General features: G+C 50.1%; 1 protein-coding gene and 1 pseudogene across 1 annotated transcript; both read left to right on the top strand.

The window, feature by feature from the left end:
* Window positions 1–15,363: 15,363 nt before the first annotated feature.
* Window positions 15,364–29,789, top strand: LOC142424047 (large ribosomal subunit protein eL8-like). Its single transcript, XM_075529158.1, has 3 exons — window positions 15,364–15,405; window positions 15,456–15,545; window positions 28,935–29,789. The coding sequence occupies exons 1-3, from the start codon at window positions 15,364–15,366 to the stop codon at window positions 29,721–29,723; spliced, it is 921 nt and encodes a 306-aa protein (XP_075385273.1). The 3' UTR covers window positions 29,724–29,789.
* Window positions 29,790–56,695: 26,906 nt separating this feature from the next.
* LOC142434490 (mannose-P-dolichol utilization defect 1 protein pseudogene) lies at window positions 56,696–57,563 on the top strand (annotated as a pseudogene).
* The last annotated feature ends 14,301 nt before the right edge of the window (window positions 57,564–71,864 follow it).

Raw genomic sequence — 71,864 nt, 5'->3', positions numbered from 1 at the left:
TCATGATCCCAACTCTACCTTACAAATCTGGCTAGACCAGAGAATGTACACTGGTACAGACAGGAACTGGAAACACAGAGAATTCAGGACAGATGAACCCCTCAGGACCATTGGTGAGAGTGGCGATACCTGGAGGGTGGAGGGAAGGTGGGGTAGAAAGGGAGAACCAATCACAAGGATCTACATATAACCTCCTCCCTGGGGGGATGAACAACAGAAAAGTGGGTGAAGGGAGACATCAGACAGTGTTAAGAGATGACAAAATAACAATAATTTATAAATTATCAAGGGTTCATGAGGGAGGGGGATGGGTAGGGAAGGAAAAATGAGAAGCTGATCCCAAGGGCTCAAGCAGAAAGCAAATGTTTTGAGAATGGTGATGGCAACAAATGTACACATGGATGGATGGATGGATGGATGGATGGATGGATTGCAATGAGTTGTAGGAGCCCCCAATAAAATGTTCAAAAAAAAACAGAGAAAGGACCCTACCCACTCAAGTATGGCTTAAAAGGTAGCATCTTCAAAGACCCTAGGTCCAAACAAGGTCAAGTTCAAGAGTACCAGAGGGTAAGACTTTTGATATACATCAGGGGGGCATAATTCCATCAGAACACTAGGGGTGAGTCTCTGAGAATGGGTGGGGGTGCTCAGATGACGCAGTGGAAATGGGGCCAGGAAGGATGTGGGTCTTGGGGAGAACGTGGGGCCTCAGCTGTGGAGGAAGGCACCATTTGAAAGCGGACAGTGCCATTCCCAAAAGAGGGCAAGTCCAGGAACGCCTTCCAGGACCCTGTGACAGCTCTAGCTGTGGGCGTCCTGCCGTGGACTGGCTAGAGGCTCTGGAGGCAGGAGGAAATGGAGACGCTCCCTGCTAAGGCACCAGAGCTGGGGAGACCTGCTCGTGGCACAAGAGAAAGGACCGGAATGTTCCCTCCACCTTCCTCCATGCTCGCCTGCCCAGCAGAGTTCTGTTCTTCAGCCCCCAGTCACAGTGCGGGCGAAGGCTGAGAGGCCCAGAGCTGGCTGGCCTAAGGGACAAAGCAGTCCCTGGCCCGAGAGGGATGCTCCAGTCCTCAGGATGGAAGAGGGGGGAAGCTAGAGCGAGGGCCAATGAGGTGGGTGGGGGCATGAGTGAGCTGGCCTGGGTAAGCTGGAAGCTGGATAAGGAAGAAACCTGCCAGAGAAGGAAAACGCCGGTATTTCCCGCTAACAGAGAGCCATAGAAACGTGGTAAGTCTGCCCCCTGTCAAAGACGGAAACCTCGCCAGGCCCAGAAAAACAACACGGTCCCGTCGAGTTTCGGCTGCCATAGGTTTCACCTGAATATGAAATCCCCACTTTTTAAATGCTGCTCACAACTTCTCAAAACAAAAAAGGACTCTTGTGCAGACGTCCCACGAGAAGTATGTGAGCAGGGTCTGTCCGGGGGTCGTTGGCGTGCAACCTCTAGAAGAAGCCAGCCCGTGCCGGGTTTGGGGTAGCTCTTGGGGGAGTTCTGGGAGAGGGCCAAGAGATGGCAGCCAGGCATGCTAGAAGGATAACAGAGTAATTTTCTTTTTTTTTTTAACTCACTGCCATTGAGGCGATTCCAACTCATAGAGACCCCATAGGGCAGGGTAGAACTGCCCATGGATTTCCAAGACCCCAACTCTGGAGGGGAACAGAAAGCCCTGTCGTTCTCCTGCTGAGCAGCTGGTGGTTTCGAACTGCTGACCTTGTGGTGAGCAGTCCCATGGGTAACCACGCTGCCGTCAGCGCTCTTAGGTACACAAATAGATCAGTCAAAAAAGAAAAACAAAATGTTGGTTGTGAACCGAATCTTTCTTGACGTGCTCCAAGACTTGAGCAGGCACCCAGGTGGCGTTTCCCTGTGTGGGGCCCCAAGACCTGTGGGCCTGGGTGAGAAAGGGCCAAGACCGAGCCAACAGCTGCCCAGTTTTACCACCACAGGTGAAGTCCGGGGGAGCTGCCAGCCAGGGGCTGAGGACAGGACTGGGGAGCGGTTAGCCAGTACCCTGGTTGAGCAGGGAGACCAGCCCCTGCTCCTCCCCATCAGCAAGGAGCGCCCTGCAGGCCCCTGAGCGTGCTGTGCACACTGAACCCCTGGGGACCGGCCCGCCACAAAGGGGAAGAGGCCATCAGCACAGAACACAGGTGGCAGCTGGAAATAGCAGCGAGAAGCCACCTCTGGTGAGAAAGGGGGGCCCTGTCCACAGGCTGAGCAGGGAGGACGGGGACTATGCACATGTGGTGCGAGGGGTGCGGGAGAGGAGGAAGACGGGGGAGCGCAGAAAGGGAGCTGAAGCACTCCTTGTGCGTCTCACGCATCCCATAACCACACGGGAAGGCACTTTTGCTTATTAGCCTCTCTTGGTCCTCCGAGGAGACTAAGCCTCGGAGAAGATCCCAGTAAGTGGTCCAAGATCAGCCTGCTGGGAAGTGTCGGAGTAGAATCGTGATTCCAAGCCTGCCCCCAGAACTTTAACCACTTCAGGGTCAAGGGCCTGTTCCTCCCCCAAGCACAGCCACCCCACTCAGGGCACCAAATTGAAAGCCTGGCCCCTCTCCGCAGACGCACAGCGGCTCCAGAATCTGCCAGGCCCACCAAGCAGGCCCCAACCACCAGTGACAGGCCACCAGGAGCACGGGCGCTGGACTCTGTGAGCCCTTTCCAGTGGGGGAGAGGGTTCTGGGCACCAAGGAGGTCCCCCAGGGACCACTTTCACACAAAGAACAAAACTACAGAGCTCAAGATGGGCCCAGGGCTGCCTTCAGGAGATCAGGAAATGTTACACACATACACATACACACACACACACACACACACACACAATCACACACGCACGGCTTCTCCCCGGCCCGCCCACCCTTGCCTGCTCCCTCGGCGGCTTTCTCAGCCCACTGGGCTGTGAGCCCACAGTGCCTGCAGCTGCCCGCCCAGGAGCGTTAATTGAAAATTAATCCCCTCCGTACGTGCCGACGTGCAAATCAAAGCTAAGTGTCTCAATTAGAAAGAGAAATGCAGCCAGGCACTCTTCATGGCGCAGGTTTATTTATAGGCATAATATCATCTTTAATGAGGGAGCCACTAAAAGGCACAACCAGTGCAACATTTAATAGAGAAAAACTGCAGCAGTCCATCAGCAAGGCTCAGCCTGAGGGCACACTCCGGAGGCACAGGAGCTCCCCAGGGTCACTGTGGTTGAGCTGACAGGCATGCACACGTGTCTGCGAGCACACACATACCGCTGTGCATGCCTGCCTACGTGGACGCCCGTGCCTGCGTGTGCCCACGTGTCTGCATATGCACCTGTGTCTGTGCATGTGTGTCTACGTATGTGTAAGTGCATCTCTCTGGATGGTGTGTGTGTGTGTGTGTGTGTGTGTGTGTGTGTGTGTGTTGGGGTTGGGGTCTAGGGCAGCAGGGTGGAGGGGAGGGGTGATGTCTTCCTGTGTTTCCGTCTCAGGTTTGGGTTGAGACTTTAAGGGGGACCTAGAGAAGGGAAGGTCTCCTTACGACCTGCATGAGGGTCATAAAGGGGAATTGAACCCACCTCCCTCTGGACTTCCCTTGCCTCGTGCAGGCTGTGGTTGCCCCAGCCATTCGCATCTCTGACCGCTGAAGGACAGGCCCGTGGACGCCCCTCACCACCTGGGGCCAGCACTTAGTTCCAGCCACCCAGTTCAGCCTCCTCTGAGCTCCAGAGCCGAGGACTTTACTTGCCAGCTCACACCACTGCTACCCCTAGCTCTGGTGGCCTGGTGGGCTCCGCCCTGAGCCGCTCCTGGAAAGCTCCGAGGTTGGAACCCACCAGCTGCTACACAGGAGAAGGAAGAGGCTGTCTGGTTTTGTAAGAATGTAGTCTTGGACAAACAGATGCATACGCAAATGTGGTGAAGACAGCTGATGGTGCCCGGCTATCAAAAGAGATAAGCATCTGGGGTCTGAACGGCTTGCAGGTAAACAAGTGGCCACCTAGCTCAGAAGCAACAAAGCCCACATGGAAGAAGCACACCAGCCTGTGTGATCACGAGGTGTCAAAGGGATCAGGTATCAGGTATCAGGCATCAAAGAACAAAAATCAAATCATTGTGAATGAGGGGGAGTGCGGATTGGGGACCCAAGACCCATCTGTAGGCAACTGGACATCCCCTTACAGAAGTGTCATGGGGAGGAGACGAGCCAGTCAGGGTGCAGAGTAGCAATGATGAAACATACAACTTTCCTCTAGTTCTTAAATGCTCCCCCTCCCGCCCCCAATATCATGATCCCAATTATACCTTACAAATCAAGACCAGAGGATGTACACTGGTACAGATAGGAACTGGAAACACAGGGAATCCAAGATAGATGAACCCCTCAGGGCCAGTGCTGAGAGTGGTGATACCAGGAGGGTGGAGGGAGGGTGGGGTGGAAAGAGGGAACCGATTACAGGGATCTACATATAACCTCCTCCCTGGGGGACAGACAACAGAAATGTGGGCGAAGGGAGACATCAGACAGTGTAAGACATGACAAAATAATAATTTATAAATTATCAAGGGTTCATGAGGGAGGGAGTAGCGGGAAGGGAGGGGGAAATGAGGAGCCGATGTTAAGGGCTCAAGTAGAAAGCAAATGTTTTGAGAATAATGAGGGCAACAAATGTACAAATGTGCTCGACACAATGGATGTATGTATAGATTGTGATAAGAGTTGTACAAGCCCCCAATAAAATGATTTTTTTTTAAAGAATGCAGTCCTGGAAATCCGCAGGGCAGCTCTACTCTGTCCTGTGACTGGAGCTGCTGTGTGTCGGCCTAGAGAATATCTCCTGTCCCCTTCTGTACCTGGTACAGTGGCACCATGAGCCCAAGCTCTGCAGCATCAGTCCCAGATAGCCTTTCACATTTGACAAATTGAGAGATGTTTGAGGTGGGTAAGTCAACATCCAGTCTGGCCTGGCCCCCTCACCAGCCCCCCAATACAACATGCAACATCCCTCTCCATACCTTTGATCATAGGGAACCCTACTTGGAACGCAAATCACAACTGCCACCTACACCTCTGTGCCCAGAGCAGAAGCCACCGCCCTAGGAAGCTCATCTGACCACTCCACCCTTTCCAGCCCCTCCTCAGGCATTTCAAGTCAGCATGCGTCCTGGTGCCGTGCCTCGGTTTCCTGGCCTGCAATGTGGGAATGATGGCAATGCCTATCTCACTGGTGAAACCCAGTGCGTGCCTGAAACCAGCATGGGCTGTATCTCTATGACCAGGGTGCTGGTGTTCACCTCTGCCACCCCTGTGACCCTTGGGAGGCACAGAGCGTGGATGCAAATCTCCAGAGGTGCCTGGGCTCAGAGAGGTTCAGAGACTTATCTAAGACCACACAGCAGATCCCACTTGAATGAGGCCAGACGTGAACCATAAAGGCAGAGTTTCCAGAGGGTGGTGGCACCTCGGCCTCCTGGGGAGGAGGCCTGGATTCTCCCACCTCACACAGGCCAGGCCGAGAAGCCAGTTGGGCCCAGGTCTGACCCTGCTGCTCCTACTAGCTTTGTGACTTTTGGCTCATTCCTTAATGTATGTGTATGGGGGACAGGGGGGGAAGGGCGGGGGGTGTCATCTATTTTTAAATGGAGGTAATATCTCAGGGAACACAAAGGTCAGTTGGCATGGCGTAATTCACAAAGACGATGTTCTAGATTCTAACATTGATGAGCAGTTGCTGGGACCTTAAAAGCTCGCCCAGAGGAAAGAAAAGCGACAAAAATCCAAAGGCACCTGAAAATAATTAGTGCAATAGCCTAACAGACTAGGAAAACACCGGCCTTCAGAACCCTGAGATCGGGAGAACTAGATGGTGCCCAGCCCCCACTTCCAAGTGCTCAGACAAGGGTCACACGAGAAGGTCCTGGAGACAGTGGGAGAAAACCATGCCCTAGAAATCCACATCGTCAAAGAGGCCAGGCTGATGCGTTGGACAGAGACTGGAGGGTCAGCAAAGCTAAGGGTTACAACGAAAATGAGCACACGATGTACCAAAACTTATGGGACACAGCAAAGGCAGTCATCAGAGGAAGGTCCATAGCAATACAAGCACACCTAAGAAAGGAAGAGAGACTCATGATGGATACGCTGACACAAAATTTACAAAAACTAGAGCTGAGTCAGCAGGACAACCCTACTAATAGCAAAAGAAAAGAAATTATAAAAATCAGGCCTGAGATTCAGGAGAGGGAAAATAAAAAAACTATGGAAAAAATTAATATCGCTAAAAGTTGGTTCTTTGAAAGGATAAACAGGATCGATAGACCATTGGCAAACCTAACCAAAGAAAGGAGGGAACAAATCTCAATAGCAAGAATAAGGGATGAAAGAGGGGTCATTAAAACAGACCCTAATGAAATCAAAAGGATAGTTACACAATACTATGAAGGATTATACTCCAATGAATTCAACAATTTGGAAGACATGGACAAATTCCTGGAAAAACAATCCCTCCCTAGACTCTCCTCGGTGGACATCAAGAATCTCAACAGACCCATAGCAATAGAAGAAATAGAAAAGGTTATCAAGGGATTACCAACAAAAAAATCCCCTGGACCAGATGGATACACTGGAGAATTCTACCAAGCATTCAGGGAAGAACTAATACCAATCCTACACAAACTTTTCCAGAACATAGAAAAAGATGGCAAACTCCCAAACTCCTTCTATGAAGCTAGTATAACTCTGATACCCAAACCGGGCAAGGATCCCACAAGAATCGAGAACTACAGACCGATATCCCTAATGAACATTGATGCAAAAATCCTTAACAAAATACTAGCCAACAGAATACAAAAGTATATAAAACAAATAATTCACCATGACCAAGTGGGATTCATACCAGGGATGCAGGGATGGTTCAACATACGAAAGACCATTAGTATTATTCGTCACATTGACATGAAAAAGTATAAGAATCACATGATAATATCAATAGACGCAGAGAAAGCATTCAACAACATCCAACACCAATTCCTGTTTAAGACACTAGCGAAGATAGGAATGGAAGGAAAGTTCCTCAAGACAATACAAGCTATATATGAAAAACCAACAGCCAAAGTCATAGTCAATGGAGAAAAGACTAACACAATCCCACTGAAAAAGGGAACCAGACAAGGATGCCCCTTGTCTCCACTCCTATTTAATATCGTGCTGGAGGTTTTAGCTAACAGCATAAGGCAAAGAAAAGACATCAGAGGTATTTGTCTGGGGAAGGAAGAGGTGAAACTATCGTTATTTGCAGATGATATGATTTTATATATGGAAAATCCCAAAAGTTCCACAAGGGGAGTACTGGAAGCAATAGAGGAGTTTGGCAGAGTGGCAGGATACAAGATCAACAAACAGAAGTCCATCGGACTGTTATACACATCAGATAAGACCACAGAAGAAGAGATCAAAAAGGTGGTACCCTTCACAATAGCCAAACACAAACTGAAATATCTAGGGATACACTTGACTGAAAAAACAAAAGATCTATATAGGGAAAACTATAGAACACTATTACAAGAAACCAAGAGCGACCTCAACCAATGGAAGAATATTCCATGCTCTTGGATTGGGAGACTTAATATAGTTAAGATGTCAGTTCTGCCAAAGGCACTATATAAGTTTAATGCTATCCCGATACAATTACCATCATCTTTCTTCAAAGAAATGGAAAAACTTATTACCAACTTCATATGGAGAGGGAAGAAGCCCAGAATTAGCAGAGAACTCCTCAAGAAGAAGGACACCGTGGGAGGGCTTGCTTTACCTGACTTTGGCACATACTATGCAGCCACAGTTCTCAAAACTGCATGGTATTGGTACAATGACAGATACTCAGACCAATGGAAAAGAACTGAAAACCCGGAAATAAAAGCATCAGCATACACACAGCTGATCTTTGACAAGGGCCCCAAAAATATCAAATGGGAAGCAGATGCCCTCTTTAACAAGTGGTGCTGGAAAAAATGGATATCAACATGCAGAAAAATGAAGCAAGACCCTTATCTCACTCCATGCACAAGAATAAACTCAAGGTGGATCACAGACCTTGAAGTTAAACCCCAAACTATTAGGGCCATCAATGAGGGAATTGGGACCAACTTGAGAACTTTGGCTCAGGGAATACACAGGCTATCAGAAATAGGGAAGGACACAAACACAGAGGAGGCACAGATTGACAAATGGGATATACTGAAGATAAAACACTTGTGTATATCTAAAGAATTCACCAGGAGAGTAATAAGATTGTCCACAGACTGGGAAAACATCTTTAGCAATGACACATCAGACAAAGGCCTTATTACTAAAATCTACAATACTCTGCTAGCTTCCAAAAAGAAAAAACCAATAGCCCACTTGAAAGGTGGGCAAAGGACTTGAACAGAAGTTTCACAGGTGCAGAAATCCGAATGGCCAACAAACATATGAGAAAATGTTCCCGATCTTTAGCCATAAGAGAAATGCAAATTAAAACAACAATGAGGTACCACCTGACACCCTCAAAGGTAGCCCAATTCAAAAAATCAGAAAGCAACAAGTGTTGGAGGGGCTGTGGGGAGACAGGAACTCTCATCCACTGCTGGTGGGACTGTAAGTACGTACAGCCACTATGGAAATTGATCTGGCGATATCTAAAACAGATGGAAATCAAGTTACCATGTGACCCAGCAATCCCCCTACTGGGCATATACCCAGAAGAGGCAAGAAACAAACCAAGACCAGACATCTGTGCTCCAATGTTCATTGCGGCACAGTTCACAATTGCAAGGAGTTGGAAGCAACCCAAATTTCCATCAACTGATGATTGGATTAAAAAACTGTGGTATATACATACAATGGAGTACTACGCATCACTAAAAAGCAGTGATGAACGTATGAGGCACATAGCGGCATGGGAAGAACTGGAGGAAATCATGCTAAGCGAGGTAAGTCAGGCACAAAAGGACAAGTACAACATGAGCCCGCTGAGGTAAGAATTAAATTTTTTTTAAAAAAGCAAAAGTGGCATAGGGGAAAAAGCTACTGTATACAAACATTTTTGGGGTGAAGACTGTGTAGTATGGAAGATACCAGACCAAAACCAGGGATGTACATGGTAGACAATGGTGGAGGAGGTGGGGAAAGGAAAACAAAAGGATGAATATAAGGAAGAAAAGGGTAGTGGGGTCAGGGGGCATTAATCCACCCAAGGGGAGGGTATTGTTTATATCTCCACAGGGAAAGTGGGACCAGACTTCAACCCAGTGTCGCAAGGTGTGAATGCAATATCCCGGCGTGGAGTAGGGAACCAGTGGAGAGGTCTGGGAGGCTGGCCCCAGCACCATAAATTAAGTGGATTCCTGCCCCTCCCCCGAAAAGAATTTGTTCCAAAGGACGACATTGACTCTGCAGCTCCGGGAGATGGACATATCTGATCAGAGCACACGGGAGCAGATGAAGGGGCAGGAGGAGAGAGTGGAGCACAGCCTGGCCCACCAGGCCGTGATGATGATGTTCCTGAGTAGAGCAGCCAGTCCACAGAGAGAACAACATGGCTGGTCCCACTATGAGATGATGCCCCTCAGTGACTAAGGGCGATACAGGGGACAGCACTGGAGACATAGTGTGGGAATTGCACCTGACCTGATCCCACCACACCGAGGCAAAGCACTGGGGGAGTGCAGCGGAACAGCAAGGGAATGGAGTGGCAAGGTCCCCAGGGAATGCTTAAAGTGGACTTTGGGGCCAGGGCGTGGTGCCCCAACAGACTGGACTGGAAAACGCTCCTAAGGGCCAGCAAACGATCCCTGAACTAACTACAAGCTTTTCGCTTGTGAACTGTTTTGTTCTGTTCTTTGTCAGTGGTTTGTTTTTGTTGTTTTGTTGTCTGGTTGCATACTGTTGCTTTGTTTTCCTCTGTCTTGTTTTCGTGCATGTTAGTGTCTCCACAGGTCTGTCTGAATAGGACAGGCTGGATGAACTATCTGGAGGAAAAACAACGGGACCGACAGTTCTGGGGGGACTTGGGGTGGGGGGGTAGGAGGGGTAAGGAAGTGGTGTTAACAAATCCAGGGACAAGGGAAAAACATGGGACCCCAAATGGTAGAGAAGGGGGAGTGGCAGGCCTGGTGGGAAATGATCAAGGGTAAGGTTGCGTAGAGAAGAGGTATACTCTAGCCCAGGTGGCGATGAAGCATGGTAGTAGGGCAGGAGGAAAGTCAAGGGAGATGGAGGAAAGAGCTAGGAGTCAACGGGCATTCATGGAGGTCTAGACAAAGACATGTACATGCAAATATATATAGGAGGATGGGGAAATAGATCTATGTGTCTATATTTATAGGTCAAGTATTAAGGTGGTGGAAGGACCTTGGGCCTCTACTCAAACACTCCCTCAATGCATGAATACCTTCTTTTATTAAATTGGAACTCTATGATGCTCACTCTCCCGACACAACGGCTGGAGCCAAAGTGGGTGAACAAGTAAATGTGGTGAAGAAAGCTGATGGTGCCCAGCTATCAAAAGAGATAGTGACTGGGGTCTTAAAGGCTTGAAGATAAACAAGCGGCCATCTAGCTCAGAAGCAACAAAGTCCACATGGAAGAACACACCAGTCTATGTGATCAAGTGGTCCCAAAGGGATCAGTTACCAGGCATCAAAGAACAAAAAATCATATCATTGACTGCACACCTCCATGATAGGATCGCTGAAGACAAATGGGTGCATAAGCAAATGTGGTGAAGAAAGCTGATGGTGCCCGGCTATCAAAAGAGATAGTGTCTGGCGTCTTAAAGGCTTGAAGGTGAACAAGTGGCCATCTAGCTCAGAAGCAAAAAAGCCCACATGGAAGAAGCACACCGGCCAGTGCGATCACGAGGTGCCAAGGGACCAGGTATAAGGCATCATGCAAAAAAAGATGTAAGTGTGTGTATGTATGTGTATATATGTGTATATGTATATATGTATGTGTATATATGTATATATATACCATATTAAATGAAGGGGGAAGTGCAGAGTGGAGACCCAAGGCCCAAGTGTCGGCCAATGGAGTTCCCCTCATAGAGGGGTTTAGGAGAGGAGATGGGTCAGTCAGGTGTGAGGTAGTACCGATGAAGAACACAGCTTTCCCCCAGATCCTGGATGCTTCCTGACCCCCAACTACCATGATCCGAATTCTACCTTGCAGGGCTGGATAGGACAGAGGCTGTACACTGGTAAATATGAGGGCTGGAGGTACAGGGAATCCAGGGTGGATGATACCTTCAGGACCAAGGGTGTGAGGGGCGATGCTGGGAGAGTGGAGGGTGAGTGGGTTGGAAGGGGGGAACTGATTACAAGGATCCACATGTGACCTCTTCCCTGGGAGAGGGACAGCAGAGAAGGGGGGAAGGGAGACTCCGGATAGGGCAAGATATGACAAAATAACGATGTATAAATTACCAAGGGCACACGAGGGAGGGGGGAAAGGGAAGGGAGGGGGAAAAAAAAAGAGGACCTGATGCAAGGGGCTTAAGTGGAGAGCAAATGACTTGAGAATGATTGGGGCAGGGAATGTATGGATGTGCTTTATACAATTGATGTATGTATATGTATGGATGGTGATAAGAGTTGTATGAGTCCCTAATAAAATGTAAAAAAAGAAAAGAGGAGAAAAAAATGATTAGGGCAAAGACTGTACAGATGTGCTTTATACAATTGATGTATGTTATGTATGAACTGTGATAAGAATTGTATGAGCCCCAATAAATTGTTTAAAAAAAAAAGAAGCTAAGGGTTACCTGAAACTTAATTCACCCCCTTGTTAGAAGGGTCAGCCATTGAAGATCACAAGGGCAGCATGGACCTGAGGACAAAAGATTAAGAAAGCAAACAGAAAACAGGGCAAGGACGTGGAAGAAAAGGGGTTAAAATAACGAGTTGAAGCAAAATGTGCATGAAGTGTCCCATGGGAAACCAATGGTCTGCTCTGTGTCCTGTCACCCAGGACACAATGAGCAGCTGATGCGTCAGGGTTGACCAGCCCCCAACACATCATCACAGGTCCGGTAGGCGCAATTGTACGGTGATTATAAGTAAAGATTATAGTAAAGTCATAGAGAGCATGAGAGGTAGAAGAGAGATTGAAATAATGGAGTCAGACACATTTCACTCACTTGGTGGTCCACGTGGAGAGAGAGAGAGAGAGAGAGAGAGAGAGAGAGAGAGAGAGAGAGAGAGAGATCTTTATTGCTAACCACGGTTTTTGTTTTCTGGGGACATGCAAGCCCCCTAACTACAGGTGAGGACCTACGTCACAGGAAAGGGTTGTGCTATAGGTTATACAGTAATGGGAGGGGGTGATCTAGGGGTATCCACGCAATAGGAAGAGGAGGGATTGGGGGCATAGATGTGACAAGATGGGCAGATCCTAGATTCAGGATGGCAGCTTAACTCTGGATGTCACTGGGCTGGTTTGACCTGTTCGCTGGCTCACTATAGGAACCATTATCAGTAGGATGCAAACCTCATCTCAGGGACCAGACTAATGGCTGAAAGCCTTTAGGGAGAAGTAGCCCATTGTTCTTAACAGCAGGGGATGGGGCCCTACCTGTGCTGGGACCAGACAGAAGTCTGGCAGCTGACTGCCTTCAGGGAGGTGACTTGACAATCATTTACCATTAGCTGCAAGCAGTGTCCTAAGTCTAACATACATTTGGGGGAGGCGACCTGGGAGAAATCTTTCTGTTTCCCACACTGGTGGCTATTTTTCAGGGCGGTGGCAGTGGCCCCTGCTCCTTGGGGTTTTCCCAGGGTTGCATGTACTCCTACCCAGAAAGCACCTGGACTCAGGTGGGGCACATGATCATGACACAGTAGCTATTGAGACGTGGGTCGGGCAGCAAAAAACTATTCATCAAGCAGTCTGTGAAGGTCCTCGGGGCCCGGGCATCTCTCCAATGCCCACCGTGGGAGCCCATGTTACAGTCCTTGGTCTGGGCTGTGCTTCTCCCGGGGTCTCCACTAAGCTCTGTACTGCTGCACCTTTCTGTCCATGGGACACACTTGAATCCTTTTAAAAGCTAAATATGAAGGAGAGGAAGAGGAAGAAGACTAAACTCACAGCCAGGGAGTCCATATTGATTCATAGCAACCCTGTAAGATAAGGTGGGCCAGCCCATGTGAGTTTCCATGACTTGGCTCTTTACAGAAGCAGAAAACCTCGTCATTCACCTGTGGAGCGGCTGGTGGTTTCGAACTGCTCAACTTGTGGTTAGTAGGCCAGTCCATAGCCACCAGAAGCCACCAGGCTCCTCAAAATGTGTAATAACTCCAAGCCAGTATCACTGCCATCAAGTCCATTCTGGCTCATGGCAACCCTACAGGACAGGGTAGAGCTGCTCCCTGTGGGTTTCAAAGACTGTAACTCTCCATGGGAGTAGAAAGCCTCATCTTTCTTCCTCGGAGCAGCTGGTGGTTTCGAACTGCTGACCTCGAGGTTAGCAGCTCAATGAGTAACCGCGGCACCACCAGGGCTCCTTAGGGGTGGGGGAGGCCTGGACCCAGGAGCAGAGTGTAACTGGCAGGAGTCTGAGTGGATAGTCATTAAAGGCCAGCCTCCTTCACTTGACCTTGTGCTTCCCACAGGCTAGGGTAGCATCTCCTTCATAGGCCCTGTGCAATCCCCAGAGCCTAGCAAACAATTCTGGGTGTGGCAGGGATTCGATTATCATGGGAGGGAGGGAGGGGACCACCAGAGGCCAGGGTGGGTGATGGGGCAGGACTAATGGGGCTTAGTAGTACTGCCTTCAGAGCTGCCACCCAGCTGTCCCCGAGGCTGGGGGAGAGGTGGTCTCTTCTTCTGGTGAGGGTCTGAGGCCCTGGGCCCTATATCTCAGGAGTGAAGACACACACACAAGAACCCCTGCCAACCCAGGCCAGGAGGCTCTACCCCACACCCCTCCGACCCGAAGCACCTCCAGATTGACGACATTTGAAAGTTAACTTCCCACAAAAGTCACTCTTTGGGATTAATATTTATTTCTTATGAAATTTAAATTTTTCAGTGTAATTAAATTTTTATTCATCGTGAGTTATAGATAAAAATATTTATAACTTTCCCTTCCTTCCATGGCACTGAGGAGGAGACCTGGATGGAGCCAATTATGCAGGCCTCCTCCTGGTGGCTGCCCGGGTCAGGGGGCACCATGGAGGGGTTCAGATCGAAGGTACATCACCTCCCACAACCGAAGTAGGGGAGGAGGGGGCCCTCAGACACCCCCCTCAACCCCAACTTCCTGACTAATAGTTCAGCAGGGGAGGGCCGGGGCTCAGAGGGAGTGTCCACGAGGAAGAGAAAGAATGACAAAAGTAGGAGGGATGAGAGGTGAGTGAGCAGAGAGAAAGGACCAGCTGCCCATTGCCAGGGGAGGAGCAAGGCAGAGGCCGGGAGGCTCGGGGGGCTGCCCACCCTCTTGGCTCTGTCCTTGTATGGGTCCTCCAGGCGGAGGAGCACCCTGGGGTGCAGACACTCGGCATCCTGGGGCGGGGGAGGCATGCAGAAGAGGCAGCAGTTCCAAAACCAGCCCGGCCAGTGTTCAAATCCCACTTCCGAGTGACCTGGGACCTGTCACACAACCTCTCTGAGCACAGGTTCCCTTGCCTATTGCAAATGAGGGCCTCAGCACATAGGGGGTGCTCTGTGGGCGGGGTACCTCCTGGACCACGTCACCACCCACCCTGAAGTGAAGCTCACGGCCACCCAAGGCCATCCGCTCAATACATTTGAGCCAGCACCCTCTGGACCCTCCCTAATGTCAGTTCCCTCAGGCACTGGGAGACCTCAACCCTGCCTCAGCCTACCCAGCCTGACCCCATGTCACCCCAATACCACCAGTGTGCTGCTAACTTGGCTTCAAACACCCATCAACTCTGCCTTCCTGGGTGGGGTTCCACATGCCCTCCCCACAGTGACGTGAGCAGCCCATTCCCAGTGATGACACTCAGGGGACACATTCACAACACAGCAGGGGGACTTCACAACCAAAGAGCTGGGCACTATGCGTGCCTTCCTTGCGCATCCCCCCCCCCAGGGGCCAAAGAGCCCAGCTCCGGGTGGGGTGAAGTCCAAGACTGGCCTCCTGCACCCCACTGGGCAGGTACCAGGCGTGTTCCTCCCCCCCTGGCCACGCTAAGAGCTCTGTTTTGAGCTGGCTAATTAGACCTGTCTCGGGCCCTGAATCATTCCCTCCGGCCGGGCTGGGGAGGTCATTAAGCCAGAGATGGATAAGTGCTAAGTCGGCTGGTCTGGAGATTAACAAGGCTCAGGCTGGGGAGGATTTATACGGTTTGTTAAATTTCTAATTGAGTTTGGAGCGCGGTAGCATGGTCTCTGTGACCAAGCTGCGTGGACAAGAATTGAAGCAAGTGCACCCATCCCTCACGCTCTAAGAAGATTGCGGCCTCCCTGCCCCCAGCCCGCCCTCAGCCCGGCTGCCGAGCCGCCCTGCCCACTGCCCCCGCAGACCTCGCCCGGTGAAGAGGTGAAGGATGACCCCGGAGGATCGGTGGGACGGCTCAATTCATTGATTGTTTGCTCATTCTTGCAATAGTCAATGCATTCCTATTTTTCAGAACTCAAAAAGGCACAGAAAGAAATGCAGAGAAAATCTCTCTCCCATCTCTGCCTCCCTCCTGAGAGAAAACCAACCAGGTTGTCGCTTTCAGACAAATCCTCCAAGAAGCACTTTCAGCACATTCAAGCAAACACGCTGTGTTAGGCTGGGTACATTAGAGAAACAAAGCCACAGAAACTCAGATGTACATGAAAGAGTTTTATATAAAGGGTAAGTGCACATCAAGAAAACATCCCAACCCAGTGCTGCCCAAGCCCACAAGTCCAACACGAACCCATAAGTCCGACACCAATCCACAAAGTCCTCCTCCATCTCACAGAACACACACAGTGATGCCGACTGCAGAAGGAAAGCCGAGTCAGTGAGCGTGTAAACATCTTAGCACTGGCAGGGGTCTCCACACGGCTGCTCCAGCACCCAGGGCTGCATCGGGGTAGGTCCATGTGGCTTCTCCTCGGGGATGTCTTGCAGGAAGTGAGCCTTGCCGGCTGACACAGGGAACTGGCTAAGACAGCTGCAACCTGGTCAACCTGGTCTCACCATCAGAAAGCAAGAGACCAAGAACCAGAAAGGTGAGGCTAATGGAGCCATTTATCCCTCGGCCCTTCAATTAACCCCACATGTGTTTATCGGCCAGGTTGGCACAATAAACCTTAACTATCTCACACATAATTGAGTGTGTGAGGGAGGTGTATATGTATGTATATGTATGTATGCATATAATGGGGCTTCAGAAAGTATGTGAAAAATGGAATTAAGAAATGATGGATTTTTACATGAAATTTTTGAAGTCCCCTCTGTGTGTGTGTGTGTACCAATATATACAAAAGAGAAAACAAATGCCAGAGTATTGATTGCAACTCATAATGACCTGAAATTCTAAATAAGACTTCTGAAGACTCTGACTCTTTAGTGGAATAAACAGCGTCATCTCTCCCTCAGAGCAGCTGATGAGCTTGTGGCTCACAGTCCAGACACTCAGCTCCCAGTGCCCCGCGAACTCTGTGTGTGTATACACACACATACACACATATCTATACATATATATACTGATATATCTATTGATAAGCCTCATTTACCAATACTGTTAGGTTCCAAAGACCATGTTGTTATGTGAAAATCAGCATTATGCAAAAATGGAGGGTGAACAATGTGGCAGTAAAGGTTTATTGTGCCAACCTGGCCAATGAACACATGTGGGATTAATTGAAAGACGGAGAGATAAATGACTTAGCGAGCTTCGCCTATCTGATCTCTTGTTCTCTGATGGTCGTACCAGTGTGCAGTTATCTTAGCTAGTTCTCTGCCTCTGCTGGCAAGGCTTACTTCCTGTGAGACATCCCTGAGGAGAAACCACATGGACCTACCCCGATGCAGCCCTGGGTGCTAAAGAAGTCATGTGGCGACCCCTACCAGTACTGAGATGCTTACAGGCTCACTGATTCAGCTTTCCTCCTGCAGTCAGCATCATTGCATGTGTTTTGTGAGTTTGAGGAGGACTTTGCAGATAGGTGCTGGACAAATGGGCTCATGTTGGACTTATGGGCTTGGGTAGCACAGGGTTGGGCGGCTTTCTGAATGTACACTTATCCTTTATATAAATCTCTCTCTAATAAAATATGAGTGTCTATGAATTTTGTTTCTCTTGTCAACCCAGACTAACTTAAACAATATATTATCACAAAATGGAAGATGATTACATCATTATATAGCTACCAAATGACCTCACTACGTAGCCACCACACCACTGGATATCATGGCCCACTCAAGTTGACAGATGACTTACATCACAGCCAGTGTTCTTCTCACCTTTCCCCTCAGCATTCATGACCGCCTGATGAGCATCAATCATGCACAAATAGATAGTAGATTTGTTTTTATTGTTGTAAGTTAGGAATGTTGGGTAAGGAGACCATCGATCAATGGGGGACTTCAAACAGCGCATGGGAAGGTTCTGTTCTCTCTTCATTCCATGTGGGCAGGAACTGTCTGAAGGCTCTTCCTAGATATGAAGCAAACGCCTTTGCTATCAAGCCCATTCCGACTCACTGAAACCCTACAGGACAGAACAGAGCCGCCAGGTGAAGTTTATTACGCACAGATATTATATTATGTTTTTTTTTCCTCTGGATCTACACCGCTCTGCATCTTGCTCTTTTCACTAGCAGTGGACCTTAGGAATCTAGAACAGAATGCTGACTGGGCGGCATCAAGCAGGTGTGGGTTTGAAGCTCAGCTTTGCATGTGGTGTGCTACAGCCTGTTCGTACCAGTTCACAAGCTCCTCCTCCCAACTTCAAGTTCAATGACCTCATGTTAATAGCCTGAAATTCTGGGGCAAAGTTACACCACAGAAATTGGCAGACACCACACACCGGGGCTTGCTTTGCTTGTTTGGAGAGCTATGGTTAAGCATTTACCAACACACCACTGGCATTGACATCTGTGGGCCGTGTGACCTCTGGCGAGTCACTTGACCTCTCTGAGCCTCGGTTTGTTCGTGTCTAAAATGGGTATCCTAATAATAGCATCATAGGGTAATAACACAGGTGAAGCGTGGACACCCTGCCTGGAACATGCTAAGTGGGTGGGACTGTTGTTGATGACATTATTTCAGTGTCTAAACGTAGTGGAGGAGCGCAGTCCCAGAGAGCCAGTCATGCTGATGGGAGGGGCTGCCTCTCTCTCTCCCGAGAGACTCTCAATAAAGTTCCCTTTGTGAGAAAAATCAAGCAAATAAATGAAAGGTGGAGCGAGAAGGGCAGAGACAGTCAGGTCAGGGTGCTATGAATGACTAGGAGTCCGTGAGGCTAGGAATTAGCCCAGTCTCAGAGGTCCAGGCCCACAGCATCACCACCTCACCTGTGATATGCCCAGCCCTGTGCTGGGGACAGGCAGGTAAGAGTGAACACAGTCACAGCCGCCCCCTGGGCTCCGGGCTGATAGGAGGGCTGATAATCATGTCACAACAAGGCACTATCCACCAGACTTGATTCGAAGGCAGTGAGTAGAAATTAACAGGCCCTGGAAGATGAGGGCAGCTCCCAGAGGAAGTGCGGAGCAGAGGAAGACGCGCAGGAACCCCTGCTGGAAAAGGCTGAGCCGAGGGGCCAGGATTCCTGGACTGGCCTCAGGAAAGCGCAGTTCTCCGAGTTCATTTCTTGCTTCCCAGAGGCAAAGTCACTTGCCCGAGGTTGCACGTCGTGGAAGTGATTCCAGGATTCAAATCCAGATCTTCTTGGCACCAAAGACTTGTTCTCCTGCTGCGCCCTCTGCTCTCAGCCCACCCTGCATGTCAGGACTGGGCACCGGGAGAGACCTCAGGAGCAGCAGGTACTCACATACAGTGGGTGTGTGCGTGACCTCTGTGGTCTGCTGACAAGATGGAGCCTCTGGAAGAAGCCCCCTCTCTCAGAACCCTCCACCCACATGTTTACCCTCATGTGTTCAAAGCAACCTCAGGAGATGAAACAACACGTTACGTAAGGTGAATCTGCTGGACACGGCCTCTGGGGACCTTTGAAGAGCGAGGGTGTTACTTTGAGGACTAAGGTGCACAGGATCCAAGGCAATGCCGTTCGCCTCCTATGCACGTGAGAGCTGGACATTGAAGAAGCACAACCGAGGAAGCACTGATGCACTTGAACGACGGTGCTAGAGAAGACTACTGAAAGTGCCACAGACTGCCAAAAGGGCAAGCCCATTGGTCTGGGAAGCAGTACTACCAGAGCGCTCCTTCGAGGCAAGGATGGCGAGACTTCTTCTGAGGTGCCGTCTGGTCCATTTCAACTCCTCGGGAGCTCAGGGCCAACAGAAGGAAACGCCGCCCAGTCCTGTGCCAGCCGCCCGTCGTTCTTGGTTGGAGGCCATTGTGGCCGCCACTGGCGTCCATCTTCCCCTCTTTCTGCGCCCCTCTACTCTACCGAGCATGCTGTCCTTGTCCAGGGACTGGGCTCTCCCGATCACATGGCCACGGTACAGGAGACAAAGTCGCACCGCCCTTGCTCTCTGGATGAATTTCTTCCAAGACAGATTTGTTGGTTCTTTGGACAGCCCCCTGGTCCTTTTCAATACTCTTCTCCAGCGCCATCCAGCAAATGCATTGATCTTTGTTCCTTTGCCAGTGTCCAACTTCCACGTGCAGATGAGGCAATTAAAAATGCCATCGCGTGGGTCACATGCACCTTTGTCCTTAAAGTGACCTCCTGGTTCTTCAACACTTTGGAGAGGCCACCTGTAGCACATCGACCCAATGCAAAGTGCCATTGATTGCATGACTGCCGTTTCCATGAGCATTGCCTGTGGGTCCAAATAAAAGAAATCCTTAACCACCTCAATCCTGTCTCCCTTTACCGTGATATTCCCTGTATTAGTCCAGTGAGGATTGTGGTTTTCTTACATTGAGCTGTAAGCCACACTGAAGGCTGCAATCCTGGATCTTCACCAGCAGGTGCTTCAAGTCCTCCTCACTCTCAGCCAGCACGGGTCTGTCATCTGCAGATGGCAGGATGTTAAGAAGCCTTCCTCTGATCCTGATGCCACGCTCTTCTTCCCACAGTGCAGAATCTGGGATAATTGCTCAGCATACAGGTAGAATACGTGTGGTGAAAGGGTGTGAGCCTGGCACACACCTGTCCTGATTTTAAACCATGCAACTGTCCCTGGCTCTATGCACACAGCTGACCTTTCATCCAAATACAGGTCCCCCTGAGCACAATAAAGTGTCCTGGGATTCCTAGTCTTCTCAATGATGTCCATAGGTTATGACTCACCCAGTGGAACACCTTTGCATAGTCAATAAACACAACTAAACATCTTTCTAGAATCCTCTGCTTTCAGCCAGATCTACCTGACGTCAGCAATGAGTTGTAGAAGTCACTGTCGCTGACTGTCCTTTAAGACCTCTGCATGTAGGTGGTGTAGATGTGGGTGGGGCACGAGGTGGCATTTCCAAGAGAAGGTACTTCTTCAGAAAGGGAATGGCCAGAGGAGGCACTGGGCACACCCAAGACCCCCGTGCAGGGAGCCTCGCTCATCCAGGTGACCTCAAACTGTCCTTCCCATTCTCTCTGCCTCCGTATTCCCATTTAGACGTGGGTCAATAATCAAAAACACTCCTACTTACTGAGGGAATGAAATGGGCTTCTTATGTGAGAGCCTCCCTACCCAGAAGGCATTTCCTCATTCCAGACCTTGGTACCCGCTACGGCTCTGGGAGCCTGAGGACAAGCTGTGGCCGGAGGGTGGATAGGGAAGGGCCCACTCCTAAAGGAGCCCAGGGAGTTGCGACAGGTTTGCCAAATCTAATCGGGTCTCCCTACTCAGGAACGTCAGAAAACTTGGTTGTTTTGACCAAAGAAACAGGAGGCTGTGGGTTTGGGCATGTAGGAAGCCCTGGGCAATGTTCACCCTGGGGAGCCCACTTCCCTTCCCGACCGTCTGTCTGCGGATGAGACACCATAGACAGTGAGCAGCAGGAGCTGAGCACGTGCACGCATATCACTCTCAGTGCCGGGGTCTCGGAAATCCCACCCCACGTCCCACACACAGTTACACCACCTGCACGCACGGATTCTAAATGGGAGTCCATTACAGTGATTTCTACCAATCCAAAGAGGTGCTAGGGGAGTTAGTGGCCCTTAATCTAGACACCGTTCACCCTCTGGTGGTAGCCACAAACTCAGCAAAGAAGACCAGGTCTCAGCTGGGCGGTGGGCTAGCCGGATGGGGGTCCCCTGCCCCATCAAGTCCCCTCATCTCGCAGGAAAAGACATACCCAGAGTGGACAAAGGACTTGCCCAGAGTCACACAAGCTAGATGTGTGTGGCAGCCAAGAAGGGCACTCATTCATTCATTCATTCATTCATTCATCCATCCAACCTACTTCAGTGAGTGAGTGCTGTATTCCAGTCTCTGTGCTAGACCCAGGAAACCCAGGAGGGATTAAGGCAAAGACCTGCCCTCACGAAGCCTGCATTCCACTGAGGGAGAGATTCGATCAACCACTAAATACAAAAGGTGCCCAAAAGGCGGGGAAGGGGGGAGGGAAGAACGCGTCTAGGATGAAAAATGAGGCAGGGAAAGGGAATGCCCAGTAGGGAGGGCGGAGTGGGGGTGGGGGTGCTATCTGAGATCAGATGGTCACAGACTGCTCCCTGAGGAAGGGAAATCTGAGCTATGACCCAGTGAACAGACATGGAAATTAAGAGGGGTGGGGTGGGAGGGGACAGTGGAAGGAGGACCTGTTCCCTGATTCAGGGGGGCCTTTAAAAAACAAAACCCCCAGCTGTGGAGTCAATTCCACCTCATAGCAGCCCTACAGGACACAGCAGGACTGCTCTGGTAGATTTTCAAGGCTGTCCATCCTTACAGAAGCAAAAACACTCTCTTTCTGCCTCAGGTGGCTGGAGACCGTGTGGCCAGCAGCCTAACGCACACCCCACTCCACGACCCTCAGGAGGGCCTGCAGCATGTAGCCATGGCAGTGAGAGGGCATGGGTGGCAAGGAGAAGCAGAGATAGGTTGCAAGTGAGGGTGAAAACCATGACCTCCAGGGCCCTGCGCCCCACTAGAGGGCCTTGGGTTTTCTGCTTGGTTGTGCTCAGAAGCGTTTAAGATGTTTTGAACCTTCGCAGCAGGGTTGAAATTTGAAAGAGAACACTGGCTGCAGAAGAAAAAAATCACCTGTAAAGGGTGAAGCGTGAAAGCCATTAGTGAGGAGCCTCCAGGTAAGGACTGATGAGACTTTCTACTCCCACAGAGTCACAGCCTTGGAAGCCCACAAGGGCAGTTCGATTCTGTCCAATTGGGTTGCTATGAGTCGGAATCAACTCTATGGCAGTGAGTTCGTTTCTCGGTTTGGAGGGGAAGTGAGAGGGTCTTTGAGTTAAAATATTGTTTCTGAGGTCAAGCCAAAAGAGTCGCTGAAGTCCCGGGAGGAGAGGAAGAGGAGACGAAAAACTGGGGCCAGTGTGCCTCCACATCAAGGTGACCATGTCCTGAGACAAGGACATCCGGAAGGAGGGATTTAATGAGGGAGAATCAAAGCTCCACATTAATAACAACGTATAATTGATCTAGGATTCACGAGGGTGGGAGAGTGGGGGACAGTGGGGAAAACGAAGAGCTTACACCGAGGGCTCAAGTAGAAAATGTTTAGGAAATGATGTTGGCAACAGATGTACAAATATGCTTGATACAAATGATGGATGGAATGTTTTAAGAGCCCCCAATGAAATTGCACCTGACCTGATCCCACCACACCGAGGCAAATCACTGGGGGAGTGCAGCGGAACAGCAAGGGAATGGAGTGGCAAGGTCCCCAGAGAATGCTGAAAGTGGACTTTGGGGCCAGGGCGTGGTGCCCCAACAGACTGGACTGGAAAACGCTCCTAAGGGCCAGCAAACGATCCCTGAACTAACTACAAGCTTTTCTCTTGTGAACTGTTTTGTTCTGTTCTTTGTCAGTGGTTTGTTTTGGTTGTTTTGTTGTCTGGTTGTATACTGTTGCTTTGTTTTCCTCTGTCTAGTTTTCGTGCATGCTAGTGACTCCACAGGTCTGTCTGAATGGGACAGGCTGGATGAACTATCTGGATGAAAAACAACGGGACCGACAGTTCCGGGGGGACTTGGGGTGGGGGGGTAGGGGGGGGTAAGGAAGTGGTGTTAACAAACCCAGGGACAAGGGAAAAACATGGGACCCCAAATGGTAGAGAAGGGGGAGTGGCAGGCCTGGTGGGAAATGATCAAGGGTAAGGTTGCGTAGAGAAGAGGTATACTCTAGCCCAGGTGGCGATGAAGCATGGTAGTAGGGCAGGAGGAAGGTCAGGGAGATGGAGGAAAGAGCTAGGAGTCAAAGGGCATTCATGGAGGTCTAGACAAAGACATGTACATGCAAATATATATAGGAGGATGGGGAAATAGATCTATGTGTCTATATTTATAGGTCAAGTATTAAGGTGGTGGAAGGACCTTGGGCCTCTACTCAAACACTCCCTCAATGCATGAATACCTTCTTTTATTAAATTGGAACTCTATGATGCTCACTCTCCCAACACAACGGCTGGAGCCAAAGTGGGTGAACAAGTAAATGTGGTGAAGAAAGCTGATGGTGCCCGGCTATCAAAAGAGATAGTGACTGGGGTCTTAAAGGCTTGAAGATAAACAAGCGGCCATCTAGCTCAGAAGCAACAAAGTCCACATGGAAGAACACACCAGCCTGTGTGATCGAGTGGTCCCAAAGGGATCAGTTACCAGGCATCAAAGAACAAAAAATCATATCATTGACTGCACACCTCCATGATAGGATCGCTGAAGACAAATGGGTGCATAAGCAAATGTGGTGAAGAAAGCTGATGGTGCCCGGCTATCAAAAGAGATAGTGTCTGGGGTCTTAAAGGCTTGAAGGTGAACAAGTGGCCATCTAGCTCAGAAGCAAAAAAGCCCACATGGAAGAAGCACACCGGCCAGTGCGATCACGAGGTGCCCAAGGGACCAGGTATAAGGCATCATGCAAAAAAAAAGATATAAGTGTGTGTATGTATGTGTATATATATATATATGTATGTGTATATATGTATATATATATATCATATTAAATGAAGGGGGAAGTGCAGAGTGGAGACCCAAGGCCCAAGTGTTGGCCAATGGAGATCCCCTCATAGAGGGGTTTAGGAGAGGAGATGGGTTAATTAGGGTGTGAGGTAGTATCGATGAAGAACACAGCTTTCCCCCAGATCCTGGATGCTTCCTCCCCCCAACTACCATGATCCGAATTCTACCTTGCAGGGCTGGATAGGACAGAGGCTGTACACTGGTACATATGAGGGTTGGAGGTACAGGGAATCCAGGGTGGATGATACCTTCAGGACCAAGGGTGTGAGGGACGATGCTGGGAGAGTGGAGGGTGAGTGGGTTGGAAAGGGGGAACTGATTACAAGGATCCACATGTGACCTCTTCCCTGGGAGAGGGACAGCAGAGAAGGGGGGAAGGGAGACTCCGGATAGGGCAAGATATGACAAAATAACGATGTATAAATTACCAAGGGCATATGAGGGAGGGGGGAATGGGGAGGGAGGGGGGGGAAGAGGACCTTATGCAAGGGGCTTAAGTGGAGAGCAAATGCTTTGAGAATGATTGGGGCAGGGAATGTATGGATGTGCTTTATACAATTGATGTATGTATATGTATGGATTGTGGTAAGAGTTGTTTGAGTCCCTAATAAAATGTAAAAGAAGAAAAGAGAAAAAAATGATTAGGGCAAAGACTGTACAGATGTGCTTTATACAATTGATGTATGTATATGTATGAACTGTGAAAAGAATTGTATCAGCCCCAATAAATTGTTAAAATAAAAATTAAAAAAAAGAGCCCCCAATGAAATTATTTTTTTAAGTTCCGTGTTGGATGTGGTCGGCTGGAGGTGCTGGCGGTCACTATTCCAGCTTGGTTATGGGAGTCTGAGGTTCAGGAGGGCTGCTGAGTGTGGGGGGGTTTGAAGGAGGGTCTGTTAGCATATTCAAACCAGTCGCCATCCAGTCAAAGCAGAACTAACGGGACACATGTGTCAGGGTGACACTGTGCTCCACAGGTTTTCAAGGACTGTGGGGGGTTACATAGGCTGGTGTCAATTTGGGACTTGAGAGGATTAAGAGTAAAGGGGTGGAGTCTACTCTGTCATTTGGATCATAGCCAGGGAGGCCTCTGTGTGGGCATGGCCTTCTCCTGAGAATTCTGGGAATTCCTAGATTTCCTCCTTGGAGGTAAGAGACAATCTCTCTCTCTCTCTCTCTCTCTCTCTCTCCTCACTCCCTTGGAGACTCTCTACTGACAAGGCTGACTCCCTCTGAGACATCCCTGAGGAGAAGCCATGTGGACCTACCCTTGATGGAGCTCTGGGAGCTGGAGAAGCCACACGGACCTACCCTGATGCAACCAGACCTCTGGAGCCAGAGAAGCCACGTAGAGACCCCTGCCAGCGCTGAGATGCTTACAATGCCACTGGATCCACAAGACTTCCAACCCCCTGGCCTGTGATCCTCCTGGATTCAGCAGCATTGCATGTGTTTCATGAGTCTGAAGAGGATTTTATCGATTGGTCTCAGACTTATGCGCTAGTGTCGGACTTATGGACTTGATCTGGACTGGGACATTTTCTCAATATTCAGTTGCTCTTATGTATAAGCCTCTTTCTTACATATATATGAGTGCCCATGGATTTGTTTCTCTTGTCTACCCAGACTGACACAGCCTATCCGTAAGTAATGCCCCTGACTACTCCCTCGGAGGGGCTTCTCCTGAGGCACCTCTGGGTGGAGATGAAGTCACGGGCTCCATCTACCCTCACACCTGAAACAAGACAAACAAGCCACACCAAGGACATGAAACAACGGTTCTCTGGACACTGGACTCCAGCCAAGAAAGACAATGGTTCTCAGGAGACAAGAGACAAAAGGTGAGCCCTAAGATCCCCCAACTTACTGCCCTGAGAGTGAGTTTCCAGCTTATGGAGAAAGGGGAGCAGAGGTGGGGCCTGGTGAATATGCCGAATTGAAGAGAGGTCGTTGAGAGTCATGTAGACCAAGGCAATGGGGGTTCACAGGACAGGGACCAGAGGACACAGAGAGAGATGCACCTGCAGATGGACAGAGGTCCGCCCTCGGGCTTTCATCAGACACTGGGCTGTCCCAGAGGCACCGAGAGTCCTCAAGGATGCAGGAAGCGGAGAGAGGAGTACCAGCACCAGCATAGATGCTGGAGGAGGGCCCCTTCTCCGCTGCAGGCTGGGAAGTCTCAGACCTCCCGCAGTGCCGGGTAGAGTGCACTGAAGGAGTCTTGTGTCCATAGAGGGGAATCATCAGCTCCAGGCTGGCTCTGGTCCCATCTATTATACCTTAAAGGCAAAGGCCAAAAAGACCAACTGCTCCCGTGAAAAAATGAATTACATTCCAAAATGAAGTTTTGAATCGTCTTAAACAAATACAATAATACTGAGATTACAGAACAGGAATATACATGCACTCGTAGTACCCCACAAAATACAAAACTGCCCCCAAAAGAAAAACCTGCAGTGTTGAGCACCTCATTAAAGACTACCGGATGTGCAAAGAAGCAGAAAACCTTGCTAGATAATGAAGACAAGTCAGCCGGTCAAAACTGACTCAGAGTCCCACAGACGTTAGGACTGCAGACAAGGGCACTGAAACAACTGTTCTAACTGTAGTCCATGTGCTCAAATAGCGAAGTGGAGGCATTTAAGAAATGAAAAATTTCCAAATCAAACTTACGGAGCTGGAACCCACAATCTAAAGTGAAGAATGCATGACGTGGTATCCACTATAAATTAGACATTGCAAAAGAAAAGGTTAATGAACTCGAAGAAAGACCAATGGAGGTACTCAAAATATACACCCCAAAATAGAACTTTTTTTAAAAGTAGGGCATCAATTCATAACATTTATAGCACTGATATGAGCAAAACATACTTCAAAAGCAAATGAAGATGATTTCAGACATATATATAAAAAACTTAAATAATTCACCACCAGGAATGTTCACTACAAGAAATGCTAAAATAAGTCTTTCGGGAAGAATGAAAATTACTCCAGGTGGAAATGTGGATTCAAGAAATGGGCATCAAAAATGGGAGCTACCTGAGTAACATGTGTTTGCTTATTAGTTAAATCACTCTCAAAGATAACTGGTCACATACACAGAAATCATAGCAATACATATTGCATGATTTGTAACATTATGTAAGAAAAATATATGAAAGTAATAGAATAGCTCCAAAACCGAACCAAAGTCACAGTCATCGAACTCGCTATCAATACATAGTGACTCCCCAGGGATTCCAAGACGGTCACTGCTTATGGGAACAGAAAGCCCCATCTTTCTCCCGTGGAGCAGCTGGTGGACTTGAACCGCAGACTATGCAGACTGTAGCCCAACGTGTAACCACTACACCACCAGGGCTCCTTACTAGCTAGGAGAGGGGAATTGGAAATATACTAATTATACTAATTACTAACCTTAAAATAGTAATCCTAAGATTCTTATAACTCAGCCTGAAGTGGTATAGTATCACTTGAAATTGATTATGATAAACCAAAGAACCAAACTAAGCTACAGCTAAGGTGTCCTGGTGGTGCTTTGAGGTAAGTATTCGACTGCTAAGGTCAACAGTTCAAGCCCACAAGGCTCTCCATGGGGAAAAGTTGAGACTTTCTCCTCCCATAAAGATTTACACCCAAAAAAAAAATTAAAAAAAAAAAAAAGATTTACACCCTCAGACACCTTATATGGAGTGACTACAAATTGGCATTGACTCGATGGCAGTAGGTTTGAGCTTAGGGGTTAAACTATAGGTCACAGGTCAAAAAAGGAGATAAACCGGAATGTTTTAAATGCTCAATTAACCTAAAAGAAAGCATGAAAAGATGAAGAGCAAGAGGGACACATATAAAACACAGAACAGAATGACAGGCTTCAAACTGACCATATTAATAATCTTATTAAATGTAAATGATCCAAACACCCAAATTTCAAAAGAGAAATTGTCAGATTGGATAAAAAAGCAAGATCCAACTCTATGTTGCCTCAAGAAAGACACATTAAATATAAAGACACAGATCACTTAAAAGTAAAAGGATGTTTAAAAGTATGCTCTGAAACTAAGAGGAAAGGAGAGAGAGTGGACTGCATCCTGGCCCACCAGACCCGAGGACACGGCATCCCCTCACTAACCCATAGTGCTATGTGGGACAACACTGCACACGCAGTGCATGAACTGTGCCTGGTCTGACCCGACCACACCGGGGCCAAACACAAAGGGAGCGCACCAGAGCAGCAAGGGGAGAAAAGCAACGAAGTCCCTGGAGAATCCCAAAAATAGGCTTTGGGGCAGTGCTTGGCCCTTCATCAGACTCCATTGGAAAATACTCATAAAGGTCAACAGACAGAACTGGAACTACGTATAGTTTTTCTGTTATTTTCTTTCTATATAAGATAGGAGAAAACAACAGGACTGACAGGAGGGGAGGGGAGGGGGGAGGCACGACATGGGACAGGGGGAGATGGGGGAAATGAAATGGGGAGCCAACAAACCCAGGGACAAGGGAACAACAAGGGATCTAAAATCAATGGCAAGAGAGCGCGTGGTGCCTAATGGGACTTGATCAAGGGCAATATAGCCAAGAGGAATGATCAAATGAAGGTCAAATATGATAATGGGACAAGAGGAATATAAAAGGAAATAGAGGAAAGAACTAGGAGGCCGCTCTTTCGTCCAGCCAGCCAAGATGCGCTTCTTGCCCCGCGCAGCCGAAAGGGAAGAAGGCCAAGGGCAAGAAGGTGGCCCCAGCGCCGGCCGTGGTGAAGAAGCAGGAGGCCAAGAAGGTGGTGAACCCCCTGTTTGAGAAGCGGCCCAAGAACTTCGGCATCGGCCAGGACATCCAGCCCAAGAGGGACCTCACCCGCTTCGTCCGGTGGCCGCACTACATCCGGCTGCAGCGCCAGCACGCCATCCTGTACAAGCGGCTTAAGGTGCCGCCCGCCATCAACCAGTTCACCCAGGCCTTGGACCGGCAGACAGCCACCCAGCTGCTGAAGCTGGCCCACAAGTACCGGCCGGAGACGAAGCAGGAGAAGAAGCAGCGGCTGCTGGCCCGGGCCGAGAAGAAGGCTGCCGGCAAAGGGGACGTGCCCACCAAGAGGCCGCCTGTCCTGCGAGCGGGGGTCAACACCGTCACCACGCTGGTGGAGAACAAGAAGGCTCAGCTGGTGGTGATCGCGCATGATGTGGACCCCATTGAGCTGGTGGTCTTCCTGCCAGCCCTGTGCCGTAAAATGGGAGTCCCCTACTGCATCATCAAGAGCAAGGCCCGGCTGGGGCACAGGAAGACCTGCACCACCGTTGCCTTCACACAGGTGAACTCGGAAGACAAAGGAGCCTTGGCTAAGCTGGTGGAGGCCATCAGGACCAACTATAATGACAGGTTTGACGAGATCCGCCGCCACTGGGGTGGCAATGTGCTGGGCCCCAAATCAGTGGCCCAAATCGCCAAGCTAGAAAAGGCCAAGGCCAAAGAACTCGCCACCAAGCTGGGCTAGCTTGTGCATGGCTGGTTTTTGTACATAATAAAACTAGTCCTTCAGTCTTAAAAAAAAAAAAAAGAACTAGGAGGCCAAGGACATTTATAAAAGTATAAATATAGGCAAATACATATGTAAATATATGTATAGATGTATATAATGATAGGGACATAGATCTATGTACATATATTATATGTCAAATATTAAGATAGCAGACAGACATTGGGCCTCTACAAGTCCTCCCTCAGTGCAAGAACACTTTGTTCTAATAACCCAGCATTCTGTGATGTTCACTTTCCTGATCACTAAAGACAAAAACAGGTCCATAAGCAAATGTGGTGAAGAAAGCTGATGGTGCCCAGCTATCAAAAGATATAGCGTCTGGGGTCTTAAAGGCTTGAAGGTAAACAAGCAGCCATCTAGCTGAGAAGCAACAAAGCCCACATGGAAGAAGCATACCAGCCTGTGTGATCATCACGCATCGATAGGATCAGGTATCAGGCAACAGAAGACCCAGAACAAACAATCATATCAATGTGAATGCAGGGGCGGGGGGCCAAGCCCATCTGTGGACATCCCCTCACAGAAGGGTCACAGGAAAGGGACAAACCAGCCAGGGTGCAGTATAGCACTGAAAAAGCATACAACATTCCTCTAGTTCTTTAATGCTCCCCACCACCACCACCACTAACATGTCTCCAGTTCTACCTTACAAATCCGGCTAGGCCAGAGCATGCACACTGGCACAGATAAGAGCTCTCTACACACAGAACCCAGGATCGATTAAAACCCTCAGGAACAATAATGAGAGTAGCAATATCATGAGGCTAGGGAGAAGGTGGGAGGAGAAGGGAGAACTGATCACAATAATTGACATATAACCACTGCCACCACCCGGGGCAGGGGATGAACAATAGAAATATGGGTGAAGGGAGATAGTGGTCAGTGTAAGATATGAAACTAATAATAATTTATAAATTACCAAGGGTTCATGAGGGAGGGAAGAAGGAAGGGAGGGGGTAGGGAGGGAGGGAGGAGAATGAGGAGCTGATACCAAGGGCTCAAATAGAAAGAAATGTTTTGAAAGGCACAATTGATACATGGATTGTTATAAGAGCTGCAAGAGCTCCCAATAAAATGTTTTTTTAAATTTTTTAAGTATGCTCTGTTACAGATTGAATTGTGCCTCCCAAAAATGTGTTTAATTTCTAACCTCTATACGTGTGGTTAAAATCCCATTCGTTGTGTTAATGCGCAGGATTAGTGTAGGGCACATCTTGAACGCATCTCTTTTGAGACATAAAAGAGAGCCAACAGCACGGTAGAGAAGCAGCCATGGGAGGAGAGAAACGTGAGCCCATGATGATCATCCGGAAGCAGAAGCTCAGGAGAGGCAGGAGAAGACGTTCCTCCGGCACCAACGGAGAGGGAGCCTTGCCCCGAAGCCAGCGCCCTGAATTCAGACTTCAGCCTCCAAACTGTGAGGAAACAAATTTTGGTTTGTTGAAGTCACTCACCTCTGGTATTTCTGCTTCAGCAGTACCCATCCCTACGACCACGATAACTCTAAACCCAAGAAAGTTAACATAGCTCTACTCAAATTCATATCAGACAAAATAGATTTCAGGTTTTAAAATATTAGCAGAGATAAAGATCATTTTGTAAAGACCCAGGGGTCAATTAATCAAGAGGACATAACAATCCAAAGTGATCTGGCACTTAAAAGCAGAGCGTGGACATACATAATGCAGAGACCGATGAGACTACAAGTAGAAACGAACAAATCTACATTCTGGCTGGAGATTTCAATGCTCCTCTCTCCATAATTGATAAAACAAGTAGACAGGAAATCACTATGGCCAGAGAAGACTTGAACAACACTATAAAACAACTCAACCTAATTGACATTTATAGAACACTCCACCCAACAACAGAATGCATATTATTTTCAAGTTCACATGGAATATTTTAATATTTCTGAGTCAGTTTTTTTAAAAGCCTGAATACATTTTACAAGATGCAATTATACAAAAATTGTTCACTGACCACAGTGGAATTAAATTAGAAATAAATAAGAGAAAGATGTATGGGGGGTGGGAAATACTTAGAAACTAAATAACGTACTTTTAATAACCCTTATAGAGCTCTTAAGTGGCGCAAACCGTAACGTGCCCAACTGAGGAACTGGAAGTAGGCAGTTCAGCCCACCCAGAGGCACCTTGAAAGAAATGCTTGGTGATCCAGGTGATCTATTTCCAAAACTACCGATCCCCGAAAACACAAGAGATCATAGTTCTTCTCCAATATACCTGAGATCTCCCCAAGTCAGAGTTGATTCAACCGCAGCTGGTTTCTTTGAATCACCCCTGAGTCAAAGAAAAAGAAAATCAACAGGGAAATTATGCAGTATTTGAAGTGAATGAATATTAAAACACAAAATTAGTGGGATGGCACTAAAATCGTACTTAGAAGGGAATTTGTAGCATGAAATACCGATATTAGAAAATAAAAAGGTCAAGTCAATGACTTTCAGCTGCCATGGAAGGAAATTAGATAAAGAGAAAATTACATCCAAAGTCACAGGAGAAAGGAAATCATAAAAATCAAAGCAGAAATCAATGAAATAGAAAACAAGCAAGTAGGAGAGAAAATCAATAAACCCAAAAGCTGGTTCTCTGAAGAAATCAATAAAACGGATACACCTCCAGCTAGACTGATCAGGAAAAAGAGAGAGAACATGGTCCAGAATGAGAGAAATGGCATCGCTACAGATTCCGCCTCGCTCTCATGACCAATGAGCCTCAGTGTGGTGGCTTCAAACAACACAACTTTATTGTCTTACAATCCTGGAGGTCAAAAACTCAAAGGGTGTCACTACGCTAATATGGGGTGGTGCATTTCCTCTGGGGGTGCTGGGAGAGGGGCAGAGGCGGGATGTTTCCCTGCCTCTCCACCTTCTAGAGCAGGGTGGGGGACCTTCATCTGCCAAGGCCATCAGAACATCATTGAAGACCATACTGGTCAAACGTTTCCTTAACTCACCTGACTGGTTACGGGTGGGGCTGCTAACCACAAGGTCTGCAGTTGAAAAACGCCAGCAGCTCCGTGGGAGAAGAAGAGGCTTGCTACTCCCCTGAACACCGAGCGGTCTCAGAGACTCTGAGAGCACTTCCGCTCTGTCCTGGGGGGTCGCTGTGAGTCGGGATCAGTTGATGGCAATGAGAGCGTGGGGGCTGGATCTGCTTTTCTTTGGAGGGGCATGTGATGTTAGCTAGTCTTGATTTTAGGGATGTATATGGAGCACAGAGTGGCCCGGTGGCATATTGAGTTAATGTTCGGGCTGCTAACCACAAGATTATCAGTTCAAAACTACCAGCCACTCCACAGGAGAAAGATGGAGCTGTCTACTCCCATACAGAGTTACATTCTCAGAAACTCAAAGGGCAGCTCTCCCCTGTCCTCCAGGGTCAATGAGTCAGAGCTGACTCAGTGGCAGTGCGTTGGATAGAGCCTGTGTGGCAGGCGTTTCTCTGTTCTAAAGACGGCCAACATTCCTCTACCTTCAAAGCCAGCAGCATAAAATCTTCGACCGTTTCCCTCCGCCTCCCCACCATCTTCTTCTTTTCTTCCGTTCCTTCCCCTGCTTCCTCTTCTCAGACATTCTCGCCTCTGCTTCCATCAGCACGGCTGCTTCTCTGACTCCTTTGCCGTCCTCTTCCTACTTTTAAAAACCCTTGTGATTACATTAGGCAGCGCTGGAGACGCAGTGGTTATGCAGAGGGCTGCTAACTGCAAGGTCAGCAGTTCAAAACCACCAGCCACTCCAACGGAAGCTGAGGCTTTCTACTCCCCTAATCAGTTACGGTCTCAGAAACTCACTGGGCCAGCTCTACCCTGTCCTACAGGGTCACTGTGAGTTGGCTTTTTGTGGTGGTTTGGTAATTGCATTGGATCCACCTGGAGCATCTAGATTTACAACCTCAGAAATTCTATGAGTTGGTTTTGGATCACCTAAAATAATTTCCCTTTCTCTAGATCCCGAATTAAACCCTCTGCCAAGTCTTCTTCAGCACGTTAGGGAATTTAAGCACAAGGTTCAGGGATTCGAGTGTGAGCTTCGTTGTGGGGCTGCGGGGAGCAGTGTTCTGATTGCTACCCTAAAACCAAAGAAGGCAGTTCTCACTCGCAGTGGCCCTCGAAGGGCAGAGTAGGACTGGTCCTGGGGCTTCGGAGGCCGTTCTCTTTATGGGAACAGAAAGCCTCCCCTTTCTCTCCAGGAGCGGCTGGTGGGTTCAAACTGCTGATCCTGCCTACCATGAAGACGAAAAAAGAAAACGACGGATGATCGTCTTAATAAATGCAGAAAAAGAAACGACATCATCTCACACTCATTTAGGACAAAGACTCAGTAAACTAAGAAAAGAAGGGAGATTCCTCAATGTGATGAGACATCTAAAAAATCCTAAACATTACTTTTAGCAGTTAAAAGCTGAATACTTTTTTCCTATGCTCGTTAATAATGTAACTAAGCTCACTCTTACCACTTATAATTAGCATTGTACTAGAAAGACTGGCCAATGCAATAAAACAAAACAAAAATGAAATAAAAATCATTCAGCTTGGAAAAGGGAAAAATGCTATAGTCACAGATAACATGATCATTTATGTCGGAAATCTACTAACAGCTCCTGGATTTAATGTTTCAGCAATGCTCCTGGGTAAAGTGTAAATAATATCTACAAAGTCAATTATATTTCTTTAACAATGGAAATGAAATTTTAAAATTAATACTATTTACAATAGCACCAAAACTGATTTAATGCTCACAGGTAAATCTGACAAAAGATATGCAATGCAAGTAAATATAAAGTGATGCTGAGGTATGACAAGAAAATATAAAATACTGCTGAGAGAAATTAAAGAAAATTTAAATTAATTAATTGACCTTGTGCATGGTTGAATGACCCAATATTGTAAAGATAGCATTCATCCCAAATTGATCTACATATTGAACATAATCACACTTACAATCCAAGTAGAATTTTTTGACAAACGTAAAAACAGATTCTAAAATGTATATGGTACTACAAAGGACTTGACATAATAAAAACAAATTGGAAAAGAAATAAAGCTGGAAGATTAACACAATTTGATGAACTATAGTACACGTATATATATATATATATATATATATATATATATATATATATATATATATACACACACACACGCTGGACTCTGTACACAGATGTGTGTGTGTGTGTGTGTGTGTGTGTGTGTGTGTGTGTGTGTGTGTGTGTGTGTGTGTGTAGAGAGAGAGAGAGAGAATATGATGGCCTTGGTATCGGTAAATAGAGCTGCTTAAAAGCAAGGCCTTAACTCGATCGTCAGTCTTGACATGAGTCTGGAATCCATATTGAATTTTAAAGCTCCCCTTTCTAACCATAGTTTTCTTTAATACTGGTGCTGACTTACATAGTTGCCCTGAACACCAGAATCAAGCTCAGTGGGGCCATCCATTCAATTCTAGCTCCCGGCGACAGTAGAGCCCACAGCAGAACTGCCCGGTAGGGTTCCCAAGACTGGATGTCATTACAAAGGCCAAGTCCACATCTTTTCTCAAAGAGCAATTGTTGGTTTCGATCTGCCCACCTTTTGGTGCGCAACTAAGGGCGTTAACCGCTATACCACCAGGGCCCATGCACCTTAAGGAGACATTTCTCTCCGTGGTCCTGCTCCCAGGGGTCTTTCCTCCGCGAGCAGGCAGATGCCGGATGTGAGAGCCTCTGCCCGGAGGGTCTTGAGGCAAGGCATCACCAGCACATCTTTCAAATGACGAAGCCATGCCCGAGAAGGCCGTTTCAATGGCATGTGAATGCACACAGGAAAGCATGTCCTGCGATTGTCCAGTAAAACATTTGAAAAGTACGTGCTAGCAATCACGTACTCTTAGCCAATCATGCAAACCCACACATGTGTGTTCACCCATCACTGCAAAGTGCACACTCACACGCATGCCTCTACTCATTCATCTTTGATTGCTAGAAACTGGAATATTAGCCCACTGGAATATTGCATTATTCATTCCTGGTGTAACAGTGTGAATATTGTCTGGCTGCCTGTCATTCCTGGGGGAACATAGCCCACTTTGCGGATTTTGCTCATCGGCCCCAGTTTAAGCTGTGCCTTGAGTTCAATAACAACTCTGCTTTGATTCAATGGGGTATGTGTTGCTCTTTTACTATGTATAGGTTATCTAATTTCCCACAAGGATTAAAAGTCAATTGGGGGAGAAAGGGCTTTCAATAAATGATACTAGAGATACATATCCTCATGCAAAATAAAACCAACTTTGATCTATACTTCATAACACGTAAAAATTAATTCTAAATGCATCATAGCTAACTGACTATTCCGGGGCTATAGCAGAGTGTGGTGAAGAAACCAGATGGTGCCTGGCTATCAGAAGTAATAGCGTCTACAATGGATGGATGGGTGGATTGTGATAAGATCTCCTTGAGCCCCCAATAAAATAATGATTGTGAATAGTGTCTGGGATCCATAAGGCTTTCTTCAAACAAGCAGCCATCTAAGGAAGGCATCGACTAAGCCCATGTGGAAGAAGCACACCAGCGTGTGTGATCCAAGGATGGCAAATAATAAAATAAGAATCCAGAGGAGGGCGTGGTATCGGAGCTTAAACTGTGGACACCGGTTTGCAGGAGGCTCGGGATGAGTGTGGAAGCCCAAAATCCAGGTGCAGGGCCCCCCCTGGATGAAGCCGCATGTGCCTCCTGTCTGACCAGAGTCCAGGGGCGTGAGTGCCCTTGCTTCGAAGCACTGGAAAGTCAACTATGGCAGATGGACTTAGACTGAAATGAATACTTTATCACTCGATCTCCCCTTTCACCCCTTTGGAGCCCTGGTAGCTCAGTGGTTACAATTTAGGCTGCTAACCGCAAGGTGAGCAGTTCAAAACCACCAGCCACTCCATGGGAGAAAGATAGGACTTTCTACTCCCATAAAGAGTTACAGTCTCAGAACAGTTCTACCGACCTTACAGGGCCTCTGTGAGTCAGAATTGGCTCTTTGGGAGTGAGATTGTTTGTTTGTTTGTTTGTTTGTGGGGTTGACCTCATTTTAAAGTTGTTTCTGTTTTCTTTAGGTTTTTCTCTGTTTTGTTTTGTCACTGTTGGTTTTTTGCTATTGTTTGCTTCCTGTTTGTGTTTTCTATTATTTTCTATATATGAAATCCAGGGTAAACAAATCCATAGAGATGGCATTTGGATTAATGATGTCCTCGGGGCCTGGCAGGGGGGTTTGGGAAGATAACGGGAGCCGATAACAAGAAGAAAACGTCCTGGAAGTGACTGTGGTGATATTTCACGATGCTTCTTACGATGGTTGAATGATTAAATGATATGGTAAGTGCATTATATACCAATACATCTATTAACAAATAAATAAATGTATCAGGATTAACTGTAAAACTCTTCGGAGAATATCACAGTGGAAAAAATTGTGATATTAGGGTAAGCAAAGACTTCTTAGCTACAACACCGAAAACACACGCCATAAAGAAGAAAAATATGCCAAATTGAACTTCATAAAAATGTTTACCATCTGCTATTCAAGAAACAATTTTAAGAATATGAAAATACAAATCACAGATTGGGAGAAAACATTTGTTAAACATATCCCATAAATAACTCGTATCTTCAGTATATAAAGAATCCTCCAGACTCAATAGTAAGACAGCAAAAAATCCAATTAGAAAGTGGGAAAAATGTTTGAGTAGATATTTCACCAAAAGAAGACATACCGACAGCAAATAAGGACATGAAACATGCTCATCCCCCAGGTCTACCTCACAAACCCGTCTAGACCGGAGAACACACACTGCTACAGATAAGAGCTCTGGGCACATGGAATTCAGGACAGATAAAATCCTCAGGAACAGTAATGGGAGTAGCAATATCATGAGGGTAGGGGGATGGTACAGGGTGGGGGTGGGGAAGCCCATCACAAGGTTAGATATACAGTCCACCCCCCAGGGGGACAAATAATGGAAATGTGGGTGAAATGAGACAATGGGCAGTGTAAGACACAAAACAACAGTAATATATAATTGATCACTGATTCACGAGGGTGGAAGGGTGGGAGAGAGAGTGGGGGGGGGAGGGGAACTGATACCAAGGGCTCAAGTAGGAAGAAAATGTTTTGGAAATGTTGATGGCAACATATGTATAGATGTGCTTAGTACAACTGAGTGAGGGATTGTTATAAGATTTGTAAGAGCCCCCAATAAAATGATTGATAAAAAATTAAATTTTTTAAAAGAATATGCTCAATAAATAGGCTATTTATTCAAGAATATCCATTGAAATCGCCATGAGAGGCCACTAAAGACCTGTAGACCAGCTACAAAAGACTGAATGACTTTTTGTTCTGATGAAGCCTGATACCTGGTCCCTTTGCCACCTTGTGATCACACAGGCTGGTGTGCTTCTTCCATGTGGGCTTTGTTACTTCTGAGCTAGATAACCGCTTGTTTACCTTCAAGCCTTTAAGACCCCAGACGCTATAACTTTTGATAGCTGGGCACCATCAGCTTCCTTCACCACATTTGCTTATGCACCTGCTTTGTCTTCAGTGATCATGTCGGGAAGATGAGCATGCTGGAAAGCCCGTTTAATAGAACAAAGTATTCTTGCATTGCGGGAGTACTTGAGTGGAGGCCAAATGCCGCCTCCCACTATCATGATCCAAATTCTACCTTGCAAGTCTGACTAGACCAGAGGATGCACACTGGTACAGATAGGAACTGGAAACACAGGGAATCCAGGGAGGATAATCCCTTAAGGACCAGGGGTGCAAGTGGTGATACCGTGAGGGTTGAGGGAGGAAGGGGTGCAAAGGGGGAACCAATTACAGGGATCTACATATAACCTCCTCCCTGAGGGATAGACAACAGAAAAGTGGGTGAAGGGAGCTGTCAGACAGTGCAAGATATGACAAAATAATTTATAATTTTATCAAGGGTTCATGAGAGAGGGAGGAGCGGGGAGGGAGGGGGAAAATGAGGAGCTGATGCCAGGGGCTTAAATAGAGAGCAAATGTTTTGAGAATGATGAAGGCAATGAATGTACAAATGTGCTTTGCACAATTGATGTATGTATGGATTGTGATTATTGTATGAGTCCCTAATAGAGTGATTTTCAAAAAGAAAGAAAGAAAACAGGAAAGAAAGAAAAAAAGACCGAGTGATTATCTCAAGCGTTGTTGACAATGTGGAGCAACTGGAATGGTCAGTTACTATTTGTGGGAAGGTAAATGGTGCCACCCTTTCAGAGTCTAACAGCCTCTTAAAAAGCTAAGCATGCATCTACCATGTGGTCCTATCATTCCTCTCCTGGAGAAAAGAAAACGTGTGTTTCATACGACGGTTGACAGAAATACTCATAGATTTATTGGTAATAGCTCAAAGCTGAAAGTAGCCCCGTGTTCGTGAATTGGTAAGTTGATCAATCAATCATGGCCCATCCATACAGCAGAGAACCTTGGTGGTGCAGTCGTGAAGCAGATGCTGCTAACCAGAAGGTCTCTGATTCGAACCCATCCCACCATCCACCGCTCCGGAGCAAAGACCTGGTGACCGACTCCCACTCCCGTTAAGGTGACATGCTAGGATGCCAGAACGGTCCTCGAGGGTGGCTATGGTTGGGATGGACTGAATGGCACACAAGAGCAACTCAAAATCCCATTTGGGGACTCCTACCCAGGAATAAAATGGAATGAACTGCTGATATACACAACAACATCAGCGACTCTCAGGGCCATTATGTTGAGTAGACGAAGCCAGCCAAGAAAGAGTCTATACGGTACAATTCCACTGGCATGAGATTCTTGCAAACACTGAGCACAGAGGGTGGGCAGCGAGGCATAGGAGGAATTGAGAAGAGGCACAAATAAACTTCGAGGGGTGATAGATCTTGTCATTAGCTTAATTGTGATGATGCTTTCGGGCATGTATGGTTGTGTCAAAATGTATCTAACTGTATAGTTTAATTATGTATCATTTATTTTATGTCCATTACCCCTCAAAAGCTGTTGACGGGTACTACACGTAAAAGAAGTCTAGCTGGGAGGGCGTGGCTGGCCTAGAGAGCCCTTCTCAGAAGGAGTGATGGCGTCTTGTGTGTCTAACAAGGGGAATGAGCCATGCAGTAATGTACCTCTAAGGATGAGCTGTCACTTGGTCCAGCTCCCTTCTCCTTGGGAAAACATGTGCCAAACCCCTGAAGGAGAGGAGTCTTTGTACTGACTGGGTCCATGGTCCATGGTCTCCAACAGGCAGACACAGGGCAGAGAAGAGGGCTGCTCACCAGAGGAGAGGGAGGGCTGCCAGCGAGGGGAGGAGAGCAGAGTCAGGCGAGAGTGTTTCCGGAGGAGAGGGTGGTCCAGTCTCAGAAGCAACTGGAGTAGCCACGTAGAGGTCACCGGTGACTTTGAACAGAGCTGTGTCTGTGGAATGGTGGCGGCATGGGGGACAAGCCTGCGGAAGCGTGTTCAAGAGGAAGAGAGGGGACGCACACTGGTAATGGCGAGGACGGCTCGTTCTTTCAAATCGCCTGCTGTCAGGGGAGAAGATGCCCGAGGCAGGGGCTGCCAAGAGATTTGTTTCATTCAGGAGCCCTGGTAGACCACCAATGAGATGTGGGTTGGTGGTTCAAGACCACCCGTTACTGCTCCAGAGGCAAAGAGGAGGCTCTCTGCGCCGCTCAAGATCTATATTCTCAGAACCCCTCAATAAGATATCTGCGAGTCAGAACTGACTCCCTGGCAGTGGGTTTTCCCATTTTGTTTGTTTAGGAAGACACTCTGTCGGTGTGGTGGGTAAAGGGTTGGGCCGCCAACCACGGGTCAGCAGTTCAAATCCTCCAGCCACTCTGCAGGAGAAAGATGAGGTTGCCTGCTCCTGTAAAGAGTTCCAGTCTCAGAAGCCTGAGGGAGCCATTCTGCTCAGTCCTGCAGGGTCGCTCTGAGTCAGAAATGACTAGACGCTGGTGGGTCTTGTGTAGGCTGCTTTAAGGAAGCTATCCATGGCCCCAGGCTTGGGGGTCTTGTGCTTCATGAGAGAAATGAGTAGTAGGCATGCATCCCTGAGGGTAAACCCCCAGTAAAACATGAACCCAAAGGCCCTGGAATGGTAGTCCTGCAGTTCTCACAAGACAGCACCACCCACCCCGCATCTGGAAACAGAGTGGTTCCCAGGGACTCAGTCTACACCCAGTGACTGACACGCGGGTCTGGGTCACAGATGGGCCCTCGGGTTCCCCTGCCCCAGAAGCCCCAGACTCACAGCCACTACTCAGAGAACACTGCCCACCACCACACCACACCCCAGAACCCACCCAGAGCCTCAGCTGTGGCTCTGCTCTCTGTGGCTCTGCTCTCTGGCAGAACAATAGCCAGACCTCACACACACAGCTGATGAACTTGCCTTTGAGATATACTGGGGTCTCAATGTAGTCAACAGGCACAGAGAGAATGCCTGCTTCAAATCATTAGGACTGGACTCAAGAACTAACTCCACTCTCAATGGAAGACTCTGGGCAAGTCTTATCAACTCCATCCTCAATTTCCCATCTGTAAAATGGGAGTCATAATCCCATTGTGGTCATTTTTTTAGAAGAATTAATGCCAGACAAGTCCCAAGGAGTTGGAAATTAATGGTGTCCCAAATGTCCAACTCTTCTTCCAAGACACTTTTCTGCTCCATTTCCCCCCTCTTCTCCCTAGAGCCTGTTCCCTCCCGTCCCTGGGCTCCACGATCCACTGCAACACCTTACTAAACCTCAAGAAGCTTTCAGGAAATGTCTCACATGGTGCTGGGTGCTTGGAGTCCCAGATCCGAAGGGCAGGTAGAGGTGAGTCAAATGCCAGAAGTGTCCAATAGTCAGAGAAGGTCTTCTTGCATCTACCAAAGCTCCATGGGGAAAGAGATCTGGCTTTCCAGGTGAGGTGAGGTGTTAAACTTGACAGTGATACCAGCATCTTTACTCCATTCAAGGAAGTCACACTCTCTGGCAAAGGGGTCTTAAAGCTGCCCCCCAAGGAAGCAAAGGGTGTGATTTGGTTCATACCTTCTACTGAGGTTGTGTCGAAAGAGGCCCCCAAGGGAAAAGATGTGGCTTGATTCATATCCTCTACTAAAATTAAAACTAAACTTACCACCATCGAGTCAATGCCAACTCCTAGTGACCCTGCAGGGCAGGGTAGAACTGTTTCTGTGAGTTTCTGCGACTGTAACTGGTTACGGGAATACTGTCTTTCTCCTGCAGAGTGGCTGATGGTTTCAAACTACCGACCTTGTGGTTCGCAGCCCAATGCGTAACCACTACACCACCAGGGCTCCTTTCCTCTGCTAAAGTTAGGTCTTAATCCCACTCTAATCCTGGCATTAGGATTGTGGACAACACCTTCTAAAATGGGATTATAGCATAGAGTCCAGAGTTATATTACATCACAGAAGGAAGGTTGGCTAGAAGGGCCAGATTAAAAAGACTACAATCCATCCATCCTTACAGCACTGTGCACAGAGTTACTGGAATAGCTTGTGAGCTGCACCAGGGACTGAGGGGGCCTTATAACCCCTTATCGCCCCCTCCACCTTTCTCTAGGGCTGAGTTGGGTCCTGAGTTCCCATTGGTCTGGGGGTGCTCAAGATTCCCCTCCTGTTTCTGCCCTGAGGTGACAGGTATTCAAGGTGCAGCCAGCAAACTCAGTGCATGTGTGAAATAGGAAGTCCCCAGGACCCCGTGAGAGGTGGGTAGGAGATGGAGACCCTCCACCCCAGGGCTGTTTAGCCTTCCACGTTGAGGTTCACTCTAGACTTCCCAGCCACTCGCTGTGAGACCCTGGGGAAGTCTAGTACCTGGCACGTGCCGGGACCGTTGCTAGGTGCCGTGAACGTTGCTAGGTGCCAGGGAGCGGGCTCCAACTCGTGGTGACCCTGAGTACCACAGAATGGAGCGCCAGTGGTTACGATGCTTGAGCCCATTGTTAAAGCCACTGTGCCAATCTACGAGGGTGGAGCCCCTTCCCTTGCTCAGCTCCGGCAGGGCCTTCTTGATCCTAGAAACCCCCAGACCCCGTTGTCGCCCACTAGTGTCTGAATTCGCTCCCGCCCAGCTGTGGCTCCTCTCCAGCAGGCCCTTCCCGTCTGAGCGCAGCTGCTCCCGGCTGCAGAACAGAGCACAAGAGCTTCCAGATGCTTCCTCTACCTGCCCCATCTCCAGCCCAACAACATCTAAAAGCCCCCAGGTAAGATTTAGGAATTCTTGCCCTTGGGATCCTTGCCTACAAAAAAAATCACCCTTGCCTTAAGAAAAAAATGCTCTCAAGTCGATTCCAACCTAGAGCAGCAACCCCACAGGACCGAGTAGAACTGCCCCATAGAGCTCCCAAGACGGTGACGTTTACAGAAGCAGACTGCCGACCTTCCCTCCGCAGAGCGGCTTTCAGTTAGCTGCCGAGGGTTTAGCCACGGCACCACCAGTGACCCTCGCCTGCGGCAAAACATCCCTGCTTCCGACCGCACAATAGCCTCTCCCTAGGGAATGCATCCGTGTTAGACAGGGTTCTCTCAAGAAACAAAACCAGGACCCTTGGGATTTTATATAGATATATGAGGGCAAATATACACAGCACGAAGGAATATAACAACTAATTAGCCCACGCAGCACTACAGAGGGCTCAGTTCAACTCACTTTCGTGGAACAGTTAATATACTGGAAGTCCTTCAACTCACGAGGGCTGCTGGGTCCAAGGTCAAGGAAGCAGACAGCTGAGTCTTCCATAGGGCAATGCAGGCAGTTCGGCCACAGGCAGCAAACAGCAGGGCAGGACACCAACAGTCAGCAAGACAACAAAGTGTGACAGTCCCAAGTTCAAACAATGTACAAACCAGCAGTGTAGTGAGGCAGGTCCCAAAGGAACCTCAAGCTCTTGTGATACAATCCACAGGTTGGCAGTCCCACAGGTAGTGTAGTTCACGAGTTGAGGCTGAGAACTAGTAGCCATATGCTGATCTGATCACCAGAGAGAGAGAGGGGGGGGGGGGCTTCCAGAGCCATTTATCTCTTTGACCTCCTGTCAAATTGTGACCATGTTAATCCCACATGTTCTTAGTGGCCAAGTTGGCACAGTAAACCTACCTATCACAGCATCCTACATTCCTCCACGCTGCCCCTCCGCCTCTAGGGAACCTACTCCAGGCAGCCTCCACCCTCCAATCCCAGCTTTGAAGCTTTCATTGCTGTCTCCCTCGTGACCCACAGGGTGCACTTGGTTCCCCCTCTGATCTGAGCACCCCCTGGGGGCAGACACCAGGTGGGTCTTTCTCTCGGCCATGTAGTCAAGCAGCTAAAACCGAGCCCAACTCTGCTTTCTCCTGTTCTGTGACTTTAGGTAGGTCGCTTAACTTCTCTGTGCCTCTGTTTCAGAATCCACAAAACAGGGCTAGATCGCAGTGCTCCCTGCTACCGTGACTATGCAGAAGAAATGAGTTGGTGCAATGGTACTTAGCCCCACGTAGTGCTCTTCCTGTCAGCATCGTCATTTCGTCCAGTGGGTGCTCGATTGCACAGTAGGGTTCAGGACATGCTTATGAAACCAAGGAGCAAGAGGATGAAGTGACTCATTTTACTCAACAACCAACCTCTATGGTTCCTGGGCTCACTGGTGTCCGGTACCAGCAGTCATGGGCGGTAAGGATCTTGGTGCTGCTGCCTCCTTCATAACCCGAAATCGAAATGAACCCTCACCAGAACCTACTAAAGTGCACGTTATTAAGCCTGTTCTACGGAGAAGGAAATCAGAACCGTAGAGTTTCAGTTCGAAGCCACCAACCAGCCCTCAGGAGGAAGACGAGACTGTCTACTCCCATAAGGAGTGACAGCCTGAGAAACACAGAGAGACAGTTCTACCCTGTCCTGCCCTGTCCTACGCTGGGAATGGGATCAACTTGATGGCAGCTTCATCGCCCCAGCTCACCCGGGCCATTTGGTTTCCTCCTTTTACAATTGTTAATTGCACACCTGGTGTACGTGGAGAGGCAGAGACCATCGCCTGAAGTCTGACACCCGAGGCGGTCATTGTTCTGTTTGGTGTCCACTGAGTGTCATCTAGACTTTTTCGTGCAGATGTCTATGTGCATGCATATACATGCGGTGCAGTATGATTCTCTTTCTACGTCAATAAATATGTCCTGGCGGCAGCAACTCCTATGCCATTGTCGGGCAGAAGCACAATTTATTTAACCAATTTGCTGTGGTGGGATATTTAGGCTGATCCAATTTCTTACCATTTTATGTGATGAATATCCTCCTCATACGTACAACTTTCTGAACTTGTCCAATTATTTCTGTAGGATAAATTCCTCGAAGTGAAATTTCTGAGTCAAAAACAATACACTTGTCGGGGGCCTTTCATATATATGAATATACTTCCAAATTGTCTCCCAGAAAGGCTGCCCCAATTTACACTCCCACGGGTGGTACATGAGATACGAGCCGCTACTACTGAAGGTATACATGATAGAACAGAAATGGTGCGTTAGTCAGGAGACACTGAGCCAAGCTGCAGTAACAAATTAACCCCCAAACCTCATGACAGAACATAACAGAGATTTATTTCTGTCCCACTTTATAGAGTCGCTCTGGGTCAGCAGAAATATTTGCTAGCTTACACAGTCCAATGCAGGGGCACGGCTACCGAAATGCCCTGCCACCTGGTAGCAGCCCCATCTGGAGTGAGTGACCTCACAGCTGCCCCATATTGAAGGACTGAGCGCCCAGGCTCTTGAATTGCTTGGTTCAGAAATGACATACATCAGCTCCTCTCCTGTGTCTCTGGCTGGAACTAGTCACCGACCCTTGTCTAGCGGCGAGGGACTAGAAGTAAAGTCTTCAGGTGTCCAGGAAGGAGAGGCAAACCTGACTACTCGGAATGTCAACCACAGCTGCTGTTTGTCTTGGTAGTGGCCATCAAGTAGAGCGGGCCCTGACTCACAGTGACCCCATAGCAACAGACCTGGTGCTCAATAGGGTTGACATTGGCTGGTTTTCAGAAATAGATGGCCAGGCCTTTCTTCCGAGTCTGCCTTAGTCTGGATGCCCCACTGAAACCTGTTCCGCATCATAGAAACATGCGAGCTTCCACGGACAGATAGATGGTGGTTGAACTTGAAGTCCATTTAGGCAGGAGTCTAACCAGGTGTCCTACCAAGAAGATAAGAATTTTACCACCAAACCCCCATGGTCTCCAACTAGTTACTAAGGGATAAAATGCAGGTTCTGAGTCTAGTCACACAGTGCAACTTATTATCCACAATGCAGTCAGGCACCACCTTCAGATTCGACTCACTACCCCAGAAATGCTATTCTACGGGCAAGTAAGCAAGGCAGAATTTTTTTTTAAATAACCAATGTTGGCTTCTGGTAATCACTCTCTCTTTCCTAAAGTGTTCACAGATAACCTGGGCTAGCAAAATGGCCAACCTTCTACTCCTATAAAGATTTAGTCACAGGGAATCCAGGGTGGATGATACCTTCAGGACCAGGGGTGTGAGGGGCGATACTGGGAGAGTAGAGGGTGAGTGGGTTGGAAAGGGAGAACCGATTACACGGATTTGCACGTGACCTCCTCCCTGGGGGACGGACAACAGAGAAGGGGGTGAAGGGAGATGCCGGATAGGGCAAGATATGACAAAATAATAATCTATAAATTATCAAGGGCTCATGAGGGAGGGGGGAAGAGGACCTGATGCAAAGGGCTTAAGTGAAGAGCAAATGCTTTGAAAATGATTAGGGCAAAGAATGTACAGATTTGCTTTATACAATTGATGTATGTATATGTATGGATTGTGATAAGAGTTGTATGAGCCCCTAATAAAATGTTTTGAAAAAAAGATTTGGTCTCAGAAATCTACTTGGGCAGTTCTGTCCTACGGGATCACTGTGGGTTAGGAGAGGCGCATAGCAGTGAGTTTGTTTTTGTTTTCGTGTGATTGTTAGGTTTTGTGTCACCTTGACTGAACCAGGGTGATCGATGGTTTGGTAGTAAGTCACCCTGCCCCATCCCCCAACCCTCTACCCGTGTTCACACCTGCCCACATGTTCGGGCACATACACACACACACAATGTGAACTAAAGCTAAGGGTGAAGTGTATCGTGTGCCCTACTCCATACCTATAGATAGATGCTGTGGAGAATTCACTCTCTCTCTCTCTTCTTGTGGATTCCACATGTCTTATTGACTTCTGGTTCTTTGGACCTGAGCCAATGGCACACCATATTGCCTGCTGATCCTGGGAGCTATCAGCAGCCTGCCATGACTTCTGATCTGCCAATCTACCTCCCCATCCACCAACTGTGGTCTTTCTGCTTCCTGGTTCCCAGCCCCAGCAGCCTCATGAGGTAGGAAAAGCCACCTGCTTGTTATCTGACACACAAACTTGAACCTAATTGGGCTGAACACTTCCACATCTGTGTGAACCATTCTCCTTGATATAAACTTCTCTCTTGATATACATCTAGAAGTGGCACTGTATTTGAATTTTGGGAACCTAACTGTGATAGGTAGGTTTATTGTGTCAACCTGGCCAATAGGAGCATGTAGGATTAATAAGGTCATAGTTTGATTGAAAGGCAAAGAGCTAAATGGCTTGGAAGTCCCTGCCCCTCTTCTCTCTTGCTCTCTGGTGATCAGATCAGCATGGGAGTTTTCTGCCTCAACTTGTGAGCTACACTACCTGTGGGACAGCCAACCAATGGATCGTGTTGCTAGCCCTTGAGATTCCTTTGAGACTGCTTTGCCACGTTACTGGTATATACATCGCTTAAGCTTGAGGCTGGTGGGTCCTGTTGTCTTGCATTTCTTGAGTGTCATATCCCATCCGAGCCTGCTTCACTAAGCTCCTGCGTTGCTGTTGGTTACCCACCCTGCTGTTTGCTGCCTGTGCCCAGACTGCCTGCATTGCCGTAGGGAAGGCTTAGCTGTCTGCTTCCTTGACCTGGGACCCAGAAGCCCTTGTGAGTTGAAGGACTTCCAGTACATTAACTGTTCCACGGAATGAGTCAAACTGAGCCCTCTGTATTGCTGTGTGAGCTAATTAGCTGTTATATTCCTTCATACTGTAGATAGATGATAGATATAGATAGAGATACAGATACAGCAATAGATATCACAAGTGTTCTTTCTGGTTTTGTTTTTCCAGAGAACCCTGCCTAACACACTAGCCTAACACACCCAGTGAATGATCTCTACCTGCCAGGCATAGCTATGAACTCTGTCCATACATTATGTCATTTACTTCCCCAAATTATCTTATAAGAAAGGTATTGTTCCCATGCCCAAAACCCTGGGGGGTGCAGACAGTTAATGCATTAAGCTGCTCATCAAAGGTGCCTCAGAAGAAAGACCTGGTGGTCCACTTCTGGAGAACCAGTCATTGAAAAGCCTGTAGAGCACAGTTCTACTCGGACACAAGCAGGGTTGCCCGTGAATTAGAAGCCACTCTAAAAAGTATCAAATTAACCATTCACAGGTAAAGAAACCGCTTCAGAGAGGTGGGATAGCTTGCCTGGGGTCACACAGTTTGTAGGAAGCAGAGTCATCCCTATGGCCCAGATCTGTCGGTTGTCAAACTCGCCCTCTGGGTGTCCCACTCTGCAGCCAGTGTGGCCGTGTCATCTAAATACACTGCTGCAAAGCTTTGCCAGTGGTCGGCATCAGACTCCGCCTGGTGGTGCGGGCCTCCTAACAAGGTCTCCTGCTTCATCAGCTCAAGAGGGGTCCTTGCTCATTGTGTGGCCCCTTCCCTCCCCTGGTAGTGTGGTTTAACAGGAAGAGTTTGCATTCATGGCAACTGCACCAGCAGGTGTCAACCTCACCATTCCATACGGCACCAGAACTTACAGGGACTAGGGGGTCTGGTCCTTTCTGTCTCTTGATGGTGGAGTGGGGGGTAGGGTGGAGTGGGGTGAGGTGGGCACAGCATAATAAAGGAAAACGATTAAGGCTCACAGGTAAAAACCACTTGACTTCCAACCTGCTGAGTGACTTTGGACAGTGTCGTTAACCTCTCCGGGCCTCAGTCTCCATCCACATCTGTAAGGCCCAGGCCCCAAGGTCATCGAGTTGACTGACTGACTCCTAGTGTTTCCAAGGCTGTAATCTTTACAGGGGCAGACAGCCTCATCTCTCTCCGAAGGAGTGGCTGGTGGGTCTGAACCGCCGATCTTGTAGTTAACAACCCAATGCCTAGAGCTGGAGTATGGAAAGCCCCAGTCCCAGCAGGAGGTGCTCGGCAAGTGTGCCATTGTCACTGTGGGGATCTGTCTCCTTTGGCTGACTCCAGTTCCCTGAGCCTCCTTTCTCCTCCACCCTCATTGCTGCACCTGTAGGGACCCGTAGTCTTGCTCCCCTCTCCTGCGGCTCCCTGTGTGGGGTGGGGAAGGTGTAGCCAAGGAGCAGGCAGTGAGAGAAGAGGAGATGAGGGTGCGAAGGGGACACGGAGCTGGTCCTACCCTATCCTCTCCCCAATCCTGACCTGCCCCTTCACCATCAGCCTCTGAGGAAATGCCATGCCCTGCTCCCAAGCTCCTGCCCAGACACAGGCTCTGGACAGTTCTCGGCTCTCTGCATTTCCAGGCCTTTTGCCCTGCCTCCCCTTGGATCAGGACAGGTCCTGGGAAGTGCCAGGGACTGTATCTCTCCCCAGACCAGGGCTCCAGCTGGCTGCACACCACCGGACTGGGGCACCGTCACCCAGTTGGCCAGCCCCGCCCTCTATACCCTGGCCAGGAGTTTGGTGCCAGGAGAGTAATTGAATTCCTACACGTTAACAAGTCAATCACGAAGTCTTAATGAGTCCTGAGTAATCTCAGACATGCGTGTTAATTAAATAGCTGTCCCGGTTCTAATCCACTGGAAGTTAATCATCAGGGAATTAGGAGGTGTCAGCTGGGGAACTTCATTATGGCAGCGAGGGCGGGGCCTGGCTGGGGGAGGGAGGGAAGGAGGCAGCAGGGAGAGGGGGGAGGCCCCACCTGAGTCTAGGACCAGGTGTCCTGGGGTTGGGGGAGAGGATGTGGCTGCAGAATCCCAACCTCCTCCAGCCATTAGGGAACAGACCATCCCCCACTCCCAGCAGCTGAAAGGCCCTGCAGCCTGGGCCGGCCCCCTCCACGCACCTGGCTCAGCCAACCCTGCCAGCTCCTGCCCTGCCTCTGCCTTCAAAGCTAGGAAGGCGCATGAAGAGGCAACAACTTCTTGATGGGCGCTGGGCACTCTGTTGAGTGAGTCCCCGATCTGGTGCTCTGTCCTGGCTCTCAGGCCCTGCAGTGCCCCTTCCCCCTCCCCGGCCCTGCTCTGCACTAGGGGTGAGGTCCCTGTGCATCATAACCTGCTCCCCAGTGGGGGGCTTCGGAGGGCCTCCCCACCTCCCCTGGTCCCTGGAATCCTGCTTACACCTTTGTGCACGATCCTGTTGTGAAGCCCTCTTCATGGAGACCTTTGGGTGAGCAGCCGTGTCACCCTGACACCCCTGCCAGACCCATCCTGAGGAGAGGGATGGGGCAATGGGCAATGCTGACTGGGCGCCCCCCTGTCTAGGGCCCGAGGCGTAGCCAACTAGAGGCGCTTTGTACCTGGCATCTTTGTGGGCAGTGGAGAGGCAGCATCTGGCTGGATGTGGATCTCCCAGGCCACACTTGAGGCAACCGAAAAATCAAAACCCAAACTCTATGCCATCGAGCCGATGAGGACGCACAGCCAGCCGATGGAGGATGGAGGAGAATCCGGAGGATGGAGGAGCACTGCCCCTGAGGAATGTGCAGGCTGTAGCTCTTTACAGGGACAGAAAGTCTGTCTCATCTTTCCCCCAAAGAGCAGCTGGCAGTTTCGAATACAGTTAGCAGGCCAACCCAGGGGCCCAACAATGGATGGAGGTGCTGGGGCCTCATGCATGCTGCACACACATTGGGTCACTGAGCTACCTCCCACCCCCACCCCACCACCATCCCTTACACTCTGGCTCAATCCAGAATTAAATGTTCAGTCTCCACTACATGGCTCAAGATTCTGGAAAGGTCTAACTTTGGGTTCCGTGTGGGCATGGTAAGAGCTTGCTTTACGCAGACGGGTCACGGGCATGAATAGGAAGCTGGCAACAATGGTGGTATTTGGGGCTCAGATGGGGTGGGGGGGCCTGGGCACTAGGTCCCAGGTCAAGGGGTTGTTCTGTATTGACTTCTGGAAGGATCTGGGGTTGATAGGCAACTCCAGGCTCTGAGAAGTGAGGGGGAAGTCCTTCAGGATGCATGCCCAGCTGTGGGCAAAGAAGGGCGTGGGAAGGGTCCACTGTGTGCCCCAGGCCTCAGATCTGCGAGTCTATGTGTAAGTCACGCCTCAGGTTTAGCATTGAGTGCACGTAGTTTGGGGAAGTCACTTCCTCCCCTCAGGTCTGGGCACCTGAGAAAGGAAGGAGAAGCGGCCATACATTTGGGGTGATATGTGTGCGCCCATCCTAGTTCTGATCTGAGATTCCTTTTCTGGACAGGATTTCCCATCCTGGACTAACCAAGGTAAGCGTTTGAATAATCATTCTAGGCTTTTGAGATTCCTGTGGTGGTGGTGGTGGTTGAGGTGGAGGTGGTGGTGGTGATGGTGGTGGAGGAGGTGGTGATGGTGGTGGTGGTGGTGGTGGTGGTGGTGGTGGTGGTGGTGGTGGTGGTGGTGGTGGTTTTGTTATTACTGCTGCTGATGTTGATGTTGATGCTGATGCTGTTGATGTTGCGGATGATGTTGATGCTGATATTGATGTTGTTGCTGATATTGATGTTGTTGATGTCGCTGATGATGCTGATGTTGATGTGTGGTGGTGGTTGTGACTCAGAGCCATTAAATCAGTTCCAACTGGCAGCCACCCCTCACGCCACAGACCCAAACTCAGCCAGGTCCATCCTCACCGTCGCTGCCCTGCTTAAGCCCATGCGGGAGCCACTGGGTCGATTATCTCATGAGCCTTCCCCTTTTGTGATGACCAAGCCTGATGTCTTCCTGCTGGGGCTGGTCCCTGCTGACAACACGGCTCAAGTGCGCAGGACAAAGTCTTGCCATCCTTCCTTCTAAGGAGGCCTCTGGCTATGCTTCTTCCGAGATGTATTTGTCTGTCCTTCAGCAGTCCGTGGTATAGTCTCCACCAACACCATAATTCAAAAGCATCAAATCCGGTCGCATGAAAACCCTCAGTGGCTCCCCTTCCCATTGTGTGTCCCCCTACCTAGTCCCCCTCCTGTGTGGGGGCTTGCACACGCCCTAAGTATGTCTAACCATGACTGGAAATATATTCTCTCTCTCTGCGTGGACCTGGCTGCAGAGATCATGGCTGTCCCTGAGGGCCAGTCACCTAGACACAGAACCTGCAAACGTGTGGCCACAAGTGAAAATGAACAAAGAGAGTGCCCCATCATCATGGTTCCATGAGGTGGTCCCACCATTCCTCCAGAAGACCTTATGGGCCCACTTATGGGTCAAATGGGGAGCCAGTGACAATTCCTGCATGCACCCCACATGAAGCTATGCTGACGGCAGCCAGAGCCCTGGAGCTGGAGGAGTCACGTGGAGAGCTGCGTCAGTGCTGAGATGCTTCCACAAGACTTTCTACCCACTGGCCTGTGATCTTCATGCATCCGGCATCATTGCATGTGCTGCGTGAGTCTGCGGAAGAATTTATGGACTAGTATGGGACATATGCGCAAATATCAGACTTCTAGGCTAATATCAAACTTAGGGACTTGATCTGGACTGCACCAGGATGCTTTCTTAATAAACAATTACTCTTTTATATAAAATTAGATACAAAAAAAATCAATCGCGTCCAGTCTCCTGCATTCATTATACAGCTTTCACATGCACATCGGGTCACTGAAAATATCGGGTGCACTTGGTCCTCAAGGTGATCTCTTTGCATTTTCACAAGTTACAAAGGTCTTTCACAGCAGATTCCACCAATGCAGTAAACTCACCGCTATCGAGTTCATGCTGACCCATCGCTACGCTATAAGACAGGGTAGAACTGTCCCCGTGAGTTTCTGAGACTGATGCTCTTTACGGGAGTAGGAAGCCCCACCTCTCTCCCACGGAGTTGGCTGGCGTTTTGAACTGCTGACCTTGCCGTTAGCAGCCCAATTAGTAACCACACGCCTGCCCACTACGCCTGTCTCTGGGATACTCCTGCCCAATGCAACGGGCTCCTGACCGGTGCAAAAAGTCATTGATTTCTTGACGTCTGCTTCCATGGACATTGATTGTGGATCCAAGTAAAATGAGATCCTTGCTCTGTTTATGGGTGGCGTCTGGTCCTATAAGCTGTCAGGCTCTTGGTTCTCTTTGCTTTGAGGTGTAAATCCACCCCGAAGGCTGCAGTCTTTGCTCTTCATCAGTGGGTGCTCCACGTCGTCGCCACTTTCCATCAACGAGACGTGCCGCCTACAGATCACAGATTGTTAAGTGACTCTTCCTCTGGCTGGAATGCAGTCTTCCTCGCGCACTCCAGTTTCTCAGACCATTTGCTCGGCATGATGATTAGGCAAGTGTGGTGAAAGGATTCAACGTGGACACGCACCTGTTCTGATTTTAAATCACACAGTATCCCTCTGTCCTGTTCACACAACTGCCTCCTTGGTCTGTGTGCAGGTTCTGCCTAAGCACAACGAAGCATTCCGGAATTCCCATTTTTGCAATGTTATTTATAATATGTCTGGTCCACCCTGCTGAATGCCTTTGACTAGTCGATCAAACCTCGGGAAGCATCCTGCTGGTGTTCTCTGCTGTCAGCCAACATCCACGTGACATCAGTAAGGACACCCCTTGTTCCGCATCCTCTTCTGAAGCAGGCCCGAACCTCTGAAAGCGCCCTGTCAATGTACTGCTGCCACCGTTGTTGGAGGATCTTCTGCACACTTTTACTTGCACGTGACATCAGTGACACTGTGCTATAATTTGAGCATTCTGTTGGGTCAACTTTCTTTGAAGCGGCCACAGATATGGAGCTCTTCCAGTTGGCCGGCCAGGTAGTTGCTTCCTAGTGTCTTGGCGGAGATGAGGGAGTATTTCTGATACGGCATCAATTTTGTGAAACATCTCAACTGGTGTGCCGGTAATTCCTGGAACCTTGTTTGCCATCAGTGCACCTTGGACTTCTTCCTTAAATACCATTGGTTCTTGATCATATGCTACCTCCCGAAATGGTTTCGTGTCGACCAATTATTTTTGGTGCAGTGACTCTGCATGCTTCTTCCATCTTCTTTTGATGATTCCTGCATCATTCAACATTTTGTCCATAGAATCCTTCAGTATGGCAACTGGAGTTTTGATACTTCTTCTTCTTCAATTGTTTCACCTTGAGAAACACTGAGTATTCCTGCCTCGGGTTTTTCTAAGCGTCACGGTTTCTGGGTTTCACAGTTCATTTTAACATTTTGCTTAGTCCCCTGGAACTGCCCTTTGAAATCTGTGTCCAGCTCATACATCATTGGTATGTCACCTGATACACATATCGGCTGATGCATGAGAGTCTCGGCCCAGTGCCAAACTGCTATGCTGGTAATGGCATCTTTTTAAAGCATGGGACTGCTAATCAGACGTTGGTGTTTGAACCACAAGCCACTCCATAAAGATTCACAGTCTTGGAAGTTCTATGGAGCAATTCCACTCTATCGGGTCGCTATGAGTCAGAAGTGACCCAATAGCAATGGATGGCTTTGGGATGATAAAACCAGGGCATATTTTCCAGCCCCAAGCGCAGGATCTTTAAGGCTCCAGGGCAGAACCAGTACCTGGATCAAGAGGCAGCTGTGAGAATAGAACACGGGAGTATCACACGGCTTACCATCAAGAAAGCCTCAGCGCCCACTACCATGACCCTGGTGCTGCTTCTCAATCCAGACTAGACCGGAACCTGTACACAGGGATAGAAAGGAATGGGAGCTCACGACACACAGAATCCAGGAACAGGAGTGGGAATGGTGATACCAGAAGGGAAGGGGAAAGAGGGAGAGGAAGAGAGAAAGGGGGAACCAACTGCAATGATCAACACATAACCATACATCCCTCTACAGGAGGCAGAACAACAGAAAACCTGGGGGAAGGGAGACAGCGGTCGGTGTGAGAGATGGAAGTAATAACAATGTACAATCTATCAGGGGGCTATAAGGGAGGGGGGAGGAAGGGGAGGAATAAAAAGAGCTGGTACCAAGGGCTCAAGAGAAAGTAAATGTCTAGAAAAGAATGAGGGCAATATATGTACAAACACGCCTGATTCAATCACTGTATGGATTGTGATAAGAGTTGTATGCGCCCCTAATAAAATGATTTTTAAAAGAGAGATGTGTGTCAGGGTTGTATTATTCCATCATGTCTATTCCATCTATATGCTGGCTTATATGAAAAAGAATTCAGCATCAGAATCGGAGAAAAGCTTGTTCACAGTCTGTGATCCGCAGATGGCACAGCCTTGCTGGCTGAAAGCGAGGAGGTCTTGAAGCACGTGCTGTTGAAAACCAAGGATTGCGGCCATCAGTGTGGATCACAACTCGAGGAACAGAAAAACAAATGCTCACAACTAGACCAAGAGGTGGCATCATGATAAATGGAGAAAGGCTTGAGGTTGCCCAGGATTTCATCTGGCTTGGTTCTACAACCGATGCTCGGGGAAGCAGCCGTCAGAAAGAATCAAAAGACCCTGTTTGGGTAAATCCGTCGCGCGGAAGCTCATCAGAGGGCCGAGAAGCTGGGGCTTGACTGTAAGAACGGAGCTGTGCCTGACCCAAGCTCTGGCATTCCCAGCGTTTTCGGTCACCTCGTGCATGTGAAGGTTGGGCCTCCAGCCTATCTTTCCATCAGCAGCCGAGAGACTGGACCATTACTCCATGTCGGCATGCTCCCTGCAATCCATCCACCTGGAGATCAGAGCCGTCCGGTCAGCTGGGTCACTTCAAAATAGCCGCTGGAGGTTGCTGCGTCTCCAGGCCTCACTGCCGGGCTCCCTAATAATGGGCCCTGGATGGGCCAAGGCCTTCCCGTCTTCTGGTCTCTCGTGGCGCTCTAGATACAGAGCACTACTGGTCCTGTCCTCCGCCCTTCTCGCTGAGCTGGGGTGACAAGGTGGCCCCTGGCTCCTCTCCGTAGGGGATCCTACTCTGAGTTCTTGTCTCTGGGATACTGGGATGGATCCCTTCCTACTCCTGGTCAGGTGGCCAGCAGGGGTCACGATTTTGCAGGACCTTTGCAAAGGTATCTAAAGTGGACGCGTCAGTCATAGAGTTTCTGAAGTTTCCCCGCCAGCCCGGGCCCCACGTTGGCTATCTGTACCCTTTGTTGTGGGTGGTTCTGACGGTTAATGCACATAACTCCCAACTGAAATGTCAGCGGGTGAGGTAGTTAAGGTTTATTGTGCCAACCTGGCCGATAAACACACATGGGGTTAATTGAAGGGCGGAGAGATAAATGGCTCAGTGAGCCTCGCTTTCTAGTTCTCAGGTCTCTTGCTTTCTGATGGTCAGACCAGGGTGCAGCTGCCTTAGCTAGTTCCCTGCTTCAGCTGGCAAGGCTCACTTCCTGCAAGACATCCCTGAGGAGAAACCACATGGACCTACCCCGATGCATCCCTGGGTGCTGGAGCAGCCACGTAGGGACCCCTGCCAGCGCTGAGATGCTCACACCACCACTAGATTCAAAGACTTTGTACCCACTGGCCTGTGATCCTCCTGCATTCGGCGTCACTGTGTGTGTTTTGTGAGTGTGAGGAGGACTTTGTAGATCGGTGTTGGACATATGGGCTAAGTCAGACTTACGGTCTTAGACTGGATGGGTTTGGGATGCTTTCTGAATGTCCACTTACCCTTTATATAAAACTCTCTTGATGACGGCCGAGGGTGACGGCGTGCTGAGGCGGGCTCTCGTGCCGCTGCTGCTGCCTGAGAAATGCTACGACCGGCTGTTCATCCCGTGGGACTTGCTGCATGTCCCTTGCCTCAAGATTCTCCTCAGCAAAGGCCTGGGGCTGGGCATTGTATCTGCTTCCCTACTGGTAAAACTGCCCCAGGTGTTTAAAATCGTGGGCCCAAGAGTGCAGAAGGGCTGAGTCTTCGGTCGGTCATGCTGGAGCTAGTGGCCTTGACTGGAACTATGGTGTACAGCATCACCAACAAGTTTCCCTTCAGCTCTTGGGGTGAAGCCCTCTTCCTGATGCTCCAGACGCTCACCATTGGCTTCCTGGTCCTGCACTACAGGGGGCAGACTGTGAAAGGAGTCACTTTCCTAGTCTGTTACACCCTGCTTCTGTTGCTGCTGCTCTCGCCCCTGACCCCGCTGGCCGTGGTCACTTGGCTCCAGGCTTCCAACGTGCCTGCTGTGGTAGGGGGCAGGCTGCTCCAGGCCACCTTGAACTACTACAATGGGCACACAGGTCAGCTCTCGGCCATCACGGTCTTCCTCTTGTTTGGGGGCTCTCTGGCCCGGATCTTCACCTCCGTTCAGGAAACGGGAGATCCTCTCATGGCTGGCACCTTTGTGGTCTCCTCCCTCTGCAATGGCATCATCACAGTGCAGCTCCTCTATTACTGGAATGCCAAGACTCCCCACAGGCAGAAAAAGGAACAGTAGGGCTGGGAGCCCACTAAGTCACCCAGCCTCCTGCCACCCCCTCCACCTGAGCCGGGTCTGCTGGTGGGACCCCAAACCGTCACCCCCTTCCACAATTGAATGAAGGTGGTTTTTACAATACTTGGATTTTCAAGCTTACATTCTGACAGTTAATAAACTTTGTTCACATCCCTCTCAAAAAAAAACTCTCTCTTATACATATATGATTTCTGTGGATTTGTTTCCCTAGTTTATGCAGACTAGCATGTGGGGGGAGGGCCTGGCAAATACCCCCATAAATTATCAATGATTATTATTAATTATCAAAGGTTATCAATGATTGAAAACCCTACCAAAGGGACCAGGTATAAGGCATCATGCAAAAAATATATATATGTATGTATATGTATATATATGTGTGTGTGTGTGTGTGTGTGTGTGTATATATATATATGCCATAGTGAATGAAGGGGAAAGTGCAGAGTGGAGACCCAAGGCCCAAGTGTCGGCCAATGGAGATCCCCTCATAGAGGGGTTTAGGAGAGGAGATGGGTCAGTCAGGGTGTGAGGTAGTACCGATGAAGAACACAGCTTTCCCCCAGATCCTGGATGCTTCCTCTCCCCAACTACCATGATCCGAATTCTACCTTGCAGGGCTGGATAGGGCAGAGGTTGTACACTGGTACATATGAGGGCTGGAAGCACAGGGAATCCAGGGTGGACGATACCTTCAGGACCAGGGGTGTGAGGGGCGATGCTGGGAGAGTGGAGGGTGAGTGGGTTGGAAAGGGGGAACCGATTACAAGGATCCACATGTGACCTCCTCCCAGGGAGATGGACGGCAGAGAAGGGGGGGAAGGGAGACTCCAGATAGAGAAAGATATGACAAAATAACAATTTATAAATTATCAAGGGTTCATGAGGGAGGTGGGGAGGGAGGGGGGAAAAAAAGAGGACCTGATGCAAAGGGCTTAAGTGGAGAGCAAATGCTTTGAGAATGATTGGGGCAGGGAATGTATGGATGTGCTTTATACAATTGATGTATGTATATGCATGGATTGTGATAAGGGTTGTATGAGCCCCTAATAAATTGTTCAACAACAACAAAAAAAACCCTATGGAGCACCGTTCTGCTCGGACACACGTGGGGTCAACTCAATGGCAGCTGGTTTCTGATTGGTGGAGGGTGTGCCAGCCATGGACACCCCTCTCTCTCTGGGCTCCCAAAGTCCCAAGTACCCACTGGGGCGGGCCGTGGCAATGCCTGTGGAGCTAGGCCTGTGAGGCCCTGGTTCCTCCAATCGGTACTCCTCTGGGAGAGCCGGGCGGTGCTTCCTGCCCCGCTTAGGGATGCCACAGCCACTCCCAGCTTGGCTCCCCCCACCCCCACCCCCATGCTGACAGCACACACCGTGCATCTCCCGGGACTCAATTCATCTGGCCTGTGGACAGAAGCTCATTTCCACATGCGCCTTCTATCGGCGCTCCCATCTCCCCTCCTTCTGGCAGGCTTGTTCTGGCCCTTGTACTGCGTACAGATGCTTGTAGATAGGCAGGCAGACAGCATGGCTTCGTGACTTCCTCTCTACATGGAGGGCAGCTATGGAAGCCCCTCCTGATCAGCCTCCCCTGACCTGGTGGGTGCCACACTGAGCCATCTCCCTCCACCACGAGGCCTCTTCCGGTCTGCCGCAGCCGGGCCCTGCCGTCTCTGGGGAGGCCCAGCGTTCTCTTTGTTTCTTCTTCTTCGTCTTTTCAGGTGGTGACATTTGAAAGTGGACATGGCGTGATTCATGTCGCTGAATCATGCAGGTAGAAACGTCGAGATAGCAGTGGTGAGTTACGTATCGACCACACTTGCGCACACAAGTACAGTCTGTCTTTCAAGAGACAGTAAGAGCAATGGTCAGAGGCCAGGCGCTCGCCTGAATTCCTGAGTTCAAATCCTTGCACCGCCTCTGCCTGACTCTTGATATCAGATAAAAGAACCTCTCTGTGCCTCAGTTTCCTCCTCTATAACCAGAAGAACAACCGGCGTGGCCGGTGGAATGCCCCTTGGTCTCGCCTTGTATCCATAAGAAATTAGTGACTGTCTTTAAATCTGTGGGCTGGGAACCAAGTGACCAAGGATCGGGATGGTGGGAGGGCAGCTTTCCACCAGATGTCCCTCTTTCACATCGGGTCAGGTGTGACTCAGAGCCCCCCGAGAGGACAAAGGCAAACTGCCCCTGTGGGTTTTCCAGGCCAGAGAACTTCCTGGGAGCAGAAAGCTTCACCTTTTCTCCCACTGAGTGGCTGCTGGGTCCAAACCGCTGGCCTTTTGCTGAGTGGCCCCACATGGCAGCCACCACACCACCAAGGCTCCTTGAACTTTCTGCTTTAATTGGGAACACTCGAATCCACGGCCTACTCGAAGATTAAATTTAAAATGTCAACACCAGTTGTCTCTGGTGGCTGGAGTGATGGGGTGGTTTCACTTTATTCTGCATACTTTCCTGTATCCTCGGAATTTTTTTTAATGACTACGTATTACATTTTTAGATCAAGAAAAATAATAGAGCTATTTAACATTTTCTTTAAAAGGCACCCTTGCGTGTATGAGCTAAGGACCTGGCTTGACCACAACTCATGTGAAAAATAAATAATAAATGGAGGCTTGCAGTTAAAGAAAAACTATGTTTAAGTGGGTCGGGTGGACAGTGTGGCCGCAGAGGGCCAAGGTGGGCCCGCAGAGGCAGGGCCCTCTGCTGCGGCTCAGAGGGCAGCCAGGCAGAACCTTCTCCCGTTCCGAGCTGCCCAGCAGACCTCACAGGATTGCTTAGGGAAGAAACGAACTCCCATCACTGGAGGTGTGCAAAGCAAACCTGTTGAGTGTTTGGAAGAGGAGTCACAGAGAGAACCCCTGCTCAGCAACAGAGGTGGGTCGTCTAAGAGCGATGGGTCCCAGGTCATCTCCTCGGGGACAGATGTGGGCCCCGTGCGAGCCTCACAGTCCCGGCCTGCTTGGATACACCATCCGTTGCAGAGGCGACATCAGGGATTAAGCTGAAAGCAAATGTTAGTCTTCGTAGCAAATGAGAAGACCCAAAGGGACGGTTCATTGAGTGCTTCCTGTGTGTCAGGCACTGGCTTCCCATAAGTTAGCTCACTTCCTTTTCCTAACCATGCAGTCGGTACAGGGAGTTCCCGTCCTGCAGCTGAGGAAATGGAGGTAGGGCTGAGTGGAGGTGTTCTCTGCAGAGAAAACGCTCCCTCTCCTTGTTAGCTAGATAGCTCAAGAGGATCCTGGCGGTGTGGCGGGTTAAGCATCTGACTGTTCATTGCAAGGTTGGCAGTTCAAACCTCCCACCCACTCTGAGTGAGAAAGAAGAATCTGTCCACTCCCTCCAAGAGTCACGGCCTCAGAACCCCAAGGAACCATTCTCTGTCCTCCAGGGGTGCTTTGACGCAGTGGGTTTTTGTACTCATAAGGGAGCCCCCAAAACACATTCAGCAGCTAACCAAGAGGGTGGAGGTCAAGTCCACCCAGCAGCACCAAGAAGAAGTAGCCTGGAGGTCTAACTCTAAAAAGTCAGCCATTGAAAACCTTACGCTCTGCTCTGACATGCAGGGAGGGGGCACGGGGTCACAGGCAACTGCAGGCAGAGGTTTGGTTTGGTTAGGTTAGTTACAAATGGTCATCCAAGAAACAGCGCATGCTTTAACCTCTGTCGGTGTGTGTGTGTGTGTGTGTGTGTGTGTGTGTGTGTGTGTGTTAAATGAGTGATGAGTGGATGGACACAGAGGCCGGGATACGTGCATGGGAGCACACAGGTGGGTGTGCCCTGACTCGGTGCATCTGTGTAAGCACACGTGTGAAACACAGTCATGCCTACAATGGTGGCGGCGGGGTGGGGGGTGTCCTGTCACACGTACACCCACAGGGGTGGAGCTGTCTACACAGGTATATGTCCTTCAGCCTGGCCTTCAGATTCCAGGAAAGACCCCGTGCCCGCTCACACACACCTGTGCGAACCCACAACAGTCATGACATCTAAGCACACATTGAACATGACTGTAGTTCTCATGATCACTTTTATCACAATTTTATAGAGCAGGGACAAGGCCTCTTAAAGTCACATACCTAATACTAATAACTAAGAACACCAACCACACAGAACCAGAACTCAGGTAAGGGCTGCTTCCCTGCGCTGTGCCATTTCATACGCTTGGCACAGTATGCACAGGTGGCCATCATGCATGAGCACGCGTGAGCCCATCACATGCACACATACATGTCCAACACATACACCCACATGTCTGTATCATATACACATGTGGAGCTCTCCATGATGTACATATACGCACAGGAACCCATCCTGTACAGTTGTCTAGCACATACACACGCATGCGTGTCCACCATTCACACACAGAGAGATCTCCATCACATGCACAGGGGTCTGTCACATACACACGCATGCCTACACCTGAATGTAGCAATATATCAACAATAATAAATAGTATCTTGTCCATAATAACACAGGATAATAGGATTATTTATAACTCACCAAAGGAATATGATAAATAGCTTACAATAAGTCCAGCAATGGATTTGGTACCTTGTACACAAAATCTCATTGCATACTCATGAAAATAAAATCTTTGCAAGGTAAAAGCCATTCTTAACTGCCAAATGGGAAAGTGAGGGGCGCCAGGGCTGGGTACCTCACCCACTCTGAGCCGTTACTCCGCTGCTGAGCAGCTGAGGCATGCCCTGTGCTTCCAACCTCTGCTCTGTGCCTCCCAGCGTGCACCTTGGTCTCTCCTCCCATTCACCTGGCTGAGGTATGTAATTACCCCCCATACAATGGTCTGATATTAAGATGAAATTAGCAGCCACCAAGACCTAAGCGTGGGCAGACACTTCCAAGCCCAGCTCCCTCCCGGCTGCTCTTCCGGGCTGGAAACAATCACCATGCGCATCATGGTTTCCCTTAGTTGCCCTCTTCCCCAGGAAATTGACCTGAGCTGCGTCCCTGGGCTGGCTGTCAACAAGGCCACCATGGGAAACCACAGCTCTCCTCCTGCAGGAATGCACAACCCCGGGACTGCGAGCAAAGTCATCAAAGTCCCAAATTGTCTCTTGTGATGCCACCGGGGTGACGGACTGCCATGGGGACAAAAAGGGAGCAGGGGAGCTAATATCCCTTTAGGGCTCAAGAAGACTGGCCATTTTCCCTCTGAGTCAGCCAGGACTCGCTCAGGTGTGGCAGCCACCTGACATGGGGATGTGCCACCTTGTGCTAAAGCCTCCACAGCATTTCCCGGCTCAGCCCTCAGACTTCATGCACAACACCAGACACGTTCACGCGGCAGGTGTTTATTGAGCAACTATTACCTGCCGGGTGTGGGTGATGTCGTGGTTCCGCCTGTCGTGGCGTGGGGTTCCCCGGTCATGTGGCATCCGTAGGAGCTGCTCCACTGCTCTGGGAGACACTACAGCACCCTTAGGAGCACAGGGGGGCTTCCTCCCAAGCCACAGCCCCTCTCCTCTAGTGCTGGCTGCTGTGGGGCCCTGCAGGAGAGCGTTCGAAAGGTGGGCAGCAAAATCCGGTTCTCATGCCATGTCTTTTCCCGCTAACTTTTGGAAGCCCATCCCCCCCCCCCCCCCCATGGACACATTCGCAGAACACAGAGGTAACTCCTGGGAAGTTTCCACCAGAGGGCTGAGAGGATGCAGCTTTTCAGGCCCCCACTTCATCTCTCTCTCTCTCTCTCTCTCTCTCTCTCTCTCTCTCTCTCTCTCTCTCTCTCTCTCTCTCTCTCTCTCTCTCTCTCTCTCTCACACACACACACACACACACACACACACAGAGGCTCAGGGAGGACCCGGCCACTTTTGGTCCACAGGACACCCAGCCAGGGGTGGGGTGGCAGTTGGCCCCGCCGTGCTCCTCGGCACCAGGCTCGGAGCCCGGGCTTCGTGTGCCTGGCTCCCGTGTCAGCACACCCTGGCGGTGCGGTCCCTCTGCCTGCACTGTGGTGGGGCACACATTGTCACGGGGCAGCCCCCAAGGCTGGCGAATTAGACCGAGTGTCTCCTGGGAAGACACGTGGCTTGGTGAGAAGCCGGCACCTTTGTGATAAGAAAAAGGAGTCGGTGCTGTTGACACCCCTTGGGGGGGTCTCCCAGCCTCAGTGGGAATGTCCTTGCTCTCAGAAGAGCCCCAGTCAGGTACCTACCAAGTCCAGTGTAAGGGGCGGGGGCGGGGGTGGCGCATGGATTGCCTCAGGAAGACCTAGCTTTGTCTCAAGGTCTTTCTGATCCCACTGAGCAACTTGTGAGAGAGACCTGGCCTGTCGTCAGAGAGCCCCGTCTGAGGGGAGACATGGCCCTGTGCCTGGGGAGCCCAGACTAAGGGCATTGGATGACAGAGCCTTCTAGAGGCTTCTCCATTCTGAACAAAGAGCTGAGGCAAACAGGGAGCCAGGGACACTGGCAGATCCACCCTGCCCTGAACCACGTCGTCCAGGCTGTGGGCAGCGTGAGCGCGTCAGCCCAGGCCAGGCAGAGAGGCGGGCAGCCAGCAAAGGGCTGTCACTCAGCCGCTGTAGCTCCCCAGGGAACGTTTTACAACTTCACCTATTCCGCGTCGCCTGCCTGACGGAGCATCCAGAGCAATTCCAGGACTATATTTCATTGTCACATTTGTTTGCAAGGGGTGTCAGTCAGGCCCCGGAAGTCTAAGCCCTACTGCTCCCTGCTTTTTGTCACACGCGTGCATGCGCGTACAGGCACGCACGCACACACACACACACACACACACACAGGCACGCACACTCTGAGGCTCACTGTGGGGTACACTTGGAGACCCCCAGAAACGCACAACCATGCAGGAGCAGGGGATGCAAATGTGGGGTCCCTGAATCAATCAAAGCCACTACATCACATAGCTTCAGGGGACCCCAACTCTCAGCCATCGTTCCTCGTGTCTGCAGTGGGTTCACCTGCGCGCAGGCAGACAGACACACAGACATGGTGTCCCTTGGGCGTGCAGGTGCGCACACACACCGTTCACACAGAAACCTGTCCTCAGTCACGCACATGCTCAGAACACCAGAGTCCTCCAGCTAAAGACACCCCATCCAGGCCCTCCCCAGCCTGCTGAGCAGCCCGACCGTGGCCTCCTGGAGCCCAGAGGGCATGGAGAAGGAGGGCATCTCGGAGAGGGAAAGCAGGGTGTTCTCAGCAGTGCCCCTTTCCATACCCTGAGTTTCTGGAAGATTCACACACACACATACGCACACAGCAGGGACCTCTTCAGCTGCTGAGTGGAAGCTGAACCATTAGCACTAATTACCACACTTGTTGGAAAGGGGATTTAATTAACTCTCCGCTGGGGCTCAGAGGGGCGCCCAGGCCCAGGGCAGGCCTGCTGACACTCTCCTCCCTGAACACTTTTGCAGATGTGGGGGAGGGGTCTCCAGGGAGGGCGTGGGGAGGGGTCACATGTCTAGACACCCAGATATATACCAACACCTAGGCCGGAGGTGTCCCGACACAGAAAAATAAAAGCCAGGTCATAACTGGGTGGGGGTTGGGTACACAGATGTAGTGAGGATGGAGGGGGGGTGGGGGGTGATGGATAGATGCTTGAACAGGCACAGGTGCGGATGCACAGGCAGGTACAGGGGGAACACCTATCGCTGTGTGTTATTCACCATCCCACACGGGAGTCGATATCACAACCCCTCACATACGCACGATATTATTCTCCCCCATCACCACCCCCACCCACGTCTTAGCGTCTCTTCCCAGTGAAGGGAAACCTCCCGGCACGGTCACAGAGGAACGAATTCTGAAGGACCACTACCTGGATCGGGAGGGTTCTGCCACTTTCTAACCATGTGACCTGAGAGTCTTCAGCTCCGGGTGCCTCCGTTCCCTCGTCCATAAAAGGTCATAATAGTGCTCACAGACAGATGACATGTGGAATAAAGGCGACGACGTCCTGAGAATGCATGAGACGTACCTGGAAGAGCGCCGGGCAGTAGCAAAGGCTCGATACACACTAGCTATCATTGCAGGAGCTCTCGGAATATCCAGAAAGAAGCCCCAGTCCAGGGCTCTGTGACTTGACTTCCCTTTAGCTCTCTCTTGCGCATGCACGTGCTCTCTCTCTCTATTTCTCTCTCTCTCTCCATATATCACACACACACACACACACACACACACACACACACACACACCCTGATGGCCAGGTTCTGGAAGAAGATCCCCTGGGATCCCATGAGGTCTGCAATCTGACACAGAACATGTGTGGGGACATGGGCTGAGCCAGGCCCCAGCCAACAAAGTGGAGAAAGCTGGCCTCCAGGGCCCTCCAAGCCCCCAGCCTCAAACAATGATATATATTTCCAATTTTCTCAAAGATTATATATTTTTTTTTCCTCCAGACATTCATCTTGTGCTTTTTGACCAGGATAAACTGAAAGATAATAGAATCCAGATGGGAAAGAGATGCTCATCCATCCTGCACAGATTGCTGTGCCAGACCAGCCCCATGGAGTCAGGGGTCGGGGGACGGTTAGAGGAGCCAGGAATCCCGCAGAGGCAGCCCGTGGACACCCCCAGCCACCCCAGCCCCACACCGCACAGACTAGAGGCAGGAAAGGAGCCAGGACCCCAGGGTTCTCTTCTGGCCTGGGTGAATTTAGCTTCTCTCTTTGAGACTTGTTTTTCTCACCTGCAAAATGGGGGCAATCCTTCCTCAGCAGTCCGCTTGAAGCCAGCCCAACAAGCTGGGCACAGGCAGGCTCTAGGAGGTGCGCCCATACACGAGCAGAGCAATCTCTGCCACCTGGCGGAGTCCAGGGGCTCTGCCCACCCACCCACGCTCCCAGGACTCCTGCTCAGGGCTGTGTCTCACAAAGGCCTGCTTTTCTCCCCATGCACTTTACCTGTCACGTGTCCAGGTCTCCAGCACATCCATACCCTGGTCCTCAGGTGCCAGTGGGTAGATCTCCCCAAGGGCCAAGACGGGGCCTCTCACGCTGAAATGCCACCCTGACGGTCAACCCACAGGCCGACTTCGGAGCAAGGTGCTGCCCAGTCACATGGGGTGGCAGCCGCGTATTGACTTGCTCCGGCTGGAGACTTGTATCTTAACCCTTGGCTACAATGCACTTGCTCATTGCTTACGCGCTGTAGCCACAGATTAGTATGTCCTGCTGCTCTTTTCCAAAGCTCCTGGGAGAGGAGGCAGGCTGGTGAATCCAAAAGACGCTGGATTGTGGAGTTCAAATACCGGCTCTGCCACTTGCTGGCTGTGGGACCTGGGATGAGTTAACTAACCCCTCTGAGCCCTGATCTCACAGGGCTCAGACTCATGCTTTACCTGCCTCTGAAGGAGGCCGCCTCCTGAGGACCGGTCCCCCAGGCTGGAGCTCCTTCCAGCCCTGCCCCCCCCACCCCAATTCCAGCCTCTCCACAGAGGGCGAGGCTATCTCCCCAGAGCAGGAGGGAGGTGATTTGCAGCTGGGAGAACGGCTCACTCTCCGCCCGCCCCGAGTAATTGGTGGTAATCCCGGCGCCAAGCCTATCGCCTCACTCCCAGCTGTGGGGAAGCTGTGGTCTTATCATCCGTCATTAGCCCGAGCTCTTCTGGAGGCTCCATTGTAGAACATGATTTTAATAACCCTGGCAGGAGGGGATCATTTTTCTTTTGTCACTTAACTCCGACTCTGCTAGCGAGAGACAGGGACGCGAAACGAGAGAAAGACGGGCTGATGGAGTGGCGGGGCGGCCGACCCAGTGAAAGGAAGCGAGGCCACAGTTGAGCAGAGGCAGCGGGAGCAAGGGGGCTGCTGGGGGAGCAGGAAGCAGACTGAGAGCAGCAGAGGGCAAAGCCTCAGACTGGGGGTGCAGGGACAGGCTCCTGGACCCTGGCCCCCCTTCTTCTCACTGGCTCCCACCAGTGCTCCCCCTTCCTGGCCCCGACACACACCAGCGGCAGGCACAGAGAGAGTCTCACGCAGCACCCTCCCATCAGGTCGGTCCTTCCGCTGCCACTGCTGCTCAGCTCGGGGCCTACGTGTCAGGACAACGTGGCCCCGTGTCCTGGATCCAGACTCCTTTCCCAAGGAGCAACCACCTCTGCAGGCAACCAGGTGTGGCCACAGCCCAGGCCCGCGGTGAAGACACCACATGTCAGCAGGATGGGCCAGCTCTGCCACTTGCTGGCTAAGTGACCCGGCTGGCCGACCCTGACCCTGCGGTCCTCACTGGGCGATGGCTGCCTACTGCCGGCAGTGATGTAATGCATGTGTGAGCGGATGTGTGTGCAGCGTGCGTGCCACACTGTACGCAGTGCGGTGCGGGTGACAGAGAACACACAGCCTGGGCAGCCTGGGCATGAGTCACGCCATGAGCTTGTGTCTAGACTCCACAGGCCTGGCCCTGCCGTCGCCAGGAGGCCTGCTGGCCCACCAGGAATGACCCGCAGAAATGGGCCGCCCAGGCCGTGAAAGTGCCCGCACTGCAGCCTCAGCCCCAGGAGAGCAGCTTGGAGGAGCCAGCCCTGAGCCTGCAAAGCTGAGTTCACAGTGCCACCTGCTGGTCCTGGCGGGGGGAGACCTGCTATGGAGGGAAGGGGGCTTCTGCACCTTCAGGGAGACCAGCTATGGGGCCCTTGCCCAGCAAGGAACCTGATTGGGACCCTGGATCCTTCTCTGCACCGCATGGCCCACTTACACCCTCCTGGCATGTGAGGCTTCAGGGGACAGAGCACCAACGTGGTGCTGGAAAGAGTACCTCAAGTACAAGCCCCGGGCTCCAGGCTTCACGTGTGTGGGCCTCTCTGTGAACAACCACTGAGTGTCTCAGAGACCAGAAGGGCCAGTTTCTGCCTGAGGGGGCTACAGGCCAGTGAGGAGGAAGAGGCTGAAGACAGAGCCTAAGAAGCTTGGCATCTAGGAGTCACACAGCAGAGGTCTGTGGGCGAGAAAGCCGGCATGGAGGTGGGCCAGGAAGTGCATGGCCCCCAGGGTGACTGCCTAAACCTGTGGTCGTGGAGCCAGCTCTGACTCACAGTGACACTGTGGACAACAGGACAGAGCCTCGCCAGTCCTGGGTCCTCCTCGCCATTGTTCCTCTGCCAGGACACGTTGCTATAGCCACTGTTGACCAACCCATCTCTTTAAGGTTCTTCCTCTTTTTCACTGACTTCATCAAGCAGGATGCAGGGACCTGTCCCTCCTGACAACATACATGTCCCAGGTACATGAGACGAAACCTAGCAGGCGTACCCTCTGAGACTCCCTTCCTGTGGGATGGGTCATCCCTGTCCTGTCCGGTGACCGTAAATGTTTTTCTCAATCTGGGCTTGTGTGTGCTTCCCCATCTGTGAATAGGTGTGACGGGACCAGTGACTGGAGCCCAAAGATGCCCAAGGCGGCCATCTCTGACTTCTGCTTTCTCAGGTCCTGGAGGAAGCCATGCTGTTCTGAGACCCACGGTAATTCCTCTTTCCCAGGAATGGCCAGCAAGCCCAATGAGACCTGTGGGGAGCTCAGAATCTGGACAGAGAAGGAGGCAAGTCAGGCATGGCCGAAGGAAACCCCAAGAATGCGGGGCACTGGGGTCCATCCAGACTAGGGATTGGGCAGGAGTGGGGAGGGCCTGAATGGACCAGCATACCCTCAGGCCAGAAGCCAAGGCTCCGGCCAGCCTGACTCTGGTCCCTGTAACTGAGGAGCGAGGGTCAGCATGTCCCAGGACCATGGAGGACACCGGAGTTCATTGCAGAACATGCCAGTGCCATCCAAGACCTCTGTCCTGTTTCAGGCTCCAGCCGGAGGCCTCGTCCTTCTCAGCCTTGTACCTAGCGCTCCCATGACCTCTTCCGACTCTTCTACCTGGTTCATTGGCACCTCGTCTCTGGCTCCAGGGATCTCCAGGCAGGAAGAGGGCAGTAGGCAGCCTCCAGGGCTGAGCTACTTGGCACCAGGCCTGGTCTGCACCAGAAGAATCTGCCCTCAGGAAGCCCTCACAGGACGTGGCTGCCCCAATTACCCTTGGACCATGGGCTCCCCGTTCTCTTTGCGTGTCCTCCCATCCAATCAGTTATCGAGGCTCACTAATTTACCCTCCCTGAATCCTACCATCCATGCTCCTCTCTCATCCCGATGACCTGAGCCAACACAGTAGCCCGCCCTACAGGGCATCTTCCAACTGGTGTGCCCCCCTCTGGGCACAAAGGACAACTCCACAGGCTCCTCGCCCACCGAAGCCTCGGGCCTTCTGGGTCATCCTGGCATGTGAGGCTTCAGGGGACAAAGCATCCCAACAATGCACCTAGACGTGGTGCTGGAAATAGTACCCCAAGTACAATAGTCCTTCCTGCCTAGTGGCAAACCAGCTAGGAGTCCCCAAGAGTCCCAGAACCAGGAGGCAGGCCCCGGGCCCCCTTCCTATTTCTCCCTGTCTGCCCTCCTGGCTATCCTTTGCCCTTCCCACCCTCTATTGGAGGCCCCTGCACCTGGGCCGTGTGTCCCATGCTCCTAAGTCTGCTGTGTTTGTCCGGATTGGGCCAAATGAGGCAGTGGGGGGAGACTGGATGGTGGCGGCAAGGCGGCAGGGCCGCTGGGAGGGGCCGCATCCCCAAGAGCCACATCTCCTCTATGGTGCCAGCGACTGGCTGACAGGTCCACGGTGGGGCTGCCTCCTCCCTGTGATGAGCACACGGCTTCCAGCAGCTATTGGTCCTGAGGCCCTTCGTACACACACACACACACAGAGAGAGAGAGAGAGAGAGAGAGAGAGAGAGAGAGAGAGAGAGAGAGAGAGAGAGAGAGAGACTGGTTCTGCTTCGCTCCCCTCACAGTAGAGCTGAAAACAGAGAACTTGAAGGATCGCCAAACAGCCTCACCCCTCCCAGCACACGTATATGCAAACACATGCACACCCAGAAACACACGTGCACTCAGAAACACACAACTGCATCACACACATGTATACATTCACTCTCAGCAAAGCAAAGGGCAGCCAGTCCTTAGAGACCCAGAAGGACTGGATCCCCTCCTAGAGAGCGAGGGTTACATGGGGCTCCCCAGTCCCCACTTACAACAGGATTCATGTTCCCATGATGCCATCCTAAGTCTAATAACCTCTTTTGTCATGATCATTGCCTTTTATTGGTTATCAGTTCTTTATAGATCCACTGTTTGCTTGGCTTTCGGAGTTGGCATCAGAATAGCATTAGCAATGCACACTGTACATTATTCCTAAGACATTATCTGGACGGGAAGGTGGGCAGAGAAAGAGAGGCCAGGTGTCCTGTGGGGACCCCCACAGCCCGGAGAGCTTATCAGCTGGCCTGTGGGATTGGCACTTCTTCCGGCGGATTCTTCCTTCTGAGGACAGGTTGGGGGGGGGGATTTTCTGGACCATCTGTAGGGTGAAGTCTTAGTACCCTTCAAAAGCAAGCTCACTGCCTCTCTCACAGGCCCCGGAGGAAAGGGGCAGAGTAGATGGCTGGTCACAGTGCTCTCAGCTAAGTCCCCCAAACAATCAGGCCACTTGTAAAGGGGGCCCTCGTGATCTGACCATCGTCCCCGTGGAAGGAGCCTGATCTCTGTTGGCTTTCTCCACTCCCTGGCCTGGAGGTCTGTCCTCAGCTGCCCAGACCGCCACTCACTGCCCTGACCCTTGGTGGTTAAGATCCTGCACCATGGGTAAGAGGTCCCTTCTGAGGTCCCTCCCCACTCCTCCACCCATCTCTCAGTTACTGTGGTCTCCCCTCCCTGCACTTTAGAGGAGTAGGGGTCCTATCTGGAGGTACACCCCATGTTTCTATGACTGGCCCCTTTCTCATCCTGTGCGCAGTCTGTCACCTTTCCTGTGACTCACCCCAACTTTCCCTGTCCCTCTGCATGTTCTCTGTGACAGCAGAAGATACCACGTCTCTCGACGGTGAAGTCCAGGGCCCCTGCCACCTCTGGGCTGCTTTCGGCCTCCTGGGTGCCCCTAGGCTTTGTGGGGACACTCATGTGCCTTCTTCCGTCCAATCTGGGTACAGCAGGGGGTACTCACAGCCAGCGGAGCCCAATTCCTGAGGTTGGCAGCCATGCGAATCCACCCCAAAGTAGGTGGGGAGTACCTGGAAATGAATGGCAGGCAGCACCCATGGGTGGGAGGGAGACAGAAGAGTGTGGAATGAGGAGCATGGACTTTAAAGCTGGATTGCCTCGGTGCTGATCCTGGCCCAGCCCCCTCTCTGGAGACCCTCTCAGTGGGTTGTGTTTCCGGTGGTTTGCCTGTCTATGGAACAAGAACGCTATCAGGAGCCGCCTAATTGTTATAATGATTAAATGATGTCGCACGTGTCTAGTGCTCACAGCAGTGCCTGGGACATAGGAGGCACTAGGTAAGCATCACAAGATTTTTTTTTAATGTTCTGCCATCAGGT

Source organism: Tenrec ecaudatus, chromosome 1 (assembly GCF_050624435.1).
Source record: "Tenrec ecaudatus isolate mTenEca1 chromosome 1, mTenEca1.hap1, whole genome shotgun sequence".
NCBI classification, from domain to species: Eukaryota; Metazoa; Chordata; class Mammalia; order Afrosoricida; family Tenrecidae; genus Tenrec; species Tenrec ecaudatus.
The sequence above is the reverse complement of the archived record's forward strand: the minus strand, read 5'-3'. Positions and strand labels throughout refer to the sequence as shown.

Bases quoted from the DNA above. Each gene is read 5' to 3' on its own strand.
- LOC142424047 (XM_075529158.1), top strand. From the start codon at position 15,364: ATGGTCTCTGTGACCAAGCTGCGTGGACAAGAATTGAAGCAA. The intron at 15,406-15,455 runs GTGCACCCATCC...CCCTGCCCCCAG, and splicing joins GTGGACAAGAATTGAAGCAA to CCCGCCCTCAGCCCGGCTGC. The intron at 15,546-28,934 runs GTGGGACGGCTC...TGCCCCGCGCAG, and splicing joins AGGATGACCCCGGAGGATCG to CCGAAAGGGAAGAAGGCCAA.